This window comes from Salvia splendens, chromosome 13 (assembly GCF_004379255.2).
Source record: "Salvia splendens isolate huo1 chromosome 13, SspV2, whole genome shotgun sequence".
NCBI classification, from domain to species: domain Eukaryota; kingdom Viridiplantae; phylum Streptophyta; class Magnoliopsida; order Lamiales; family Lamiaceae; genus Salvia; species Salvia splendens.
In genome coordinates this window covers 9,928,687-10,000,775 of record NC_056044.1, presented here as the reverse complement: position 1 = coordinate 10,000,775, position 72,089 = coordinate 9,928,687, and the positions used below count along the sequence as shown (strand labels likewise).

Sequence of the window (72,089 nt, the reverse complement as noted above, 5' to 3'; positions counted from 1 at the left end):
TTTTATGAGTCGAGATTTCAAATAGAAAGACCTATAGAATAGAGAACTTAGACGTTTCTCACAGAACATAGAGTGCCTTAGAATGCATGCCTTCTAGAACATGGTTCGACCTCTAACTTAATGGAATAATTTCCAAGATTTCTATCACTTTCCTGAGCGATAAAATCGACGAGAACTCAAAAAGAGATAGAGTATGAGAAAGGACTCAATAGGAGAAAATCATAAAATCAGTTTGAGCTATGAAGAGAAACCTGAAGTGATTTTTGGCTGAAGGGCACAATAGTTAAGGAATTGGACGAATCCTTCATTAAAGGTGTTAGGGAAACACCATAAATAAGAAGAGGCTACATGAGAATTTGGAATAAGGTGAAGGAGAAAATTAAGAACGGTTTAAAGGACGCAACCAAATTTCGGGACGAAATTTCTGTTAAGGTGGGTAGAATGTAACACCCCGAGTTTTCTTGCACAAGATTTGGAGAGAAAAAAAATCAAAATTAAGGAGTTTAAGCGAACGAGGTGGGCTTTCTAGTTACTATACAGTTGTTACGAAAGTATTTTATGGGCTTCCGTAACTAAGTATTTTACGAGCTTTCTATTTAAGATATGATTGTGGGATTTGTTTTAAAATTCAGAAAATAGCTTTAAAGTATGATTTCAGTTGTTTACGCTCCCAGTATGCATGCACTTATTTACTTAAAGTGAAAGTGATGTGATTTTTATTATTTGACATTATGTGTTACTTAACAAGTGCAGTTAGCCTTTGTTAGCATTGTGTTAGGCTCTGACCAGTAAAAATGAGTTTTGTTTCAAAGAATGTTTTATGAGGAAAAAGAAGTTTTGAAAATTATGTCAAGCCATGTTTTGTTTAAACTTTGCCTATCTGATTGTCTAGCAAGGGCAATGTCCCTACTAGACTAGGAGGTTCGTGAATTCATTTCACCAGGAGTTTCGTGAATTTATTTCACCAGAAGTTTCGTGAATTTATTTCACCAGGAGCTTTGTATATTTGTTTCACCAGGAGTTTCGTGAATTCGTTTCGCCAAGAGTTTCGTGAATTTATTTCAGCAGGAGTTTAGTGAATTCATTTCACCAGGAGTTTCGTGAATTCGTTTCACCAGGAGTTTCGTGAATTTATTTCACCAGGAGTTAGTTCAGATACAGCATATGTTCCAGGAAAATAGATCGGCAGATTGTTTTTAATAAAGGAAAAGGAAAATGATTTAGTGTCCTCAGACCTTTAACCCCGAGTTCACTTAGGAGTGGCTTGATAAAACTAGTTTTTCAGTAAAATATATTTCGGCACGTGTTCACTGAGTACACCAAGTACTCAGCCCTGCAAATGTTTAAAAATGTGCAGGTTGAGCAGTGATGACGGCGGGCGGTGTTGAGCACAGTCAAATGAAGATCCTTCGATAGAATAGTACTTGGATGCATCGTGTCTCCCTACATGATGTCATCTACTCTTGACTCTTCCGCTGCAATGTAAAAGTCGAGATTTTATTCTCTTGTATCATGCACTCTGATTTATATATATTCCAAGTTATTTCAGTTCAAGTTCAGTTGTGCCACAGTTTTCCCTTTTCTTCCTCGTTTCTTCTATCCTCCCCTAGTTGCGATCAACCGGACTTTCTATCCTTAGAAAGTGCGGTCGTGACACTCTCTGTCTGCGAATAGAAGGTCTTATTTTGCCCTTTTAATCCATCCGCGAATAGGGTCCCGTTCACTTTTACTGTAAATGGTAATAGAGTCCCACATCCACTAACTTATTCCTCACATTTCATTTAAAACAAATGTATAGAAGTGAGACTTATATTCCACTAACTTTTTTTCATCCACTTTTCTTAACATTTCTTAAAACTTGTGCCGCCAAAAATGAGACTCCTAATGGCTGACGGAGGGAGTATATATCTTTCCTTCTATACTATTATTATTAATACTCACTCCGTCCCGGAAGAATATGCACTATTTCCTTTTTCGTCCGTCCCAAAGACTATGAACATTCCAATTTTGGAAACTCTCTTCTCTCTAATGAGATGGGACTCATTCTCCACTAACAATACTTAAAAACCTTTCTCTATCTATCTCTCTCTTACTTTACCAATAATGCATTAAAACTCGTGTTGACCCCAAAGTTCATGAGTATTATTATTATGATTTATAAATTAATAATTATTTTATTTTTAATATAATTCATGAATACTAATACTAATAACTTGCAGTTTTAATTATATTTAATTATTATTTAATAAACAATTACAATATACTTATTTAAAAATAAATCATATAATATTAAATTATACTCCTTCCGCCCACAAGAATATGCACTTTCTAATTTTGTAAACTCTTTTCTCTCTAATGAAGTGAAACTAATTCTCCACTAACATTACTTTTATTACTGTATCTTTCTAATCCTCTCGTACTTTACCAATTTTACATTAAAACTCGTGTCGAACCCAAAGTGCATATTCTTTTGGGATGGAGGAAGTAATTATTATTATTATTATTATTATTATTATTATTATTATTATTATTATTATTATTATTATTATTATTATTATTATTATTATTATTTTATCTTAAATTAATACTACCTCCGTCCCACAATTAGAATCACATTTTGTCATTTTGGTCTGTCCCACAATAAGAATCACATTTCACTTTTACCATAAATGATAATTAGGCTCCACATTCTACCAAATTATTCCACTCACATTTTAATGTAAAACTAATATAGGTAGAAATTCAGTCTAATAATAATTATATTTTCATCTTCATGACTATTTCTGATTTTATAATAGAAAATGAATATTATTATATATTACTCTCCACCTTTTTTATAATTCAACTCCATTGGCATCCTTTGGGCCAGGCCCTCTCCAAAATAATTGTACGCCAGTTAATTGGATCACTTTCTCTCTTGTGGACATATCAATGTGTCCCAACAACACATTAGTTAGGTTTATATTTATTTTGTTATTTTCATTCAATATCCATTTTCCAAAAGAAGACCTACATCATATAGATATAAGTGGTAAACCATTGGCTAAGAGGATTTAAGAAAAAAACATATTTTAGCTTTCTTCTCTACTTTTTCTCCTCCCTCAAATATACTTTTTATTTTCCAAGTTACTATCCAAATCTGCTACAGTAAATTATAAAAGATTATACAAAAAATATTTATCTTGATGGCAAACACAATACCTTTCGAAATCAGCCCAACTTTCTTGTATTATGCCAGTAATATGTTTAAAAACTTACTTGTTTGATAAAATTCGAAATAGAAATTGATAGTATTCCTTAATTCATTCGAGAATATATTAAGATATTGGATCTAAATGTATTTTATAGTCTCAAATAAGAAGATGCATCAAGTGTTAGAAAAAGTAAAAGCTCCTCTACTTTTTGTCAACTGCTCAATTTAATCCCCGCATAAATTACATTTTACTATCGAACAGTACTACACTTTTTTTCTAACCAGTTGACTATGGCTCAGTACCTAATTAGTTACTTAAATATGTCTCACCTCATACTCTCTCCATCCACTCTCTATCCATGAAAAGACATAATTTGCTATTTTAAAATGTCCATAATTTAAAATTTTATTTATTTTATTATATGTAATGGACATCACACTCAACTAAATTTTTACACTCGTATTTTATTCATAATAGCCATTTATACAAAAATGAAATCTATATTTCACTAATTTTTTCACCATTTTTTCTTTCTACTATTTTTTAAAACTCGTGTCAATTCAAAATGAGTATTTAAATTATGGACGAAGAGAGTAAATCTTAAAATTACCAAATGCATCATTCTTGGGTTATAAAATGTTTCTCAAAAAATATTTAATTAACAAAATATTACAGTGATAATATAAAAATGATTCTGGATACTTCTAATCCAATAAATACTCCATCTGTCCAATTAAAAATGACAAGTTTTTCTTTTTGATTTTCCTATTAAAAATGAAGTGTTTCTCAAAAATAGAAATAACATCATCTCTATATTTTGTTTCTTTCTTACTTTACTATCTCTTGATTAACTCATAAAACCACATTATATAAAATCTCGTATCAGAAACTAAATATTTCATATTTATTCAGACGAAAGGAATATTAGGTATTTTTTGGAATTGCTAAACAATGAACAGTTCAAATAAATATTGAGATAAGACAACAATTCGCCTTTAATATAGTATCCAGCAAAAGATTTTGATTATGAATTATATCAAGCAAAATAGATAAAATCAACAATTCGCATTTAATGTGAACATTTTGATTATTAATTACTAATATACCATACAAACATAGGTGGGTTGTGATTAAGCCGAGAGCTATATAAATTTGCTGATTCACTATTATCGGTTGACATCATACAATATTCTCTCTGTTGTGTAAAAATATAACATTTTTTTTCGTGTTATACAATATTATACTATTAATGAATGAACGGATTGGTATGGTCTCAGTTTTCATTTTAGTGTTGATATTACGAAATAAGTACCATGCGTCGCTATTCAGTTTGTTAAATAAAATAAAATAATCATGAAATGTTTTCTATGATTGAGTTGAGAGATTATTTTAATTGGAGACTCATATTCAATTTGTTAGACAAAATAATCATGAAATGTTTTCTATGATTGAGTTGAGAGATTATTTTAATTGGAGGTGAATGTCTATGCCGAACTATTACTCTTACATTATTGTTCATCTAGGATTGAATTGTGAGATTCATTCTCATTGACCAAACACAATACACATTTAATTCTGAGATACTCTCTCCATCCATTATTTATAGTCTCATTTTAACTGGGCATGGATTTTAAGAAATTATTTAAATTTGTGAAAAATAGGAAAATGAGTTGATGGAATGTGGACCCCACTTTTATATATTGATTTTATAATAGAATGTGAGTGTAATGAGTTAGGTGAATGGTGAGGTCCACTAATTAGAATGGAAAAAGTAAATGAAATTTTAAATCGCGGACACTCCGAAATATATAGGACATCATTTCACGGACAAAAGGAGTATAATCTTGCAAACCGAACGGACCCTATAAATATAAATGCAGCATACATGTATATACCATCATTCTTGATTGATCAATCCTGAAAATGGCTTCATCCAACAAATCCAGTGCAGCAAAACACTGCAAACTCCTCATAATTTCAAGCCTAGCTATATTCTCAATATTCACAATCTCCCTCCCAAATCACCTAATCAATCCCAATTTCCTTTTCACCATTCACAAAAAATCCCCTCAACCAACTCCTCCCACAAATCTCAGCCACCTCGCCTTCGGAATCTTAGCTTCCGAAGGCGGCTGGCACTTCCGCAGAAGCTACATCGAGTCGTGGTGGAGGCCGAACGAGACACGCGGCCACGTGTACTTGGACTCACCCCCCACGGGAGACCTCCTCCCGTGGCCGGCCCGGTCCCCACCCTTTAAAGTGTCGGACAACCTCACCGAGCTGTCGAAAGAGGCGAGGGCCGTGGCCCCGATGGCGGTGAGGATCGTCCACGGGATAAAGGAGGTGGTGAGAGACGTGGGCGGAGACGACGGGAGTGTGAGGTGGGTGGTGATCGGAGACGATGACTCGATATTTTTTGTGGAGAATTTGGTGGAAGTGGTGGCGAGATATGATCACACGAAGCACTACTACGTGGGCGCGGCGTCGGAGTTTTACATGTCGAATGTTTGGTTCTCGTTTAATCAAGGGTTTGGTGGGGCTGGGATTGTGTTGAGCTTTCCTCTTGCAAAGGCGTTGGCTGATGATATGGACAATTGTATTAAGAGACATGCGCCGTTTTTTATTACCGCTGATATCATAATTAACGCTTGTATTGGTGATCTTGGAGTTGATCTCTCCCCTGAATATGGACTTCATCAGGTAACCCGTTTTGATCAAATACGAAGTATTTGTGATATATAGAAATGGAGTACTTTGATACAAATTCATAGGATTCCATATTAAAATTAATCGGTTGTATTCTTTAAGTGAATCTCGGAGGGGTGGACATTTTTTGATCGGCTGGGTTCAGGTCTCTATCGAACTAATTCAAATTTAAAGTCCAAATATACTATTGGGTTAGTAATTTTTTAGTTTCTATTTAGATGCGGTTAAATTTGGTTCACATAGTACTGTTTTGTCAGTTAAATTTGACTCACACTAGGCGACCCGCTCTAATATAATGATAACAATTTATAGGGTTTTATCCTAAAACTAATTGGTGATATGATGAGCGACTCAGACTTATATACTAGTACTCTCTTTGTTCGTTATTTATAGTCTCATTTTGATTTAACATAGATTTTAAGGAAATTGTTTGGCTTTATGAAAGAAAATGAAAAAAATAAGTTAGTGAAATATGAGCTCCAAATTTAAATGATCAAATTTACTAAATTTAAAAAAATTGTTTGGCTTTATGAAGAAAAATGAAAAAAATGGCCTTCTATTGGACGGAGGGAGTATTGATTTTACAATAAAATGTGAGTGTAATAATTTAGGTAAATTGTTGGGTCCTCTTACTAAAATAGAAAAAAAAACAAATAAGACTTTAAATCGCAGAATGAGACATTTTTACGGATGTAGGGAGTAATTTCAATTATTGCTTTACATCGATGTGGATCGAAAATAGAAAATCTAACGATTCAAATTCTAGACTAAAAATTCCATTTTTTTATAGTAATTCTTTTATCTAGAAAAACATATCTAGTGATAAATTATGAATCACTATTTAATGGATGATAGTAACATTTTATTATTCAGATCGATCTGCGTGGCGATATATCGGGATTCTTGTCTTCCCACTCCAATTCGCCACTAATGTCGCTGCACCATCTTGACACGGTGGAGCCACTCTTCCCCAACATGGACCGCGTGGAGGCGCTCCACCACCTCATGAAGGCGTCCGCGGCTGACGAGTCGCGGACGCTTCAGCAGACGGTGTGCCACGAGAGGCAAAAGCAGTGGACAATCTCCATCGCGTGGGGATACTCGGCCCACGTGTACGAGCGGGTGATGCCACGAAGCCACCTTCGCAGCCCCATCGAGACGTTCACTGCCTGGATCGACAGCGATCGCCCCCCGCCTTTCTACATGTTCAACACTCGCTTGCCCACAGGCGATCCCTGCGAAGCTCCCCATGTTTTCTTCCTCCGGGATGTCATTGTCAAACACTCCTCCGCACCCGGGATTATCACCACTTACGAGCGTGCAGCCCCGCGCCCTATGAATCCGTGCCTCTGGTGCGACCCTCACTGTCCCGATGTCCTAACTCATATTCGCGTCTTCTCCCCCGCCACCAAACGCATAGGGGTACGTATTTTAACGAGACTTATATTCCATTAACAATGTTCATATGTCAAAATCAAATGAGACATTTATCGATGGACATGAAAATATTAATTAGAGAGCTCGGTTAATTTAATTAGGACGTGTTATTAATTTTTACATTTGATTTTTTTTATAATTGATGCTACAATGTTACTCCCTCTGTCGAATAAAAATATGTATATTTGAAATGGTACATGAATTAATGCATAATTGGTAAAGTAAGAGAGAGAAAGAGAAGGATAGTTAACAGTGTTACTGGATAGTGGGATCCGTATTATTATTAGTGTTTAATGAGTTGTAATAGTAGACCATAGTGGTATGAGTTATAAAAAGTATATGGTAATGAGTTGGGAACAACTTTCCATAAAGAGAAATATCCATATTCTTATTGGACGGTTGGATTAGAAAGTGCACGTATTTTTATGGGACGGAATGAGTATAGTTTATTAATTCATACTACTCCCTCCGTTCCACTGTAATAGAGACATTTCATTTTCTGAACTCGTTTTGAAAAAATGATATTAAATAGTTAGAGTTGAGAGAGTAAAGTAAGAGGGAGAATAATGTAGAGAAAAGTCTTATCTACAATATTTTCTCTCTTACTTTACATTTTCTCCACTTTAACTATTTATAATTATTTTTTAAAAATGAGTACGCAGAATGAAATGCATCTATTACTGTGGAACGAAAAGAGTACTACTTAAGAGAGCATGAAGATGAGGATCGATGTGTACATAGTATAACTATTTTTTATGATTTTCTTTGAATTAATTATTAGATGTATTTAATTATTTTTTATTTTTCAGAAGGATCGATGCGAATGCTGTGATGTTATCGCCGGTAACGGAACTACAGCTGATGTTATATTTAGGGAATGCGGGAGTAGTGAAATCATAGCTTAATATGCCAATTTTTATATTGAGAAAGATATGCCACTTTTTTCTTTTCTTTTTTCTTTTGGAATTTATTAAGAGGTGGAAAATTAGAATTTGCATACATAAACTTCAGCTTTATCAAATAGGAGACGAAATATAACTTAGCTACAAGACTAGTGGTATATTTTCTGAAGTTATTAATAAGGTGTAATAGCTTGAGAGGAAAAAGGAAACAATATCATTTAATTTCTACACTAAATAGCTTAACGAATTTTATGTTGTTTTCAAATTGCAACTGAAAAGTTGGTGAGACGATTGACTTAAACTAAAAATATTGACATGGATTTTTTGTGTCATTTTTTATACTATTTCCACATTCTAAATGATGGAATTTGGATACTCTTTAAAGCATAGTCAAAATTATTTACTTTCCTTAACGGATGATGATAAAACATGTCTTTCCAAATATATTAAGATCAATGTCACATTTTAGATATTTTCGGAATCTAAGTAAATTAAATTAGAAATTGTCACATTTGAGTTAACAGAACTATCCTAAACAACAAACACCAAAATCAAAATAACAGTAATTCTCAACCAATTTGTGGTTATTCCTAAGTGTAAGAGCCATATTATCAATAATTCACTAGTTACAAAGACCTCTTTATGTTCGAAAGATGATAAGTCACTCTTGACAATAGACTAGAACAAAGAAGCAATCAAAATATAAGTAAAAGATACAAGGAAAACACTAGTGAAATTGCATGATCTGATGTTTCTCCCGTCGTTGTGGATTGCTCAAGTTAGATTGTCAAACTGATCCAGCTGACCAATGTAAGCCTTTTACCTGCGAATGTCGGTGAGTGGATCCAGTTGAAATTCAAACTGATCAACTTGATTGAATCCAACCTTAAGTGCGCAAGTGGAGGAACTCAAGGCATTTCAAAACCTTAACCCACAATCCTATAGATTTAGTAAAGGGAAGTAAGGATCGATCCCACAGAGACCAAGTGTTCTACATTAGTTGAGGACAAAATGGGAATGGCTACGGCCACGCTTTACAGGGTGGGTTAAGTTAAACTACTCGATTAAACGAACTAGGAGACTAAACTAACTAAACTGATCTCTTCGCTAAAACAAAGCTAAATTCTAATTGATCAACTCATACTGAAATTTCCTGAAATGGCCAAACAAGGTAAAAGTAAATGAATGTCAGTCTCCTGCAAAAGTACGATAAAGTAAACCTTTTCTAACAACTTCATCTTCTTCTCAGATTCAACATGAAAATAGAGCATAATCAGATCTGAACATTTTCGCACAACAAACTTATCATAACAACTTATAAATGTAAATCTAACCTAAGAATTAAACGCATCTACATAAACAAGCAGCTAAGCCATAATCATGGAGAAACCACAAATCAGTTATCAGATATACCACCTCAGAAGCTAAATCAGACATTATCAAACCTTCAATCAACATAAACCTGCCTAGATCTACTCTACGCGAATATGAACAACCAGATCTGAACATCCCAACACTTTTCATTCGAAAATTTTAAGCAATCGGACAAAAGTGTATATGGCTACTCAGATTCACAACAAGCGAGATCATGCATAAAGGAACTAAACACGCCGATGTAAAACGAAATTCATAACTTCAAAAGCATCCAAAATATTACCAAGTCGATAAGCAACAAACAACCAAAAGTAAATTGTAGCAACAAAACACGAAACTAAAGATTGTATCTTTGCCCCTTCTCGGGACGGTGTTACACAGCTTCAGATTTAATATAAAAACAACCACCCAACTAAAACTAAACTAGAACCCAAGTGTGTGCGTGACAGAAATAAAGAATATGAAGTAAAACGAGCTCTCATTTCAGCCCAAGAAGAGAGCTGAATTCCTAAATGTGTCTCTGTATGCGTATGTGTGTCCCCCTCCTACTCGCGCTTGGCTTCCTATTTATAGAGAGGCGTATGGCTCTGATCCATAGGGTACCGTCCTCTCAAAATGTCATTCCTGCCTTGGCTTTTGGGGTGAGGTCTTTGGTTGTATCTTCTATGTGGGAAACTCCTGTTGGCTCCGTTTGATTCTGACTTGATCAACTTAGCACTGCAGTTTTTTACTTCATTCCTTGATTCGTTCATCCGCCCAACTGATCCGTTCATTTTCTGAATATGGCGGAATTCACACACACCTGGCTCATATTTGCACGTTAGATTTACAGAATTGGGTGTATTTTTATCATAGAGCACTGCATGAAACGAGTCTTATCAAACTACTCACACTTAAACCATACTTGTCCTCAAGTATGAAAGAAAAGAAAGAAAGAAGGCAAGTTTCAATGCATGATTCTTATTCAAAAATATTATAAAACAGAAGTAAACATGTAAAAGTTCTTGGAAAAGGAAAAACACATTGTCAAGCAGGAAGAAAAAGGATGAACTGGTTTAGGTTGTTGGCAATTGTCCCCATAAGCTTAAGGTCAATCCAAGTTTCAGATTCCTTTCCCTCCCCCTTCTGCCTAATCAGCTTGTCCGTGTGTCAAGATAACATCTATCCTTTCCAACTGTTGGATTCGCTCAGTTACTCAATCCTCACCAGAATTGTTAGGACTATTCTCTCATTCATGTTGACATACCATTGATGCTTGAGTTCTGTTGACAGAGACTAGTTCCTTAAGGTCTTTCCTTTGGTTGTAATGGAGCCAGGGCTAGTAATATGCATAGGTGAGAGTCCTAGGGGTTCTAAGTTCAGATTTTATATAAAAGTAATAAGGACATGTGAACTTAGGGATAAAACTAGAACAACCTCCCTATGTACAATTCGAACACTTTCCCAAACTAGGAGATGCCCTTGACCATTTTGGCCTTATTTATCTAACTCTTTTCATAAGGTCAGGTTACATCATTTCCTGTCCCATACTTGTTGTCTCTATTTTTTGTGTGGGTCAGGTTGTAATTTCCTGCCCTTTTTTTTTCTCTCTCTCTCTCTATTTATTTAGACTATACATGTATTTTTTTCTGTCAATCATGGCTATAACTCTTCCTTACTATCCCCTCTACCCAACTGGTGAGTTGCCCCAGTCTATCCCTTTGTTCACCTGGCATGAAAGCTTAGGGTTTCCAAAAGAAGGGATCATTACAGTTCAGGCTCAAAAAGTGTTACTAAGTGGTGCCCTTACAATGAGGCAGGTTCATATGATTCGAAAGAGTTAGGCTCAACTGGTTGTTCCTATTGCCTTTAGTCCTTACTAGTCTATGTCATTTCTCCCTAAGCATCAATGGCAGCCTCCTTATTTTTTTTCCAGTACAAAGTGTTCTACTCTGGCCCTTAACTCACATTTCAGAGGCTTCACAGAGGATATAGATTAAAGCTTTTCCATCGTTCTTACATCCTCCAAACTGACTTTGGTTTATTGAAGGAGAGAATCTCACAAATCAAAATGTATCATCTCTTCAATCACTCTTACAAAGGGAATCTTGCCTTTATTTTTCTTAAACCAGTTCATATCCAAAAACACATAAGTTCAAAACAACTAGCATATTACAAACTCACACATGTTGACACAACTACACTAACTGTTCCCCCCTCCCACTTCATTTTAGCTTGTCCTCAAGCGAACTTGATGAAGTGGAAAACAGGGTTGTTAGTGTCAAGATAGTAAAACCAAACTTCTCATACTTAGACCATGCAATGGGCTAAGTGGGAGAAGGAAAAATGAAACATATAGAAAACACAAACATGCCAAGGAAACATACAAACTTCTCACACTTAGACCAGACACTGGGCTAAGTGGGAGAAGAACACATATAAACAAATATAAGCATGTAAACATGTGAGTAAAAACATAGTAAAAAACAAACTTCTCACACTTAGACCAAGTAGTGGGCTAAGTGGGAGAAGATTACACAGAGGAATAAACAAGGATATATATCAACAAACATAAGCACGCTCAAGCAGAGAACATAAAACTAAACTATAAATTAAAAATTACTTGGTTCGTCTAGTTTTAGTGTTTCTTCTGGCTCCCTTGGGAGCCAGACTGTCGTTCCAGCTTGACCTTCTTGGCCGATGATGAGGCAGGCCTCTCAGTGGGTGGTTGGCTGGCGGTGGTGGTGGTCTTCATCTTCCTTGTTACTATGATAGGAGTGGTATCTGGAGTGGCTTCATTTGCATGGCTTTCTTTTGAGGTAGAGGTGGCGGATATGAGCTGTTGGGCAATTTGATTGTTCTGCTCTGCCAAGTTAGTCATCCTCTTAATCAGAGGGAGAGCTTTGGTCATATTTTCAGTATGGAGCTCGAGAAACGTCTGTTTCTTATCATTTGCCTCGCCAAATATGTTCATCATGAACTCTATGATCCTTTGCCACTTTTCCTCAGTGCCCTCTGGCTTCTTCTCGGTAGGGCATGGTCTTTCCTCTGAAGGAATTTTCCTTTCTTCAGTCTCCACAGGCTCACTGTCCTCTTCACCTTCCCCTTCTTGGTTTTCTTCTTCTGATTGCCTAGCTTCGTAAAATACAAGTGCAACCCCCTTCCCCTTGATAATGCCAATGCTGATGAGATAGGTCGTGTCAAACCATTCTGGATCCTCACACATAACGATGGAGGACTTGGGGATTGTTAGCTTTGGCATCACATTCCTTATCAGATATTCCCGAAATAGATGGCATGCATACAAGTGGCGGACGGGGTGGTGGGATATTTTGTGGCATGAGTGAGACAACGAGTAACCTAAATGCACTTTAACCTCCTTGATCATTGAAAGAGCAGGTTTGTGCAGGTGTCGTTTCAAGCAAAGGGTGTATCCTACTGATCAGTATGGAAGTCCCTGCTAATCCTGAACCTGATATCAATAATCCTCAACCCACTTCTACTGGCTAGTATAGTGGACGTAAGGGTCGAATCCCACAGAGATGAATGCGTTTTGGGAATTGTGGTGATATTCTGGAAAGGTTTGGTTAGCTACCACGCTTTGGGTTGAGACTTATCTAGGCTGGAATTTAAGGTGGTACTCTACTGACTAGGAGGCGGGAGAGATGTTAAACAGACGGCTATGTACGTGTGAGTGGGGAACATGATGTTTCAGAAATAAATGTAGAAGGTACGAGTTTACTATAAAGGCTAAACGGAATATCATAGGGAAAGAGGTAGTTAGGTGACTAGACCTGCAGATCTAAAAAGTAACAGCTGAAAAGTAAGGAAAAGTAAAGGACAAAAGCAAAAAGTAACTAAAAAGTAAATGTGGTCCCAAATTTGGATGTGGACATTGTCTTCTCCAACAAGTCTGAACACATATCAAACAACTCAGGTTCCATGAACGAGAAATGCAGATTAACAACTTCACAAAAACAGATCTACAATCTAAACTCCAAATCTAAAGATTAAACTAACGAAACTGAAATTACGCTTACTGGGTAACATGCAAGGTGGCAGAATAACGTAAACTCAGATTTCACACTAAGACACTTCTGGAAAATAAATCTAAACAGCCACTGAACTAACAAATCACAGATCGAACAACTCCAAATGAAATCATGCTTCCAACACTTAGAAATTACTGCAACAACTAGATCTAAGCTACCTAGGAAGAATGAAACAGATCTGAACAGAAAGAGATGCATAAAAACAACTTCATTGCATAAACGTTTGGATCTCAACAAAACACTTCAAATGATGATAAGTACTGAAAATGCAGCAGATCCAATGAAAGAAAACAAGTAAAGGTTAACTAAGAAAGCGAATAAAGATTGTTTTGCCACTCCGAGCGATGAAACTGCTAACTACGATCGTGCTGACTGGAAAGAGAACGTCTGGAACTCCGGCAAACTGATGATCTTCAAGTGACCATGGCTGTGGCGAGGAACGAGAATTACGAAGGGTAATGCTGAAGGAGTGATCTACCGAAGAGAGATTGCTAACTAAGCGTAGGAGTTAACTAACTAATTGATGATTATTCTCTCTCCAAGTGGCTTCCTTTTATAGGGAGGCCTCCCTTGATTTTTAGGGTAGACTTCAAACATGAAATGACTCTTTTGCCCCCTTGCTTGCGGCTGATCTTCCCAGCTATCCTTCTTCTCCATCTTGAGCCTTTTTGGCATGGATACTGGTCAGGATAACAAAATCCCGACGCCCTTTTCACCTGAAGTATCTGAAGCTTTGCCTACTGGTTAGAACACTCAACCTGCACACTTAAGCAACTGTTTTGAAGATATAATTCAATTATGCACATCATACTGACCAGTAACCAAGGCCTAGAATACGACTTATCAAACTGCTCACACTTACCACATGCTTGTCCTCAAGCGTGAAGAACAAACAAAAAGAAGTAAGTCGAATTCTAGCTTGGTTACTCCCCTGACCGACTATCCTACCCTAGACTCTAACTATGACGCAAAGAAAACACATAATAAAGACAAACACATAAAAGAAAACTAAAACACTTAGACACATTAACACAGTAATTTGGCTATATTTTCAACCATCCCTCCCCTCGGGATCAGGTGCAATCCGGCCTTAGACAGCCTCGAACTTCCGCCGCCCCCCTTTTCTCTCCCAGTCAGTATTTCCGCTCGTCAAAATCGCCCAAACTTTCGGCCAAACACTAGGTTCACTCAATCACTCATACCTCTCCGGGAATGTTAGGACTGTTCTCTCTAAACGCTAGACCACAGATGCTTCGGACTTAGATCTCACATGCAGCTACTGAAGGGCTTTAAGGTTTGTAACGTGGCTATTGGTTGTAGTGTTTGGGGTGGATGTTCCTAAGGCTCTAAGGTTCAAAAATTTTCACTTTATTTGGTGCGTGGGAACTGTGTGCATTTGGGCTCTTGGTTGTTGCTTCTCTTGGCTGGCGCTTCTGGCTTTGATCTCCAACTGGTCAGTAGCTTCTTGTGGCTTCGCCACCCTTATTCCTTCTCTTTCTTTTTTTTTGAGGTCAAGTTTTTCTGACCATTTTTCTTCATATTCTTCTTTTTCTTTTTCCCTAGTGGCTTTGCCACCCTTATTCCTTCTTTTTTTGGGACCTGGGATGACTCCCTGGTCGATTTTCTTCCTTGAGCCTTCAATCATTCTTGCCCAGTTGGATTCTGCTCTCTTGTACACCTTTCTGGCCAGTGAGCTTTACTCGTCTTATGCCTTGCACGCACATAGTCCCAGTGCCTTCAGTATTTGCTACATATGGTCACTTCGCCCTAGGTAAATTGTGGCAGCCACTCTTTTCTTTTCTGGATTTGTTGAAAGTGGTTCCACTTAAGGCTTATAACTCACATTTTAAGAGGGCTTTCGTGTTTGGCTCTGAGGATGGGCTTTTCTTTCATACTCGCATCATCTATCCTGGCTAGGAGGTACTAAGGGGGATGGTTTCTGTTTTCCAGCATGTCGTATCTCCCTCAATTCCCCTCACCGTCAGCTCAGGACAGTTGAGTTTTAAACCCAATCAACACACAAAAGAAAAAAAAACTAGACCTAACAAGACACTAAAACAAGCACAAACACAAACCACACATATACACATACATCATATTGGCCATTGCGTCCCCCCTCCCACTTCACAAGTGTCTGCCCTCAGATAAGCCTGTGAAGTGGAAAAGGTAATGGCCAGTATGTTGACACACAGACAAAACAAGCACAACGACATACTTATACTAAAAACTTCTCACACTTAGACTATATAATAGGCTAAGTGGGAGAATGTAAAACCTAAACAGAAACCAACAATACGAAACATGTATATATAACAAACTCTTCACACTTAGACTATATAATAGGCTAAGTGTGAGTTGACATGCATACGAAAAAGAAAACAGAAAACACAAACACATGCGCCAAAAAATAGCAAACCCTTTACTTCTCACACTTAGACTATTGCATAGGCTAAGTGTTATGAAAGGGGTATGCTCACGTACTACACAGATTATACTACCTAAAAAACAGCAAACACAACTAAAATACGAAAAACTAAAAATTGAAAATAAAAAGAAAACTAACTGGTCAGGTGGGGTAGTGGTCACTTGTTCCTCCTGCTCCTTCGCGGGGCAGGTTGTGGTGCAGGTGGTTCTTCCGGTTCTTCCTCCTCATTCTCAGATTGCTTGTTCCCAGATTCTGCCGACTCTTCGGCATCTCCTTCCTCTTGTTCCGCTTCTTCTTTCTGCTCTGCTTCTTTCATCTCGGGTACTACCTCCTCTGATACTCGTGGTTATTAGTTCGGCCTCCGTGGCCACTCGGTCCAGATTCACGGACCAACTTCTCGGTTCCCAACTCGTTCAAGATTCCTTCCATCACAGTTGACAAACGGCTTAACTCCGCTCTTGCTTTTTGATTCTCTTCCGCTAACTCTTCCACTGCTTTTTCCAACCTCTCCTGCCTCTGCTCCTGATCTTGTGTTCCCGGATGTGCTGCAGATCTCCCAGTCGGTATAGCTTCTTCTCCCATTGCGTAGAAACGTGGTACGCCCTGCCTCATGTAAACGATGTTCGTTCGGACGAACAAAGGTGTATCAAAAAGACCAGGAGGATCCACCATGACCTGGTCGGATAAGTCTTCGGCCTCCGTGATGATGATGTTGCTTCTGACGAACACTCCCAAGATATGGCAGAGAGTGAGGTTTCTCGCTGGGTGGGTGGCAATTAGATGGCATTGGTACGCTGTCCAGAATCCTAGATGTAATTTCCTCCCGCGCTTCACGCACCACAGAAGGTATAACTCTGTCATTGATGTTCTTACCGCGGAGTTCGACTGCCCCAACAAATTGAAGTCCAAGTGAAGCTGGACTAGGCATAGGATTGGGTTATTGAAATGGATTGAGCGAGAGAGAGTGGATGCAAATTCTCCAGAGGCTGGGTGAGTTAACTCCTCCCATGCCTCCTGGGGCTCAAATTCTATATGTCTGCGGGGAATTCCCCGCTCCCTACTTCTCCACTCAGGCCCTATGGCCTCCTCCAAACTGCGCATTCCCAGACGCACGGTCCACTCAATCAGATTCATCCGTATCTCTCCGCCAAACAGCCTAAAACTGATACATTCCTCATCTAGATCAGTGGTGACCTTAAACCTAAAGGTCGTGAAAAACTCCTTCGCTAATCTAATTGGGACACTCGGATCTTCATTCTCCAACAACCATTCGAATCCTAACGCATGCAAATAAGAGAGAAACTGCTCGCGGGCACCCAACTCATCTAAAGAAGGAACATGAAGTACCTTTCCGCTCTTCACTTGATTACTCCCTTCATCCTTGCTATCGAAAGCTTTCTGTAGCTCCTTCGAGTCGAAAAGCTTCATCTCCTCCACCAGAAATACCTTTCCGCATGAACATGAAGTACCCAACTCATCTAAAGAAGGAACATGAGTAAGGTCCATTGTCCAGCGCCGGTACCTCAGTCTCTCTACCGGGGGATGTACTAACTTCCGATGATCGTGCGGAAGCTGTTGCTCACTGTACTCCTCGTCCTCCAGGGAGATATCACTGTCGGAGTCCGAATCTTCACTGGCAGCGTATTCGCTATCACTTTGTTCCCTCCGGTGTTCCTGGGCTCGATGAACTGACTCAGTAATGACTATGCCAATGTTCACTGTACGTGGCTTCTTGTTGCTGGGCATCTTCTTCATAGGGGCCTTCCCCTTCCGTTTTCTTTCTTCACGGTATCTAGCTCCTTCTCCATCATCCTCGTCTTTGTTTTCTTCGGGTTCCTTCTCAGCTTGTGTTGAAAATTGATCCTGGGCAGTAGGACTGGTCTCCTTGTGGCCTACTGACCTGGATGCGAGGTCCAGATCCTCAGCCATCCCGTCAGCCTCTTCACCTCTGCCACTCAGTGTTGGAGAGACCGCTTCGTTTTCCCTTGCAGTATCCTCTAGGTCAGTAGCAGGTAAAGACCCTTCCCCAGGTTTTGTGGGAGTGGTCCTCTCCTCTTCACTCAAGATTTCCACGGGATCTGCCTCCGTGTTCGGCTTCGCCTTACTAGCTGCCCACTACCCTAAGCATCTTTGCGACACCCTCTTCGGCTTCGGCTGTTCTGTCCTAGGGCAGCCCTTCAACACCAACTTCCTCTTGACTGCCTTCGGTTTAGTCACCGGAGGTGCTACTGGTTTTGGTACCTCCGCTCTTGCTTCTGTTTCTTCTGCTTCCACATGCACATCACTCTTCCCCGCCTCTGTCTGGGGGTTCACTGACTCTGGCTCTTTCTCTCCTTCCCTAGCTTGGCCCTCCTAGCGGTTTCCTTCTTCGGCTTCTTCACTCTCTCCTACTGCCCGTGATGCTAGGTCATTAGGCCCTGCTTCTTGGCCGTGTCATCTTCCATCCGATTGACATCATCTAAAATAGCCTGAAATTCCTCATCGGTCATTAGGCCCTGCTTCTTGGCCGTCTCATTCAGATCTATGTCCTCCCTCGCCACTTCTCGGGGAACGACTTCCGCCGTCAGCGTTTTCTCTGATTCAACTTCTCCCTGTAGGCTCCTTTGTTTCTGACCTTTCCTCGCTTCACGTTCTTCTGAATCGGAATCGTAATGAGCGGAAATGGGGTCAATCTCCATTGAATCACTGTGTTGTGGAGTTTCTGAGGGTTTCGAGGACTTAGGTGGTGCGGTAGTCGATGGAGCTTCTCTTTCTGGTGGAATTTCGGAGGAAGTCGCAATGGAGGTGGGGAGTGTTGCTGTAGAGGGCACAATCGGTTCCGAAGGATTTTCTCCGATCACTCTCTCTTGTCACCCGATTTGACTGAAATTTGCAAAATCCGCCGCCCAATTTCTGGTCGGATCTTGCAGCCTAAGAAACACCACCATTGCTTCCAAGGAGACCATTGTTGGCGCTTGAGGAGTCGGCTCTGATGGTTGTGGGTTTGGCGGTGGTTGGGTGGACGGTGGTTCTTCTCGCGGCTGTTGTGTTTCTGGGACCTCTTCCCGGCGGTTTGAAGTGGGTTTGATTTTTGTTGCCCATGCCTTCTTTCCCATGGCTTAGATCTGTGAAATTCCGGGTATAATGTGGAGGTTGGTATTTGTGGAGTGACGGTGGAAATTTTGCAGAGAGAAAAAATTATGCAGAGTGAAATTGTGAAGTGAAAAATGGGGAAGATGGCTGGTTATGGGTTGGAATAGGGCAGTTGTGGGTTTGCAACCGGTTATAGGCGGTTCCAAATCACGTCGTTTCGAGGGAGAATCGGTTGAGAATACTGACTCCCGATTGGTTGGCGTGTCTACCCTCTCTGCTCACGCGCCCCTTCCAGCCGCTGCCACCCTGCAAAAGCTGCAAAAAGTCCACAAATTCAAATCCGTCCCTTAATGATTTCCCCCTATATTTTCCTGGATTAGAAATAAAGTAAAAAAGGACACTTAAATAAAATAGGATTTTCACCAAAATGGTATTCTGATGGTCAGTACGTACTCCCAATTAATATTTGAGGTCCGAAAAAATATTTTTGGTTTTTCTTAAAACTAACTAGCATGCAAAGGTTCAAATTAATTAACTACCACATATGTAACATATTTACATCTTCCTTAGGAAAATTGGAATTCTACTTTGCCAGCATATGTAAATTACGCTAAAAGGAGCTAGCCCAGTGGAATTCCAATCCCCATCCTGCCGGCCAGTATGAAACCTGAGTATGTGGTTGCAGTGGGATTTCATCCACTACAGCCACATCACTATTGGCCCTAAATACCTTCAGCCTATGCCCATTCACAATAAAAGGGTTCAGAGTTAGGAAAACTCCCTGAAATCTCCACTGCTCCATTAGAACGGAGTGCGGTGATGACATAAGGCCCTATCCATTTCGACTTGAGTTTTCCAGGCATGAGCTTCAACCTCGACTGGAAGAGTAGTATTTTCTGCCCAACATGGAGATCCTTGGTCCTCAGATTCCTGTCGTGCCACAATTTGGTTCGCTCCTTGTACCACATGGCTGAGTCGAACGATTCCAATCTGAGTTCATCCAACTCCTGCAGCTGCAGCTTCCTTTCCTCTTCACATGCTGTAGCATCCATATTCACTTTCTGTACTGCCCAGTATGTCCGGTGTTCAATTCCAATCGGTAAATGGCACATCTTCCCAAAAATGATCCGGTACGGGGACATTCCTATGGGGGTCTTGTAGGCTGTACGATAGGCCCATAGAGCATCCTCTAACCTCACACTCCAATCCTTCCTAGAAGGATTTACAGTCTTCTTCACAACCTTCTTTATCTCTCGGTTAGAAATCTCCGCTTGACCATTAGCTTGCGCATGATAGGGGCTCGAAAGTCTATGGTGCACACCGTACTTTTTCATTACAGCTTCAATTGTACGGTTACAAAAGTGTGTACCTTGATCAGATATGATCGCCCTCGGAACTCCGAACCGGCTGAAGATCTGACTTTTTAAGAACTTGGCCACCTCCTTTGCTTCACACGTGCTCGTGGCCTTTGCTTCTACCCATTTGGAAACGTAATCCACCGCGACTAGGATACACAGATTGTCATAGGATGAAGGAAAAGGCCCCATGAAATCCATTCCCCATATGTCGAACAGCTCACAAACGATGATGGGTACCTGCGGCATTTCATCCAGGGCAGATATTCCTCCGGTCAGTTGACAACGTTCACAGCTTCTGCAGAATTCGTATGCATCCTTGTTGAGGGTTGGCCAATAAAAACCGCTATCGAGAATCTTCCTTGCCGTCTTCTTGGACCCAAAATGTCATCCACACGCTAACGAATGGCAATGGATCAAGACATCCCGCTGCTCCCAGTCAGGAATGCACCTCCTTATCACTTGATCGGATCTCACTCTCCACAGATAGGGGTCGTCCCAAATATAGTATTTTGCTTCACTCTTAATCTTCATTCTTTGGGCCTTGGTAATACTCGACACTTCTAGAAGCTCTCCAGTCACTAGGTAGTTGGCTAGGTCTGCATACCATGGTTCTTGCCCTACCTTTTCTTTCCCTCTTGTTGTATCGTACTGGCCAGTAAGCTTCATCACTTATTCCCAGTCAATTTTCCTGACCTCAAAAATCACCTCACATAAATGCTCATCTGGAAACTTGTCGTGCACCTCTTCGTTGTTTCCATCTTGCACTATTCTACTCAAATGGCCCGCCACCTTGTTCTCGACTCCTTTATTATCTTCCACTTCCCAATCAAATTCTTGTAATAAGAGTACCCATCGGATCAAATGGGGTTTGGATTCTTTCTTGGCAATCAGATACTTAATCGCTGCATGGTCAGTATATACGATGACCTTGGATCCCAACAAGTATGGCCGGAACTTCTCTAAAGAATACACCACTGCCACCATCTCCTCTTCAGTGGTATCGTAATTCCGCTGGGCTTGATTCAGAGTCTTAGATGCATAAAAAATTACGTACCTCTTCCCATCAATCTTCTGACCCAGTTCGGCTCCCACTGCATAGTCGCTGGCGTCACACATTACTTCGAAAGGATAGTCCCAGTCAGGAGCCCGTATGATAGGTGCGGATATCAGCTTTTCCTTGAGAAGGTTGAAAGCAGCCTTGCATTGCTCATCAAAAACGAACTCCACTTCATTCTGAAGAAGTCGGGTAAGGGGTTGGGCGATCTTGGAGAAATCCTTGATAAATCTTCGATAAAATCCGGCGTGCCCCAGAAAACCCCTTATCCCCTTCTGATCAGTAGGGAACGGCAATTTGGATATAACATCCACCTTGGCTCGATCCACCTGGATTCCTCTCTCTGAGATCACGTGTCCTAGAACAATCCCCTCGGTGACCATAAAATGACACTTCTCAAAGTTCAAAACCAAACTCTTTGCTTGACACCTTTCGAGAACTATGTCTAAGTGATGAAGGCATGAGTCGAAAGAATCTCCGTAGACCGTAAAATCATCCATAAATATCTCTATACAGTCCTCAATTAGATCGGAGAATATGCTCATCATATATCTTTGAAACGTACCTGGAGCGTTGCATAGGCCGAAAGGCATGCGTCTGTATGCATAGGTTCCGAATGGGCAAGTGAATGTAGTCTTGTCCTGGTCCTCAGGATCCACGTAAATTTGGAAATATCCGCTGTATCCATCCAAAAAGCAAAAGTACTTCTTACCAGCTAGTCTCTCCAACATTTTGTCGATGAAAGGCAAAGGGAAATGTTCCTTCCTCGTTGCATTATTCAGCTTTCGGTAATCGATTCACATTCGCCAACCCGTGACTAGCCTCGTTGGGATTAGCTCATTCCTCTCATTTTGAACGACTTGGATTCCCGACTTCTTTGGAACCATGTGGATCGGGCTGACCCACTCACTGTCCGGTACTGAATAAATAATCCCTAGCGTCAATAATTTCAAGATTTCCTTCAATATTTCTTCTCGCATGTTAGGGTTTACCTTCCTTTGAGCATCTCGATGCGCTTTTGCTCCTTCCTCCAGCCTAATATGGTGCATGCAGACGTCGGAGCTTATCCCCACCAAATCTGTAAGACTCCATCCAATCGCTTTCTTGTTCTTGCTCAGCACAGTCAGTAGCCTCGCCTCTTGTTCCTTTGTAAGGCTGCTACTGATGATCACTGGATATAAGTTCTCCTCTCCGAGGGGGTAGTTTTTCCTGCACAATCGCTGACGCTATCCCTTCCACCATGATTTTCCCATCCTCCTGGGCTTTCCCGGCTATGAACTCCTTAATGAATTTCCCAAGAGGGGGTAGCTTCACGGCTTGGAGGAATGGTATGGTGACTTCCAATTTTCCAAAAATCGACAAGTAATCCACAGGGTTTTCCTTCTTTCTTTTTGTAACAAAGCAGAAGGGAATGGTTTCTCCCCCTTTCTCTCCTCTACCGGTCCCTCAGCAATTTCCTTGGAATCTTCATTGGGCAAATTCTGGAACTGAGCCTCCGTTCTGGATTCTACCTCTTGATGGGGTTCCTTCCTGACCAGTACGTTCTCGGGTTCACCTCCTCCACATGGCGTCTCCCCTAAGAAAAATGGGTCCTGCATCCTAGGTATGGATCTATTAAGCTCTTCCACTGAGATGGTGTAGCCCCCTATCTTCATTCCACTCGGCTCTCCACTTGGTTGTTTCGATCGAGGTCCATCATAAGTAGTTCCTGACCTCAATGTAACCTTACTCACATTCGCCTTTTCGGGTATTTGGACTGTAGACGGGAGTTTCCCTGCATTTCCTTTCAAATCACCCACCGAACTGGCCAGCTGGGCCAACTGTCTATTCATCATATCCATGTTCGCTTTATGTTCCTTCTGGGCATTTTGCATCTCTTGCACTACTTCGTTGTGGGATTGCAACTCGCCCTTGATACCTTGCTGCGACGCGAGCAATTCTCCCATCATGTCCTCCATGGATCGTCTGGTCCTGTTGGAATATTGTGACTGATTTGGGCCTTGGTGCTGGTTATACTGGGAACTTTGGTTGGGCTGGAAATTTTGGAAGTTTTGCTGGTTCTGGTTAGGTGGGTATTGGTTATACTGGCTAGGAGGGTTATACTGGTCTTGGTGATATTGGTTCTGGTTCTGGTTTTGGAAATGATTTTGGTTCTGATGGTGTTAGGGTGCTTGATTCGGCTGATTTTGGTAATTTTGGAAGTTTCTCTGGTGGGGTGGTATGTAGACAGGGTTTAGGTTTTGGTGTTGTGGGTTTTGGTTTGGGGATTATTGGTTCCTTCCTGACCAGTTGAACTGGTGGTCCGGGTTTGCTGGCCCAAGGTTGGGGTTTTGGTTCGAGTGGGGGTTATATTGGTTCTGACCTTGACCTTGGTTTTGATTTTGGTTCCCATCTCCGCATCGAAAATTTGGGTGATCCCTCCATGGTGCGTCCCGTTGTCTCCCCTGGATCCAATTCCCATTTGAGTTAAAATACCCGGCAGCATTAGCCTGCTCCATACTGACCGAGTCGTTTGGCTGATCATAGCTCGGTTCTTGGTTTCCCTGTTCTGCATCCTTGTAGTTCCCAACTGGGGAAGTCGGCGGTGTATTCTTCTCGATTGCGCTCAGGAGTGACTTCTTCAGCTCATCCATTTTCAAATCCATCTTCTGTTCAAGCTTCTGCTCCTGGTCAGTAGACGAGGCACTTGCAACCCTTTCTCGGTTGTATCCATCCCTTGAATGGTCATACTCCTTCTTCGCACTCAGTAGATTCCTTAGGACCATCTTCGCTTCGCTGACCCATAGCTGCGTGAAGCTTCCTCCCGACGACGAATTGGCGAGGTCCTTGGTTGTTATGTTCATCCCCTCATAGAAGGTATGATGTATCTCAATGTCCGCCATGCAATGATTGGGACATGCATCTAAAAGGCCCCTATACCTCGCCCAATAATCGCTCAAAGGTTCATCGTACCCTTGCTTCACACTAGTTATTTTCCTTTTCAGCGCGCTTGTCTTGGATGACAGGAAAAACTCGTCTAGGAATACCGACTTGAAATCAGCCCAACTCTCTATGGAGTCGGGGGGCAGGCGCATGAACCAGGTGTTAGCCTCCCCTTTCAGTACGAACGGCAAGGCCTTCAGTCTATAATCATCCTCAGTCGCTCCTGCTGGCCTTTTCTGTGCCCTACAAATTTTACAAAACTCATGAAGGAACTCATACGGCCCTTCGTAACTCTTCCCGCAGTATGTAGGCAGAATTGCGATCACATGAGGCTTCACATCACAGGCAGTTTGCCCTGGGGTCACAACTATGGCTTGAGATGGTTCTCCCTCGGTATGTGCATTCAGCGTCCCGATCTCAGGATCTTCTTCTCCTTGAGCGGCCATCCTTCTCGGGTTTCCCTCTATCCTTGGTATCTCTTCCGGTATTGGTCCTTCTATGGTGTATTGCTCCTCGTCACTACTCGAACCTAAGTCAGACAAAGTTGTTGACAGGCCAGAACGAGTGGTCACGAGTATAGTCCCTCGCTGGAGTATACCGAGCTGCTGCTCATAAACTGAAACGAAAGGAAAAGAGAAAAATTATGCACAGTATATACGCCAAAGTATCACTCACAATAACAGTTAATAACGCCATTCATCCCCGGCAACGGCGCCATTTGAAAGAGCAGGTTTGTGCAGGTGTCGTTTCAAGCAAAGGGTGTATCCTACTGATCAGTATGGAAGTCCCTGCTAATCCTGAATCTAAAATCAACAATCCTCAACCCACTTCTACTAGCTAGTATAGTGGACGTAAGGGTCGAATCCCACAGAGATGAATGCGTTTTGGGAATTGTGGTGATATTCTGGAAAGGTTTGGTTAGCTACCACGCTTTGGGTTGAGACTTATCTAGGAGGCGGGAGAGATGTTAAACAGACGGCTACGTACGTGTGAGTGGGGAACATGATGTTTCAGAAATAAATGTAGAAGGTACGAGTTTACTATAAAGGCTAAACGGAATATCAGAGGGAAAGAGGTAGTTAGGTGACTATACCTGCAGATCTGAAAAGTAACAGCTGAAAAGTAAGGAAAAGTAAAGGACAAAAGCAAAAAGTAACTAAAAAGTAAATGTGGTCCCAAATTTGGATGTGGACATTGTCTTCTCCAACAAGTCTGAACACAAATCAAACAACTCAGGTTCCATGAACGAGAAATGCAGATTAACAACTTTACAAAAACAGATCTACAATCTAAACTCCAAATCAAAAGATTAAACTAACGAAACTGAAATTACGCTTACTGGGTAACATGCAAGGTGGCAGAATAACGTAAACTCGGATTTCACACTAAGACACTTCTGGAAAATAAATCTAAACAGCCACTGAACTAACAAATCACAGATCGAACAACTCCAAATGAAATCATGCTTCCAACACTTAGAAATTACTGCACCAACTAGATCTAAGCTACCTAGGCAGAATGAAACAGATTTGAACAGAAAGAGATGCATAAAAACAACTTCATTGCATAAACGTTTGGATCTCAACAAAACACTTCAAAGGATGATAAGTACTGAAAATGCAGCAGCTCCAACGAAAGAAAACAAGTAAAGGTTAACTAAGAAAGCGAATAAAGATTGTTTTGCCACTCCGGGCGATGAAACTGCTAACTACGATCGTGCTGACTGGAAAGATAACGTCTGAAACTCCGGTGAACTGATGATCTTCAAATAACCATGGCTGTGGCAAGGAACGAGAATTACGAAGGGTAATGCTGAAGGAGTGATCTACCGAAGAGAGATTGCTAACTAAGCGTAGGAGTTAACTAACTAATTGATAATTATTCGCTCTCCAAGTGGCTTCCTTTTATAGGGAGGCCTCCCTTGATTTTTAGGGTAGACTTCAAACATGAAATGACTCTTTTGCCCCCTTGCTTGCAGCTGATCTTCCCAGCTATCCTTTTTCTCCATCTCGGCCTTTTTGGCATGCATACTGGTCAGGATAACAACATCCCGACGCCCTTTTCACCTGAAGTATCTGAAGCTTTGCCTACTGGTTAGAACACTCAACCTGCACACTTACGCAACTGTTTTGCAGATATAATTCAATTATGCACATCATACTGACCAGTAACCAAGGCCTAGAATACGACTTATCAATCATGCACCACATGAAATACAATTCAATCGTGGTGATCGTGGTGTTGGATTGGCCAAGGAGGTTGGGGGCCAAGGAGACATGCGTCATTCTGAAGACAGGGTCAGCAATTTCTTCCCTTGTTGACACACTGGTTTTGAAAGGGTATGCACCTTAAGCCCCTATTAAGTTCCACGTCTCCTCAGCGTTGAACTCCTCAGTGTATTTGGGTTGGTCAATCTCCCGCAAAGACCACTCCCCTCTCTTGTCCTCCTCGAATTTAGCAGCCCTATTCTCAATGACCACTCTCTGAGGGTCATAACCTTCTCTTCATTGAAGACTTTGAAATAGATGGACTCCTTGTCCAAATCAGTAGTATACTCAAAGTGGAAGGAGGTGAAAAACTCTTTTGTAAGGTTAACCGGCACCTCACATGGTGCGTGCTCCAACAGCCAATCAAAACTGATGGCTCTGATGTATCCAAGGAATTGCTCCTTAACTCCTGTCATCCGCAGGGACGGATAGTGTATCTTCCTCCCTGATTGTGCTGGCCTTAACTCCGACACTCTTCCGGCACAATTCTTTCTCAACTTCGGGTCCTTGAAATAGACCATAGCCTCCAGCAGCTTTTGGTCTAGATCAACCTCCATCCTTTCATAGGCCTCGGTCTTTTGCTCTTCCTTTTGTTGGTAGTGGGTTTGTTTGGGTAGGATTAGCAACAGATTCTCGGATCACCACGCCCAGTGACACATACCTTGGCTTCTTGTTCTTGCTGGGGGTCGTCAACTGCTTCCCCTTTCTTTTTTTTTCGCAGCTTCTCTCTTTGTGGCCGCCAAGACTACAACCTCTTCCCACATGCTTATGAGCTCCTCTCTCTCCAGCCCCCCTTGTGTATGGAAGCTCCTTATAATCGCCCTCTCATCAAGGGTTTCCTTGTCAACATCTGATCATTCTTCGTCCACGTTCACCACTTCCAGTGTCTTCCCTACTGATCCTTCCTCAACTGGCTTCCGAATTTTCTCTTCCTTTTCTCCCCCGGTCTCCCCCTTTCCTCGGTTGTTTCCTTCCTCGCCGGAATCCACCCCCTCTTTGAACTCCGCCTTTTCTTCGCTATTATCGGCAAATCTGGTGGTTTCTGACGCAGGCGCATGAGTCTGAGAAGTAGTGAAAGAGCAGGTTTGTGTCAGGTGTCGTGTCTAGCAAATGATGTCTCCTACTGATCAGGATGGAACCCCAGCTATGCCTGAACCTAGTATCAATAATTCCTCAACCCACTTCTACTGACTAGTATAGTGGACGTAAGGGTCGAATCCCACAGAGATGAATGCGCTTTGGGAATTGTGGTGATATTCTGGAGAGGTTTGGTTAGCTACCACGCTTTGGGTTGAGACTTATCTAGGCTGGAATTTAAGATGGGACTCTACTGACTAGGAGGTGTGAAAGATGTTTGACAGGCATTTGTGTACGTGAGAGTGGGGAACATGATGTTTAGGAATATGTGGAAGGTAAGAGTTTACTATAAAAGGCTAAACGGAATATCAGAGGGAAAAGGTAGTTAGGTGACTAGGCCTACAGATCTGAAAAGTAACATCTGAAAAGTAAAGGACAAAAGTAAAAAGTGGTTAAAAAGCAAAAGTGGTCCCAAAGTTGGATGGAGATGTTATCTTCTTCAACATGAATCAAATCAGATCAGCGAATCCAGAATTATCACCATAGAAACACATATTAACAACTTCATGAACACAGATCTACAATTAAAACCTCAAATCAAAAGATCAAATACCGAAACTGCAACTAAACTTACTGGGTGACATGCAAGGTGGCAGAAATCACGTAAACTAGGCTTTCACACTTAACCATTTCAGATCTTAAATCTAACAGCTATCTAGACTTGCAAACTCAGAGAGATTAACTACAGAAATGAAAACATGTGATTCAACACTGGAAATTACCGTAACGATTAGATCTAAGCTATCTAGGCAGAAAAGAACGAAATCAAACAAGAACCGATGCACAAAAACAATTTCATATCATAGAAACGTTGGATCACAACTAAGACTTCAAAGAAAGCAAGTATTGAAAGTGCAACAAATCCAACGTAAGAAAACAAAGTGCGATTAACTAAGAAAGCAATAAAGATTGTTTTGCCACTCCGGGCGATGAAACTGTTAACACTACGAAGCGTGCTGACTGGAACGAGAGAATGGAACTCCGGCGAACTGATGATCTTCAAGTGACCATGGCTGTGGCGAGGAACGAGAATATGAAAGATAATGCTGAAGGATTGATCTACCGAAGAGAGATTGCTAACTAAGTGTAGGAGTTGATGAACTAATTGATTATGATTCTCTCTCCAAGTGGCTTCCTTTTATAGGGAGGCCTCCCTTGATTTTTAGGGTAGACTTCAAACATGAAATGACTCTTTTGCCCCCTTGCTTGCGGCTAATCTTCCCAGCTATCCTTCTTCTCCATCTCGAGCCTTTTTAGCAAGCGTATTGGTCAGGATAGCAACATCCTGACGCCCTTTTCACCTGAATTCTTCTAACATTCCCTGCACACTTTAGCAACTGTTTTGCAGATATATTCCACTTATGCACATTATACTGACTAGTAACCAAGGCATAGAATACGACTTATCAAACTGCTCACACTTACCACATGCTTGTCCTCAAGCGTGAAGAACAAACAAAAGAAGTAAGTTGAATTCTAGCTTGGTTACTCCCCTGACCGACTCTATCCTACCTAGACCCTAAACTATGGCGCAAAGAAAAACACATAAGCACGGACACATACACATAAACAGAACTAAAAACACTTAAACACATTAACACAGTAATTAGGCTATATTTTCAACCATCCCTCCCATTGGGATTAGGTGCAATCCGATCTTAGACAACCTTAAATTTTTGCCCCCCCCCCTTCCTTCCCAGTCAGTACATCTGCTTGTCAAGATCACCCACACTCTCGGCTTAACACTAGATTCTCTCAGTCACTCACTCCTCACTGGGGATGTTAGGACTGTATTCTCTCATAGCGCTGAACCACAGATGCTTTGGACTCAGATCTCACATACGGCTACCGAAGGTCTTTAAGGCTTGTAACGGGGCTATTGGCTTGTAGTGTTTGGGTGGTTGTTCCTAAGGCTCAAAAATCTCTATCTTATTTCGACGTGGGGGAGCTGTGTGCGCTCAGGCTATTGGCCGTCATCTCTGCTTGGCGGGACTTTTTCTGATGTTGATGCCCAACTAGTCAGTAGCGTCGTGTGGCTTCGCCACCCTTATTCCTTCTCATTTTTGTGTGGTCAAGTGTTTTCGACCATTTTCTTCACATTTTTCTTCTTTCCTTCTTATTATTTTTTTTGGACCTGAAATGACTTCCTGGTCGATTTTCTCCTTGCTTCTCAATTCTTTTCGCTCCAGTTGGTTTCTTTATTGTATGTCCTTCTGGGCAGTTGCCTCCTTGCCTTACGCCTTGCACACACACAATTCCAGGGACTAGGTACATATTTTGTAAAACATGGGAGAAAGTTAATAATACAACAAAGCAGTTAGTGGGATTGTAAATCATTATAGTAACTGATATACAAGTTTTTATTTATATATTTATTTTGATTATTAGACCAAAGGTCGACAAAATCAGTGACTATTTTCCTTATTGATTTGTAGGCGCTTTGAAGGGTGAGACGGCCGGTCCAAAGATTCAAGGATGCTCCTCGGGGCAGCGGTCTATTTACATATTTTCATTTTCATTATACTGAATGAGACGGATGGAGCGTAATTTACCATGGGATCGATTACTATCTCGACACAAATCATGACACAGTAACAAATGAGAAACTCAGAAATTCTGATTTGAGAATAACTCAACTAATCCAATCAAATAAAACCAAAAGCAGCCCAATTAGTCGCTCAACTATAGAAGGGTAGATGGATGAATGAAAGCCATAAAAGGAGGGGAATTGAGACCTGGATACACCGCCCCAGTTGCGTCTCTATTCACATTTGGTTACTTCACATTTTACTAAATCATGTCTCTATTCTAAGACTTGCACACTCCTACAGGAACAAGTGATTCTGACATTTGATCTATTTGTCTAAGCATAATAACAAATTGAACTACTTATCATTTAAATCGATAGATTTGTTGAGCCTTAGCTTTGTCAATGGAATATCAAGATTTGTTGAGCCTTAGCTTTGTCAATGGAATATCATTAAATGGCTTCCAATTACTAGTCTCAGTTATAAACTAATACAAATATACTTACTCAAATAAACTAACAACAGTGCTTCCAAAACTAAACTAAGAAAAGTGAAAGTCCAATGCAGCACAAAAGATACATTTGGCTCTATTTTTGGTTTACATTCTCAATGCGATAAATCCAGAATCCAAATATATACTCTGGCACTGGATCATTTCCAAGAATTAATCAATTCATCTACATGCTTATATGCATCTTGCACCAATTATTTTATCTTAGTTTTTTGATATTACCAAAGACTGGGCATTCGAATAAATGCAATAATCAGTTTGAACGCAATTTGGCTTTCATTAGATCCCAGGTGATTGAGCCATATTTATTGATTCACACAGCAAAGCTAGCAAATATAATAGCAAGAAGATGTCAGATACTTTGGCAGACTCAAAGAGGATATAATTAACTCTTCTTATTGCCAAGACAAAACACATTGATACAACAAGGATGCAATATTGTGGCAAAAGGGGTGAAAAGAATCAAGATCAAATAATAATAGTTAACAGAGGGATCAATATATGAGGGAATAATAAATACCTCATCTACCCAAACCTACGAACAACCAAAGCATGAACGAACTGAGAATAAGCTCGATTTTGTAGATCTGCGGTCAGGCTCGAGATTCCTACATAGATGTTTGAGAAATGCATTCACGGCTCCGCTAACCCCATCTTCATTTTGCATGGCTTTTGCAAGTTCAATTGCCTGCTCCTTCACCTGCAAAAAGTTAAACCTGTTTGAAAATCTAGCCAAACAAATCATATCCTGTGTTTATTAAAACAGTAGTATCATTTGCTGAAGTTAACTAGCACAAGTTCTCAGTTATGCCTCCATAGCAATGAAAGTGAAACAGAGGAAAATAAAAGGTGTGGATTTGGGATGGGATTCGGGGGTTTTAGTCAAAGCCAAAATTTTAGATTTCAGAAAATTGAGCCGATAAACTTTTCTTGAAGAGTTTCTTTTTTATGAGAAAGCATAAACACCTATAAACGTACTAATATATAACCCAAAATAAACAATTCGCATCAGTGGTTAGTTAGTGTGCCACCCTACCAGGCAGTAAATAGTGGGTTTAATCACATTTACTAATTTAACAAACCAAAAAAATTAAAAAGATTTCTTGCTACATTTGATTCATGATATGCTACATTTGTATTGAAAAATTTCTTGCTGGCACTTTTGAGTAAGCTGATGAGGAAGTAAATAAAAATATTAGAAACCAAAAAATACCTTCGGATCTAACATAAAGTTGATTGCATCAACCAACTTTTTAAGTGAAAACTCATCGACCGGGATCGGTGGAGGACCTACACCTCTGGCATGGACTCTCTCTCCCCAAAAAGGCTGGTCACCAAAGAAAGGGATGATAGTTGTTGGACACTGCATCGGCAACATCAAACAAATAAACCAAGTAAGTTGTTAATGCCTAAGTTGCACACATGTGAGTACCAGCGCACCACTTGAGTTAAAAAGTTACCGCAGCTTTAAGGCCTGCAGCAGTTGTACCGGCTCCCCCATGATGCACCTATTACAAATTGAAACAAAGTTTATAGTTCAAAGATGAAGATTTGAGTCATCTTGGCACTGCATAAATATGATTAGCAAACAACTGTAGTAATAGTTTAAAATAAATGTATGAAATTTTTTTCTGGATCAATCTCTTAATCACAATATCTGAACAAGTGTCCGTGTATTTTTCTATAGATGAACAGTTAGTGCACCCCGATTTGTTGGGGCGTGCCCAGTAGTTCCGTGCCCCAGAATTTTAACAAATTTTCCTGGCGCCGAACAATAGTGTACCCATACAAACTGATAAGCAATTGATTTTAGATTTTTACTTGTCATTTTAAATATAAGAGGGGTGAACTTTCAGCATATCTTTAATTAATCTGAGATTCCGACTGTCCTTGGTCACTCATGTATTGGTGAATGGCTGCTCTTCAGGTAGCGTAAGCTTTTCTAACTTGCATATATTATTTAAGTACTCCCTCCGTCCGCGAATAGGAGTCCCGTTTTTCCATTTTAGTCCGTCTGCGAATAGGAGTCTCGGTTCACTTTTACCATAAATGGTAATAAGGTCTCACATTCCACTAACTCATTCCACTCACATTTCATTTAAAACTAATATATACAAGCGAGATCCTTATTCCACTAATATATACAAGTGAGATCCTCATTCCACTCATATTTCATTTAAAACTAATATATACAAGTTGATTCTGCCATTTCTCTTCTATCATCACCTTTTCTCATCTACTTTGATATTCATCTATAGAACTCAGCATTCTGTCACTAATCGGAAAGCTTGAGATGATGGGTGATGCATAATTACTTAGATTGACTTTCCTTCTATGTATTAGGGTTTCCTAAAGTTAAAGTTATTTTGGTATTTATTTGCTTTATTAGTTAATTAGAATAAGTAGATGAAAAGATATTGATCGATATTAATTGGCTTTGATATTATTTCCTTTTGCCAATTAGGTTTCCTAGAAGTTTATTTTTCCTTATGTTTAGGATTTCTTTGATTTCCTTTGCCTATATAAAGGTCTTATTGTTCGACTACAATGACACACCTTTGAAGATTAATAAATTATGAATTTTATTTCTCTTGAGTACACTCTTCATGCCAAATGATAAGGGTGGAAAACTGGATAAGGGTGGAATTGATACAAGGTGGATGAATGACACTACAACGGGTATGAAGGAAAGGAACCGTTGATAAGTCGTAAAAAATCATAATTTATTCATCTTTAAAGGTGTGTCTTTAAAGTTCAACAATGAGGCCTTTATATACGCATAAAAAATCATAAACATAAGGAAAAATAAAACTTAAAGGTCATGTTTGGTTGGCGGGAAAGTAAAGTTGGCAAGGAAAATGATTCCTGAGAAAATGAATCCCGGTGATATGATTCCTAATAACTTTACTTTCCTGAGTTTGAAAAATATCAAGATTTTAAAGTTTATATTTGATTTAAACACTAAACTAAAAATATACTTATCATTTTTTATTTATAAAAAATAATAATACATATTATTTAATAAATTATTAATTACAAATGATAATAATTATATTATTTTATTTATTATTACGATGGATAGTTTAAATATGGATTATACATCATAATATATAATAATATAATAATAAATAAGATTATTATTATTATTATTATATTTACTAAATTTTTAATTGAATAAATTATTATTATTATGATAATAAAAAATAAATATAAATATTAATAATATAGTTATAATTATGATAATTTGAATTATAGTTATTTATTATCCTGAAATTAAGTATGGTTTATACTTTTAAATTATTTTTAAAACATTGTAATAAATAATAATAATAATGACGACGATGGTGATGATAATAATAATAATAATAATAATAATAATAATAATAATAATAATAATAATAATAATAATAATAATAATAATAATAATAATAATAATAATAATAATAATAATAATAATAATAATAATAATAATAATAATAATAATAATAATAATAATAATAATAATAATAATAATAATAATAATACTATATTGCATTAAATATGTAAGAATCTTAAAACTGGGAAAAAGAATAACTAAGAAAAGTTAGGATTCAGAATCCAGGAAAGTTGAACTAACTTTCCTTATTTCAGGATTTTGATTATTTTTCCAATTTAATTAAAAACGGAAACAACACAAGAATTTAAAATTTAAGGAATCAGATTACTTTCCCAGACAGAATCCTGGCAACCAAACATGGCCAAAAGGAAATTACCTAAAAGGAAACACTAATTGATAGAAGGAAAGAATATCAAAGTCAATTAATATTGTCAATATATTTTCATCTACTTATTCTAATTAACAAATAAGGTAAATAAATACCAAAATAACTTAAAACTTTAGAAACCTAATTCATAGAAGGAAAGAAAATCAAGTTAATTAAATATGCATCAATGGGAAATCTTAGAGGCACCAGGTTCCATACCACTTGAACCCAATATACTTATAATTATTATTTATTCAAATTGGTGCAATTGTCGCGTCCGTCATTGCTGGTAGCAGGCAACAAACCCCATACTCTGGAACTAAAACGACAAAAATTAGATCATTTCTATTAATGGGAACTTTCTCGAACACTTTTCTCTTTCGCTCCTACTGTACCCACTTTCTCTCTCCCTCTGTCTCTCTCTCATATTTTACCAATTTCGCCTTGAAACTCATGTCATCCACAAATGAGACTATTTTCCTAGGATAAATGGAGTATGTTATATTGATTCCTCAATTGGTTGGTTACAAATGGTTGGGCTTAGGTTATTGGTTAGTTAAAACAAATATAAAATATGTTCCCGGGTACAAACACTAGTGTTCGAATAAAGAATGTAGCCAACTACACAAAATCAAGTGTCAATGCGATAAATAAGAATAGAATAACTAACCACAGCAGAACATTGCAAGAAAAGCCAGTCATGAGGAACATTATCCAACAAGTATACAAAGTCCTTCCCTGCTGCCACTGCGATCAATTAATATATTCTAAATGAGCTTAGAAATATATACAACAAATATCAAGTAGGGTTAGCCAATAAGATCATAGAGGGAAACTCACAGTCACCAAGGCCACCCCAGCCTTTGTTAATTATGCCCCTTTGCTGAGTTGTTTCTAAAGCCTCAACAATTATTTTTGTCATTTTCTCTGGTTCTTGAACAGGCTGAAATTATTGAAAAGAGAGGTTGAATTTGACATCTTTATTATTCTAAGAATAAAGGGATGTTGCAAAACATAAAAACCTTCACAAGAGCTAAGTGTAGAAATTAAATAAAGGATAAGCATTGTTCATGGTGGAGACAGAGAAAAAGGAAATCTTTCTACTGAGTCTGAGCTGAATTCATAACTCCTTTTAGGACATGAAATTCTAGGTGTGCGTTAAGAACACATTTTGCACTACCTGAGAAAAGACTATTTATCATGATTTTATCTTATCTTCTGTAATTGGCTGTCCAGAGTATCCATTCCATTAAAAGCTGAATTTTCGCTCAATTGGTTTTCTATAAGTGGAAGGATTCTTTTGAATAAAATGAAACACTGGCAATGATCAACAATAATATAAATGTGTGTAAACCACAATTATAATAGCTCTAACATATCATGAGAGCAATACCCAAATAATAAAACAAATCACTTCTTAAAAACTAAAATCTAAGAAGAGAAATGTGAATTAATCATTTATGTACTATAAATGAAAAGAAAATAATCATAACAAAATCAATAAAGAGAGTTTGAGGGGCTAGAAATTGGATACTCACCAGACTGCCAAAACCAATATATACAGGCTTTGGACCTGCTTTAAGCCAGTTTAAAAGAGACTCAGGTGGCTCGTAATTTGTCGCAAGATCAAGAAAGCAAAATCCAACAACATCAATCTTTGGTCCCCAATCTGCCAAATAATATTGCCAGGAATTAGCAACTCTAATGCAGACATGCTATGGAAGCGTCTTTTACAGTTTTTACAGAATTCATATGCTGCAAAAGAAGAAAATTAAGAAGATGATTACAAGTTTGGAACATCTAGTTTAGATATGAGTGGGGTCACTTAAAAAGGAGCTAAATAAGTTATTAATGTATATTATTCTGAGATAAAACCTTTTGGTTTAGGAACAAGATGAGGACTCCAGATATATCCATGGGGAATATCAGATTCAGAGCCCTGTGATCCACTCAAGTATGTTACTGGGCGTAGCTTGAGTTTTTTTTTCCTAACATCGTTTATCATATCTCTTATTCCTAGCCAGATCAAGGAGTCAACTATCTGATAAGATAACTGCAAAACCATTCATTAAAAATAATTAAATTCAAAGCACAATCACAAAATTCTTAAGGAAGTATAAAATGCAGTAAGAAGAAAACAAAGGAATCACTCACTCTATATCCAGCTGACTGCTTAACACGAGATAAAGGATGAGGGAATTCACTGGTTGGCCTGGCAGAAAAAACTATCACTTAGACAAGACGACTGTATGTGTCATCAGGGGGAGCCAAGCCACAGGGTAAATTTATTTTATTATTTTTTATTTATGATTTGTTTTACAAAATGTAAATGTGATCTCGTCTGTCCAGTTCTAAAGATCCTAGTACCGTCCCTGTTTGTCATAATTTTATGTCAAACTTTTAGTTTTCAATAGTAGAAAAAACAAATATATCCATCAACAAAAATTCCAAGAGAAGACTTACGTCCATGGCATTGTAAAAAATATATGAATTGGTATCTTCAAAGCCTCTGCAACATGTACATGACCTGTATATAATTAAAGATAAGTAGGTTCATATTTATGACTAAGGATGACGATAAACCCCACATTTGATTGTGACCCAAAACGTAACTTAAAAAACACCTAAAATACCAGCACATCACTCTCATTACTTGAAAAATGCCATCAAAGTAGGTCAAAGCAGGCAGGTGTTCAACTTGTTTGGTTACTGACCAGCAATTTAGAATGTGCCACAAGTTCATAGAGCATATAATGTATGGAACGTGGAGAAGAAAGAATACAAACATGTAATGTAACAATTTAACAAAAATAATATGGTGCAGAGTAAAGGCTGAGACCAACGAACAAGGACATAAACTAGAAAGAAACTCTAAGATTGAAAGACACGAACAGAAACTGGAAAGAACTGAATGGAATTATTCGAACGGAAAGAACTTCAAGAAAATAATCCTCCCGAAGGAGGCCAATCCTCAAGCAGAGGCCACGGTCTACAACCGTCCAAATTAGTGATCTCTCAAAAGATAAGCTGATCTCATTCTTAAGTGCTATTTATAATAATAATCATATATCCCTAAACTTGGAAACAAATCAATATCTTCATCATATCAGTGAAGATATTGAGAAGATTACAACTATTTACAAGATATGGGATTTATCTTAATTGATTTTTATTCCATTAGTTATCTTTATTTTGTTATTTATTCAAGTTAGAATTTGATTTACTTTTTTATTTGTTTAGATTTGGATTGAAATAGAACTCTATAATCATCTATATATATAGATGGATGATCAAGAGGGATAATGATCCAAGGGACCAATTAGTTTGTTCCGGCAAGAGCCATGAGGGTTAGGCATTCATTCCTTTCTTGGTTAGGGTTCGTCCCTTTCGTTTCTTTATCAATTTCAGTTTCTATTTTTATTCCCATTTGTATCCATGGTTCAATACGTTTCATATACATCCATATTATTGAATGCACTCGGTGCTTCCGACTTTCACTCAATGTGCACAACCAATGCAACGTTAACCAATACACAAATATGCGTAAATCATCAAGGACCCTGATTGGATATTGAAATGAAAGAAAAAGCTCATGAACTTAATTGGAAGAGAGATAAGTCAAGTGAAGCACAGCTAATAAGCCCGTGGATATTGAGGTTCCACAAACAGTACTTCCCGATACTGTATTTGAAGCAGTTGTTCGAATTCCTTATGATACGCTTGGAACTATACTGTTTTATTTCAGATATCCTATTTACCTAAACATTAGAAAAAACTACCACCTACTATGAATACCAAAAACAAGCCATGTCCACCAATTTGCATAGTCTAACACCATTTTCACATGCAATCCAGGATGCCTGAATTATTGTGGTCTCACCAATCTCTAGCCAATGTCTTATCAACATTCATGAACGCAAAGTAACAAATTGTTTAGGTGAAGAAGCTAAAGGAACTGTTTTCTCATCCCCAAGGAAATGAGTAAATAAGAAAATAAACCTTGCAGTGGTAGCACGGAAATATATTAAGTGGTAAGCAAAAGTCAAACTACCCTTGCAACTTCGATTTTCATCTTTGTGTCTCCTATAAATCTATGACTACAAGCCAAAAGGTGAGCCCAATGATAAAAGCTAAACTCCATAAAGTTGTCCTCTTTTTTACATCTCATAAATATAAACACCATCAGCCCACATAAACAACTTGGAGAGGCATACCCATCTCTAAAAGTTCCGATGAAGTTTATGCAAAAATATAACCATATAAGTAATCAATCAATAAAAAAACAAGGAAAGCTAGTTAGAAGAGAAAGCAAATGTTATATAGTCTAACCATATGCTGGAGGATTAGCAATAATTGCATCTGCTTTGAAAGGAATCCCAGAATCAAGGTCGGGCTCTTTGCATGCTGGAAGTAGAGAGAAAATTATCTCCTTCATTTGATTTCTTTGTACAGGTATTTCAGAAGGCCCAGACGGTAAAAACCCTTTGTTTTTAACCATGTCTATAGAAGAAAATAATAAATTTATCAGTACACTTTTAAGGTGTAAACTGGTCAGCGGCCATAAAAGACATTCAGGCTCAACAATTGCAGCGAAGTGTCACGCTGAAACTGAATATAGGTCATAATTCACTTGTATAGCTATTTTCCGCTATTTGCACATATGATTTAAGGAATAAATATAAACCCCAAGTGGCTTGGAACCATAACAAAAATGGTATACACAGACACACCACCGAATAGCTAGTCATATCTGTTTGAAAAAGTTACCATGAAAGGAGGGAACCAAAAATAAAAATTATGAGAGACACTCTTCCTCAGAACTAGAGCCGATTAAAGAATGTTGTTAGGAACTTACATCCTGCAAGAACTTTAGGATCACCACCAAGAGGATAGAATTCCAGCCCAGAAGACAAGACAAACTCTTTGAAATTGGAATGAGTAGCTAATCTAACACGATGGCCATAATCCTGCACCCAAGTATCGTCATCAACAACTCCATATAGAACTTGAGTTTGGGCGTTGGGCATTTCACCCTTTATAGTAATTTATGTTTTAATCAAACTTTCTCCTTCAGTTTGCCTTCAACTATGTAATATGATCTTTATTACTCCCTTCGTCCCGCTTTAGCAGTCCCAGTCACTTTTGAACACTCGTTTTGTAAAAATGATAATAAATAGTTAAAGTGGAGAAATAGTGAAGTAAGAGAGAATAATGTAGAGACTTCTCTTCTCTTTATTATTCTCTCTCTTACTTCACTATTTCTCCACTTTAACTATTTATTATCATTTTTACAAAACGAGTGCTCAAAATTGACTGGGACTGCTAAAACTGGACGGAGGGAGTATAAACTACTCATATACCTGTAGCCGCTTTCCAATGGCAACAAATGGCTGTACATCCCCACGAGTTCCAACAATAAGCATTACAATTTGCAACGGAGGAATATATTGCAGCTCTGTAGCATCAATAGGCTCTTCATCCACTTCATTGTACACACTTTCAGTGTCAATTCCAAGAATTTGAGGTTCAACATCTACTGGGACTTCAAACTCTACAGTTCCGTCATGTTTAACAGTAGCTATTCTGTTTAACAAGCTGAGCTGCAGTGCTTAAAATATTTAATATACTCCCCAAGGCTAATTCTATGTAAGAATTTTGGTTGCAATTTTTTTTATAATCAAAAGAAAATTCTAAGGCATGCAACAGATATGGTGTCGTATTCCCCAATATGTAATTCCACCAAAACTAAAAGGATGTAAAAATAGAAAATATAAAAAACACATAAAATATCTCCAGAAGTTTAATTATCGACATGAACAAGAACAAGTGTTTTAATAGTACGTAGTTTACTGTTTGAAAGAGCTGAAATCTAATTTTAGCATTGCCTTGGCAATATATTCAAAGCAAAATGAAGTACCAAGAAATCCACAGGTAGCTTTGAATGAAGCAAGTAAGCTAACTCTCTAAGCGAAAGTTTCCAACAAATATTGTTTCATACAGACTACAATATCATACGCTTCACCTAGGGCTTGCAACTTAGCCAAATCATAAAACTTGTTGTTGGTCAATCTCTACCCTAAAGAATAGAATTTAAGCTAGGAATAGCCATCCAAAAAGTTACTCCATTTAGTTAGCAATTTAGCATAACAACACACGAAGTACTCCCTCTGTCCCATTAAAACTGAAACTGTTTCCTTTTATGCTTGTCCCATTAAAAGTGAAACGTTTCCTAGAGTAGAATTAACTTCATCTCTACTTTTACATCACTCTTACTTTACTCTCTCTTCATTAACTAACAAAACAACACTACATAAAATACATGTGCCGAAAACCAAACGTTTCATATTTATTGGGACAGAGGGGGTATTAGATAATCAGATTCTTACCCCTTCCCTCATCTGTAAAGCAACTGGTCATGCGCACATACATTGCTGCATAAATGAGACATCTAAAGTCCCATAGAATAACAGAATCTATATTAGCTTACCACTAAAGAGTGCTTTCAAAAATGAACCTACTTGCCTCAAGTGCTGCGATTAATATTTTTATTTTTTTAAAGCATTAAACATGCAACACTGTCTATTGATCAATATGATACAAATGCACAATTTAGAAAGAATGTCGACCTTCTCCTGAACAGAAATTTGGTTGTCATAAATCCGAGCAGCTTCTTCAGGGAGTATATTGTAAAGCCTTTGCCCATCAGTCTTTGACCGTTCCAACACCGAAGGAGACTCCAGTTCCCCGCAATTCAAAATTTTTGCAGGCGTAGTATTCACTCTAGTGAAAACCGCCTCTCCACCCCCTGCCAATTGAGCAAATTCCGAATCACTCAATAAACGATCAAACAAACATAGCTCCAAACAAACACAATTACTGATCATAATTAACAAAAACAAATCATCGAAAACATCTGATTCTAATTAAAATTCCACTATTCTAGCCCTAACTTCACCTGAAGAGTTGCTGCGACCATTGGAAGGGGGAGAAGCGGTAGCGACATCATTGGCGAACTTAACGGAGGGCTGAGTGGAGCTGGAAGAAGAGGTGGCTTCTCCTCCAGGCGGTCCCATCGGCGGCGGCGAAGTGCGAGGATGATCTAGATCTACGGAGCCATCCATAAACAAATACGAGTAGTTCTATGCATGTGTAGTGCAGCAGAAGCACAAGTCAGTGCGCTGGCAATGTGAGCGAGGGGAGAGGCCGGCCACGTTCGAGATGAGGGAGACTCTGCTGGAAGCTTTACAGAGAGATATCTACAGCAGTTTTTGGAACGTGGGAATAAGCTCATAGTCAACGTCGTTTTATCGCCCATTTCTGACTTCTAATTGATTCAATAATCAAATGGATATTGCCCGACTGTTTACTCCTATCCTAATTAAATAATTAAAAGTTTCATAAAGTTGGCGTAATACTACCAATATCTTGATGCTTAGCTTTAAATGATTTTATCTGGACAACTACTCTACTTATTAAATCATGATCATATCAACAACATAAAATACTTAATAAATTGCTTTCTTCTCGTAAACAAAATTGATGGATTTGTATTCCTTGTGTACTGATGATTATTTATAAAACATCATTAATCATTTGATACAAATCCATCAATTTTGTATTTCCTGATGATTAATTTATATTCGAAAAATACTTCCAAACTAATCTAGTACGCACAGAAATTATGTTTCGTTACCCAAATGGAAAAAAAAAACTGAATCTTCTTTTTTCTTAATTAAGCAGCCAAAAATACCCCATAATCTATCTATAAGGGAAGTGTTTGAGAAATTTACAAGATTGCTATTTAATTTTAAAAATTATACATTAAATTAAAAATGTATAATTAAAGGTAGCTAAAATCGTGTGAACTATGAAAGCCTATGCGGAGTGAGTGGAAGGTTCACGGGAGATGCTTCAATTCTCCCATTTATGAAAAAGTATTAGTTTATTCATTTAACTTTTAAATTTAAATATCAAATTAAAATATTAAGAAGAATTGCGAATTAGTATTATTACACGGAATATGGAGATTCATGCTCAAATAAAAGAGATAATTAATTATGAATTATTTAAGATAAACGTAAAAATAGATTATTAGTTGAGATTTTTGCGTTGGGTAGAACAGTAGAAACGAGAATTAAAAGTTTATTGAGGAACTGTAAATTAAAATAAGTGGTGCAGTTACAAATGAAGATATTTTAAAAAGTATTTGTATAATATATAAATACATGATCGTGTATAGGAGTGTGCATTCGGGTTTCGGTTCGGTTTTTTGTCAAAACCGAACCAAAACCGAAAAACCGAATTTAGTTCAAAATCCAAACCGAACCGAACCCGAAAAACCGAAAAACCGAAACCGAAAAAACGAAAACCGAACTTAAAAAACCGAAAAACCCAAACAAAACCGAAAAAACTGAAAAACCCGAAAAAATAAATATAATATTAATATATATATATTTGTATTTTATTTTATTTTATATATACTAATAGAATATTTATATATAATATAAAATTAATAATACATATAATATATATAATATAGTAGAATTTATTAAAATAATATACTATATATTATATATAATATAATATAATATATTAAATTAATAGAATATATATATATAATTCGGTTATTCGGTTTTTTCTTCGCCCGAACCGAAACGAACCGAAAAACCGAAATTTTTGTATTTTCAAAACCGAACCGAACCGAACCGAAAAACCGAAATAACCGAACCGAATTTCAAAATTTCGGTTTGGTTCGGTTCGGATATTCGGTTTCCTGTTTTTTTGCTCACCCCTAATCGTGTATGTGTGGGAGTTACAAAAATGGTCGTATATAATTAAAGGGTTTTTAGCCTATAAATATGTCATTTAAAGACCGGATATCCACACATATCTACCTACCTTATAGAATTCAAGCATATCATTTTTGCTCTTATCATAGAAGGAAAGATTGACGGCATGTAACCATTCCACATCATACTCAGTGCTCGAGACTTCCTCAATTTCTTTGGTTGACTAATTATATTTTTTTTAATTATATTTTCGTTCCTTTTTATTTTATTAATTATATTTTTCTTTTTCTTAATATTTTCTTAATTATATTTTTTGTTCTTTTCATTCATTTTTATATATCAATTTTGATACAACATCATATTTGTTTTTAATATTATATGAACTTATTGGTACTTATTTTTTTTTCTTAATTATATTTTTCATTTTCTTTCCGTCCATTTTTATTCATTAATGTATTCTTTTTTAGATTTGTGTTACCACCATTTTCTTTCTTTATTGTTTTTAATAATTATAATTTTTTTAATAGTAATGATTAGATTTTTAGTCCATCTATGCTACATTATAGGTGATCCAAGTTAAAAAATTTATGTTGAAATTATAATTGGCTAATTTTTTTATACATATCTATAACTAGTTTGAGTCATATGAAAGGATTATTCTGTTGGTAAATTTAATGTGTAATTTAATTTGTCTTTAATTTTATTGAGAGAGTGACGAATTGTGAAGAATTGAAGGTTTTAGTTTATAATGATGATGTTGATTTTAATTTTAAAGTTAATGTAGTGTATAAAGAAGTTTTAAAAATGATGAGTAATTATCTATTGTGTTTAATTCTTTATTGTGATAGATATTATCTTCCTACTCCATGATTTAATGTTTAAACATTATATTCTGTGATTTGTTTCAAATTTATTATGCGTCAATGTTAATTTGTATAGATTTTTTATTCTCATATAATTAAAATTATTACTCATATTGTTCATTATTAATTTTGATTTTAATTTTGTTTAATTAATTAAAAATTAAAAATTAATGTTTTAAAAATATATTAATTTGTGCATAGGCGTGATACTAGTAATCTCATAATATCCTACAACTACCCTAATCGTAGTAATTAAGGCTAGCTATTCATCTCATAAACTTTCTTCACTTTCCTTAAATATTTATTGATAAAACGTCATGATTCAAATATGAAATCATCTCTCAAACTCTAGCGGCAGAGATGAGGCAGACAAATGATGGTGTGTTCATGGACGAGACCGAATCTGGTGTTGCAGAGAGATAGAAAAATGGAGAACGTAAGTAGGAGTATATATTTGGGAGAGAGACTTTTGTTGTTAAATGCGGATCTCCTACTCCAACACTCACAACAAAATAAAATAATGTTATAAATAATGTAAGTTGGAGTAAGAATAGAGTAGGAGATCCTTTTCGTTCGTTGTTAGGGTATCCGCAATGCAACTCGCCAGCGTCTCCATCTCGTCTCGTCTTTCCGAGACGACGACGAGCTGGTGTTGAGAGAGAGAGAGTTGGCGCACCACGCGCTCCGCCAGTGGCGCGCTTTTATTGGGCGGTGAAGCGTATTGATTAACTTGATGTAGTATCTTAGAAATTTTGTCTGGTGTTAGGGATTTTAGAATTTCACTCAATTGGCTGAAACTATAGCCGTATTTGAATTTGTTTAAGTTAGGTTGTTGAATTTATGTGTTGTTCGTAAAAGAGTTCCAAAAACCACTAATCAGCCCTCAACAAAAGAGTATAAAGGCTAGGAAAATGGGCACAAGTGATGCAGCCGAAGGATTACAATTTACAGTGCTTGTTGGACCAGTCACGAGAAGCCGAGCCAAGAAGTCATGATATGCTAAATCAAGAATTAGCCAAGAAGTTCATTGAAGATGCAGGAATTAGCAGTACAAGCTGCATTAATTTAATTACATACAAGTGGATCAAAGATTGAAGACTAGTGGAGTGGTTAATGAAGAAACAAACCCAAGAGAATTAGGTTTATCATTATTTTTCAGAAAATCACAAGACTTGGATGCAAAGCTATTTTAATTTGGTATTTACTCATTCCGTCCCTCATTAATTGTCCACTTTTGTCATTTTCGTCCGTCCCCCATTAATTGTTCACTTTCACTTTTTACTCTAAATGATAAATAGATTTCATATTCCATCAACTTATTTCACTCACATTTTATTATAAAACTAATATATAAAAATAAGAGTCATATTCCACTAACTTTTTCAACTCATTTTCTTTTACATTTATTAAAACTCGTGCTGGAACTAAAGTGGACAATTATTGGAGGACGGAAAGAGTATTTATTTTCTAGTTAGGGTGTGTTTGGTCTGTATGATAGGGCAATTTAGTGGTTGTTAACCATCCATTATTGGTGTTTCGTCTGTTAGTTAATGTATTTGCATGGCCCGATGAAAAAGCAAAGGACTGAGTTATTGAGGCCTTATGTTGTTAGCGTATCTAAATATTTGGCTGCAATATGTGTTAGAGTAGCCCAGCCACATTAGGTTACACCATTGAAATGACGTACAGCATGTTTTCCCATTGCCCTCTAACAAATCGGGGCGACGAAAGAAGGGGCAACAGTGGGCGGTTGACGAGAAATTATTGGAGGTGGACCAATTGACTCCGGCTAGGAAACCCAAATTTTCATGTTCGGATTGGAGTTTAGTTTCAATTTTCTGTATCTATCAATCTTGACTTCGATCTGTAACTATCTGCCAAAGCTATAATGCAATTTTACGTGAAAAATTAGGTTCCTCTAGCTCCAATCTGTTATTATTTGTTGACTTTTTTTCGATTTGGCTCTAATTCATGTCAGATCAGAATCTGGTCGGCCTTCACCATAGGTTTTATATAATGCATTTTTAGTTTATTATTTGGGTATATTACTTGTGTGCGTGTGTGATTTGGGTAAAAAGATTGTTTCTTGGTTCATCAGCCTATGTGGTCTTCCGATTTGTAGGCTTTCATTAGATTCGATTGGGGATAGATTTAACACTGTGAATTTGGATCCGATCTGTATGGTTTTGAGTTTGTACGTCATTGGATTTTTTTGTGATTATTATAGATTCAATAGATGCTTAACCATTGTAGCAGGGACGACATATCGATTTCATACCCATGGACTGTATCGCAAAACATGACAAGAATGTGTTGGGTTTGGTTGAGGATGTAATGCAGAATTACCGTGCCGCAATGATGAGTACATTAGATTTGATTCTTCGCCACCTAGGGCATTCAAGAAAACGAAGAAGGCTATTGACATTACTACCATCCAACATCATGGGTAGAGTGCCAACACAATTAAGTCACATGAACCGACTTGTAGGGGTCACTGACACTGATTTCCATGTGAACCTCCGTATGGATCAGAATGCGTTTGGTCGGTTGTTTAGACTTTTCCGGAAGCTGAGTGGGTTTCATGACAGGACATTCTTGGCCATTGAGGAGCAGGTTGCAATTTTTCATGTTGTTTTAGCGCACCACGAGAAGAATCGAGTTGTGGGTTTTGACTTTATGTGATCATGGCACACCGTTTCCCGCTATGTGCACGAGGTCCTTAAGGCTGTATTGAAGATTCACACTCTATTCGTTGTGAAGCCTGAACCTATCAAGGATAACTGTGTTGACCGGAGATGGAAGCATTTTGAGGTATATTATGTATATTTTGTGCTGGGTTTTGTAGGTGCTCATGATGAAACATTCATCAATATCCTAGTTCCAAATGAGGACAAACATAAATTTAGGAATGAATAGAAAGCGACAGATCAAGACGAATACTTTGGCTGCCTATGATCGGCACATGCGTTTTACATACGTCCTTCCTGGGTGGGAAGCGTAAGCGGGCGACGCTCGTGTTCTTAGGGACGCTGTTAATCGACCGTATGGGCTGAAGGTTCGTATAGGTGAAAGTGCTATTGTTTTACATTAATATCTTGTCGTAAGCATTTATGCTACTTGAGTTTTATTATTTTTTATGTATGTAAGAAACTATTATGTGTGTAATAATGGTTATGCCAACAACCAAGGTTTTCTTACCCCATACAGAGGCGTCGCCTGATATCACCACAAAGAATGGGAGCCATATGCAGTTAAGCCACAGAATCCAGTCGAGTTGTACAACATGCAACACACAAAGGTACAGAATGTCATTGAGAGGGCATTCGATGTGCTTAAAATGAGATGAGAAATATTACGGAGTGCCTCGTTCTACCCAATCAAAGCCCAAATTCGTATCATTATGTGTTGTTTTTTTGTTGCATAACTACGTTCGGGGTGCGATGCCGGTTGACCCATATGATGAATTGATTGAGAGCTAGTCAGACTTTGATGGTACTTGATGAATTGGTTGAGAGCTGGACCGACTTTGACGGTGCTGACGACGAGCAATGAGGAATCGACTATGTCGACCAAATCGAGGCGACCTCCGACTGGAATGGGTTTCGTGAGGCATTGGCAAACAAGAAGTGGGTCGAGGTATATATTGGCCACTATTTGTTATACTCTATGATAATTCTGATTGTGTTTATCTTTACCTCAATGTAGAGCTCTTAGCAATAACGGCCATTGAAAGTGGAGTCGTCGTGCTTAATGATTTGAATGAATTGTTGTAATTTGTAACTGTTTTTTATTCGGAAAAACAAAATTTTAAAATAGCTATGGTTGTTCCTTGTTATTTGAAAAAGCAATTGCTTTGGGTACTTATGTTGCTTAGACCCGAGTGATAATTAGTTATTTATTCACGAAGTAGTGGCTGTAATTTTTTTATAAGTCCAACAGTTTGTATTCGAATAAATTAAATAATGTATCCATGTATTTCTTTTATGATCCATTAATTAATCCATTTATTTTGTTATTATATCTTGATTGTAGGCAAAAGTAAAAATATACTCCGAACTCAGTGTGAATAGGATCGTGGTCCCATTGTGAGATATTGAAAAATTATGGAATATTAAAATATAAGTTTAATCAACATAAATATCATCATGACTTTTTAGTGAAAAAGAAATACTCTCTTCGTTATGTAGTAGTAGAGCTTCTTAAAGATGGTAATCGAGAGAGGTGGAGAAAGATTGGTTAGTCATTTGATAGGAAGAAGTGTATAGAGAAATATTTCAATGTTTGTTTTCCATATCTTTCAAATGTTCATTCACCCTAGTATTTATAGGGTGAATGAGAACATTCTAGTACACCAATAAATGTAGTTGGTACTTTACAACACTTAGGAACTCTACACTACTTAATGTGGGCGGCATATTAATGTGGTCTTCTTTTCCAACACATGTCATCTTCTTTTCCAACACTCCCCCTCAAGTTGAGTAACGGTATCCCCGATACTTAACTTGCCAATGAATTCTTTGAATTTTGTAGGACTCAACGCCTTGGTGAGAATGTCTGCCAGTTGTTCCTCAGATCGGACAAATGGGAACTCAATAATTCCGCTTTCAAGTTTCTCTTTGATAAAGTGACGATCGACCTCCACATGTTTGGTCCTATCATGCTGTACGGGATTTTCTGAAATGCTAATTGCAGCTTTATTGTCACAGAAAAGTTGACTCCTCCGTGTCGGTGGGAATCCAATTTCTGTTAATAATCTTCGAAGCCAAAGTATCTCCATAAGACCGCTCCTGATCCCTCGGAATTCAGCTTCCGCACTTGACAAGGCAACCACTTTCTGCTTCTTACTCCTCCACGTGACTAAATTGCCCCCAACAAAGGTAAAATACCCTCCAGTTGATTTTCTATCGACTGGATTGCTTGCCCAATCTGCATCTGTGTACCCATCAATTTCCAAATCTTCCTTTTTCTCTAGGAATATCCCATAACTAGATGTTCCTTTTAAGTATCTCACAATTCTCGTGACAGCATCCATGTGATCTTCTTGAGGCTGATGCATGAATTGGCTCACAACTCCAACGGCATATGCGATGTCTGGCCTGGTATGAGAAAGGTAGATGAGTTTTCCTACTAGCCGTTGGTATCTTTCACGATCTGTAGGTTTAGCTCCATCTACAATTTTCAACCCATGGTTGGGTACCATTGGAGTTTCAGCAGGCTTGCAGTCAAGCATACCTATTTCGGTGAGCATGTCAAGTATATACTTCTTCTGCCTTAAGAAGATTCCGTGCTTGGATCTCAACACTTCGATCCCAAGGAAGTACTTCAAAGCTCCTAAGTCCTTCATTTCAAATTCTTTGAAGAGATTCTCTTTCAAATTCTGGATTTCTTCAATATCATCTCCTGTTATGATCATGTCATCAACATAAATAATCAAGCATGTCATTTTTCCATTCCTTTCTTTCAGAAATAGTGTGTGATCTGAATGGCTCTGTTTAAAGCCATGTTTGAACATTGCCTGACAAAATCTTCCGAACCATACTCTGGGTGATTGCTTTAACCCATAGAGGGTCTTTTTCAATCTGCATACCTGCCCTTTTCCAAATTCTTCATACAGACCTGGTGGGACCTCCATATAGACTTCCTTGGTCTTCTCAAGTTCACCATGAAGAAAGGCATTTGTCACATCCAACTGGTATAATGGCCATTCTTTGCATGCAGCCACAGAAAGAAGAGTTCTTACTGTATTTAGTTTGGCCACCGGGGAGAACGTTTCCTCATAGTCTACTCCATACACTTGAGTGTATCCTTTAGCAACCAATCTTGCCTTGTATCTCTCGATTGAACCATCTGCACGTCGTTTTATGGTGAAGATCCACCGACAAGCTACTGGTTTCTTTCCCGGAGGTAGAGTACATATCTCCCATGTTTCATTCTTTTTCAGGGCATCAATCTCCTTCTTCATGGCTTCCCTCCAGTGCTTGTGTTGCATTGCCATCTCGAAGGATTGTGGAATCTCTTCTTCTTCATAGAGAGCAGCTTCAAACGCTCTAGCCATTTCAGTAAGGTGTCCCTGGGTGAAATTTGCAACTGAGTACCTTGATTTTCGTCCTTTCCAGTCTGGAGAATATCGTCGAGGAGGAATGCCCCTCGTACTCCTGTGGGGTAATCTGCCATGTCCTGTCTCTTGTTCTGTAGGTGGCTCTTCTGTATCACTTATATTTTCCCTGCCACTGTTAGCAATTTCGGGCAGAGTACCAATGTTGGGATCAAAAGTTTTTACCTCGGGTCTCAAAGACTGGTTCGATAGTTTGGCTGGGTCCTGAGGCGACATGTTCTGTTCATGAGGAATTGGCGCTGTTGGACTCTCAATTATGATAGGATTTTCCTCCCCCTGAATGGTTTCTCCCCATAGAGGTAGCCAATTGAGTGCGTCACTATTCGGGTTACCTGGCTCACTCTCCCCCTGACCACTAGATTGGCTATAGAAATATTCACTTTCAACGAAGTCACAGTTCATAGTTACATACATGCGATCTGTTGATGGGTCATAACATCTATACCCTTTCTGATTTTTTCCATACCCCAAGAAAACACATTTGACAGCACATGGTGAGAATTTATCGCGATCATTTTTGGGTATGTGAGCAAAGACAGTGTAGCCAAAAACTTTGGGTTCAAGAATGAGAGAAGAGGGAATTGAGTGTTTGTTAGAGAATACCTCTAAAGGGGTTTTGAAGTTTAGGATTCCTGTGGGAAGACGATTTAGGAGGTAAACAGATGTGGCTATGGCTTCAGGCCAGAAGGTTTTAGGGATGTGGGATTCTATCAGAAGTGCACGGGTGATCTCCAAAATATACCGGTTTTTTCGCTCAGCCACCCCATTTTGTTCTGGCGTGTAGGCACATGTTGTTTGGTGAAGGAGACCTTTTTCGGTAAAGAAGGTTTTCATGCTAGAGTTCACATATTCTCTCCCATTATCAGATCTAAGGACTTGGATTTTGGTGTTGTACTGGGTTTGGACAAGGTTATAGAACTCAGTGAATTTTCCAAAGACTTCTGATTTTGATTTCAAAAAATAAATCCAAGTCATACGAGAAAAATCATCAACAAAAAGCAAAAAATATCGAAATCCTTGACCCCCGGTAACGGGCGCAGGGCCCCAAACATCAGAGTGAACTAAAGCAAAAGGAGTTTTTTCTCTAGTTTTGTTCAATTTGAAGGAATGTCTATGACTTTTAGCCAAAACACACGTTTCACAATTCAAAACATATGAAGAAGAAACTAATTTGGGAAAGAGTAAACGGAGATATCCTATAGATGGGTGCCCTAACCGACGGTGTAGGAGCCATATCTGTCTTTCATTCAGTCCACGACTTAGCAGTGCAGTACTATGTTGGGCGATCTCATCAACGTAGTACAGTCCATGTCGCTCAGTGCCACGCCCAACTATCGTTCCCGTCTTGATATCCTGTAACATGCAAAAACGAGGCTGCATTAGGAGTTTGCAGTTAAGTTCTTTCGTGACGTGACTCACAGACAATAATTTGTGGGACAAGGACGGAACATAAAGACAATTGGAGAGACGAAGGGTTGGTGATATATATATAGTTCCTGCCCCTTCGACCTGTGCTAACTCCCCACTGGCTGTTTGGACAAAAGGTTTTTTTGATTTGGATATATCTAAAAAATCGGATTTATCGAATGTCATTGTGTCAGTTGCACCACAATCAAAAATCCAATGGGAGTCTTTTGGTCCTATTTTTGAGGATGACGAATATGCCAGAGCTTGGACCAAGTTTGTATATGGTGTGGAAGGTGGAAATTCAAACTTTCGGGTGTGATTGTGCATTTTCCGAAAGTTGGGGAAATATTTGGAAATATTGTGATTTTCTGGGGTGGGTTTTTGGAATTCAGGTATAAGTAGGGGTGGGGTTTCGAAAATATTTGTGGGGTGGGGTGTTTTATAGGATTGATGTGGGATTGGGGGACTATTTTGCAAAAGGAGTGTTCTTCTCCTAAAAAACCCTAGCCGTCCCCCCTTTCACTCTCCCGCTCCATTTCTGCTCCCACACCCGTCGACTCCCTCTCACGGTCGGCCTTCCCAGCCGAGATCGGAGACCGGTGGTCACCGGTCCCTCCTTCCCCCTCATTAATTTTACCTTCCATCCACGTTTGAGTCGATGCAATTGATGCTTTGGCCACGTTGACTTGGTTTGCGCCGCCTCCGCCACCCCCTGGTGCTGCGCCGCTGTTAGGGTATTGTGGTGGTGGAGTGACGACGTTGCCGCCGCTGGATGAGGGATTGCCGAAGCCGCCGGTGCCTGTGGAGTTGCCGAAGCCGCCGCCTCCGCCGTTGACCGTGGGTTTGCCGAAGCCGCCCGCCGGTCCTCCGGTGTAGGTGGCTCGGTCTCCTCCGATCAGAATGGCGGCTGCTGCCCTTCCATTCCCGGTGCCACCTCGTTTTCCACTTTGGCGAGTTCTCTTCATCTCTTGCCACCATTCGGGGTATCCGTGGAGGTGGAAGCATGTATCCCGTGTGTGTTTTTTCCTCCGCAGTGTGAGCAAATAAGCTTGTTTTTGTCTTCATCTTGTTTTCGATTTGGTGGGAATGGTGTGCAGATTTCCGGTGGGGTTTGCGCCGCTGGAGTTGGGCGGTTTCTGTGGAAAGCTCCTAGGCCGGCTGCGATTCCAGATGAGTCTGGTTCGGGTTTGAGAACCTTCTCATTGACAGCTTCCCTTCTCACCATACCATATGCTCTGCGAACAGATGGCAACGGATCTGTATTTAGTATTTCCCGTCTGATCTTGTCGTATTTGTCGTCTAAAGCCCATATGAATTGGTAGAGTCGATGCCTCTGTGTATGTTTGTTGTACTTCTCGATGCTTTTGGGGCTTTCCATGGGATTAGGATCTCTTGCATCTATTGAGATCCATAGGTCCTGGAATTTATTCCAGAGGGATTCCAGGCTCATATCTCCTTGCTTAATTGTCATCGCCTGCCTGTGTAGATCATGTACTTGAAAGGGGTCAGCTCCACTTCCATAGGTGATTGCCAGACCTTCCCATAGGTCTCGGGCTGTTTTATACTGTGAAACTTCATTCCTCAAACTGGATTCAATGTTGTTGATGATCCAATTGAAGCAACAATGATCCCGTTGTTGCCATATCGCGTAGCCGGGATCGTTGGCGGTGGGGGGTTCTGATCCTCCAGAAATGTGAGAAATCAGTCCCTTTCCACCTATAGCTCGTTCCATCAGATTTATCCAAAGGGGATAATTATCCCCATTGAGTTTGTCTTCTAAGCGGATTTCTCCCAAAGACTCCAGGTTTTGTGGTGACTGTTTTGGAGGGTTTTCTGGTTTGTTTCCGGTTTTATTCATGAACTTCATGAATTCGGCAAATTGTGCCGCAAAATCTGCCATAGTATCGGCAGAGTGTGGTTTGGTATTTTCTGTGTCAGAATCTGACATCTTTGGTTTTCGTTTTGCAGGGATAATGAAGGAAAGGCCGAGAAGGGTATGGGACTATGATGACATTGCTCTGAGTCCCCAAATAAAAATTTCCTGCTCTGATACCATCTTAAAGATGGTAATCGAGAGAGGTGGAGAAAGATTGGTTAGTCATTTGATAGGAAGAAGTGTATAGAGAAATATTTCAATGTTTGTTTTCCATATCTTTCAAATGTTCATTCACCCTAGTATTTATAGGGTGAATGAGAACATTCTAGTACACCAATAAATGTAGTTGGTACTTTACAACACTTAGGAACTCTACACTACTTAATGTGGGCGGCATATTAATGTGGTCTTCTTTTCCAACACATGTCATCTTCTTTTCCAACAGAGCTATTTTGTCATTTTGATACATTCCATAGTAGTAGAGTCATTTCCCTTTTTAGTTAAAGTAACACTTTTCTTCTCGATTACTTTTTCCTCTCTCTTACTATATTCTCTCTAGTTTTTCCTCTCTCCTACTTTATTATATTTTTATTTACTACATTACACATCTATTTCTTAATCTCCGTGCCTAAAAGAAATCCCGCTACTACTATAGAACGGAGGGAGTACATTTTTTCTACTTAGCACTACAACATGGCATAATTAGAAAGTTGACATATAATCGCAAAGTCATCAAACTGAAAAAACCGTATTATGCAATACAGATACAAATACTTCCTAGTTGTGGAATATGACCCTGAAGGTGGTGGTTGGAGTACTAAGCAACTCGAATTCGCAAACATCTCCCAAAAGAAGATGATTGGCCCGAACGGCCCTCTTCTAACCACGCAAATCTTCACTACTTGGTCCGATATCATCATATAGATAGTATGTGAGCCGCGTGTCGTGTTGAGAGTTACAGGTTGTATGGAATTCTCGTCTGCAATGTTGGTTTTCCACCATATATGCGGTAGTTCCTACAAAACCAATTGTTCGGGGTCTGAGCCAAGCAGCAATATGATGAACGATGGAAGAGGGAACACGGGCCATCCGACGTCATATGTCTCATCTTCCTCAGTGTCGTCACTTTGGGAGTCGGGTGTCCGGTATGGATCTTGGGGAACACACTCAAGCTCTAAGTCAAGAAGAATTGAAGTTGGTTATAAAATTTTTAAACAAAAAACTAATGCTGATAATTATGGATGAGCTAAAAACACTTAAATATTCACCGTATACATCTCATTTGGGCATACAACCACTCTCATCAAAACGAAAAGTGCCAGTCAACTGAATTCGATTGTAGCGCAAGAATAGACATCAATCTCGATCGAAGTAGCATTCGCGATCGATCACTGTGAACCCGACGGAATACCTTGTGCCCAACGGCATTCGAAGTTCACATCGAGATGGTAAATCCAAACCATGCAAACGAATCCATTCACGGGGCAGCTTCTGGTTTAACATGAATCATACATTGAAAATGTTACCAATGGAAAACTAATTACCTTCGCATTTGATATAGATCAAAATTAATCGATCAAAATCAATCTATTGGAAACATGCCACTAACAAACTACAATCAAACGAAGCCTGTGAATGCTTCATTACTTACGAAAGGAAATCCCTCAAATTCATGTTCTGAGTACGCAACTGAGGCTAAGTAGAGGTATAGTAGATGCGTGTAGATGTAGACTTTGAAATCTGTTGCCGAAATCCTTCAATTTATCAACATTAGCAAACCAACAAGGAATCAACCCGTGAGAGGAGTTGATTGAGGTTGAATTTTGTTTAAAGAATCATGCAAAGGTTGTTTTATTCATGAAGTACATATGCAAATAGACAAAAATATGAGAAATAGGTACAAATATGTCAATCATAGTGCCACACTCACGGGTTCCTCCAACTATTCATGGAGCTTCACCTAAAATCGCATGGAAAATGTGATTTGAGCTTTTACACATAGGGTTTTCTAGTACCACACTCAATGGGTTTTCTAATACCAATTCTTTATCGTTGTCCACATATAAAACCATCCACTTGGTAAACCAAATCACAAACAAAAAATGAGCAGCAACATCCCATGACAAATAGCCTTTTTTCTATAAGGCCAAATGGTCAGCCGAGGCCGATTCGCTGCTATTGTGTGTCATTGTTCGGGCAAAGAACATGGCCCGATGGAGTGGCGCCGACATCCCAATCCCCATTCTCGAGGAGGCCGTCGAGTCCATTAAATCCGAAACCGGTGTGTCATTCTCATGGCTTGAGTTGTACGATAGGTTCCAGTTTCTTGAGCAGCACTTCCATGCATTCAAGCTTGTTCGGCATACCCACGACGTTTATTGGGATATGCAATCAAACACAGTTAGTTTGCTCAAGACCCGTTACAGGTAAGTGCATCTGATTGTAGAGAAATGTTATATCAGTATGTAATTGTCATGTGACACATTCCAACGATAAAGTGTTAACTGAATTTAATCCTTAGAAAAATAAGTTGACTATTGCCTACTACTACGCGGGTGACATTGAGTATCCCAAGTTGACAATGCTATTTGGTATGGAAGAGGTGAATAAGGGGAATAATACCGGAATGGTTGTCATTTCTGATACCAAAGTCCTCATATCCAGGCCTTGACCAGGACCTCGACATGGAATTGGTCCGTCCTCACCTTGTGGTGAGGCTAGCGAGTCGGACTCCTCACCTTTAGCTGAAAATTTGACAAGCACTCGAAGGAAATCGTTCCCTGAGGCTTATGAATGATTGGATAATGAGTCTGTTAACACAATCATCCTGGTCATTAACGTTCCAAGGTGTGAGGGTAAGTTAGAGGCTAAGCTAGCTACGTCATCTCAGATTAAGTCGTGGCTATTATGTAGCCACGAATAATGACATTATAGCTGCAAATACATATAACTAAGGAAAAAATACCACATAGTAAAGTTTGCCATAAGAACTACTTCATCGATATAACAATAGTTTCAACAACTATGTCGGCCGACAATAAGAGGGGGACACACCGCGTACTTGGCAAGAGTGCGGAACACATATGCCAAACGTCATCGTCTAGCTTACTTAAAAAGAAATCGAGACGCTCAACCTTTTCAAGGATTATTTCACTAACATCGAACTTTTTGCTCGCGAGAAAGCCTTAGAAGATGGCCAAGAAGCTTATACACGTCTTTACGAGTCTTGCTCAAATCAAATCCATAGCCTAGCCTGAGTGAGAGAGAGTCAGTCGGGCGTTGGTGTCATTGTGCATCATACCAAGCAACTCAATCAGACCTTCAATGATGTTGTTGCTCTTTCGCTTCTTGTCATTCCCAATAGAGGTTGACCGAGGAGTGCTCTATTCACTACTGCCACCAACACCCTCCGGAGTAGCATTCTTGATATGACCACTGGTGCTAGACGTCAAGAGTCTTCACTTCGGCGTGAGCCACAGATTGATTGGGATCCAAGGATGAGAGAAAAGACATGCCAATGATTCAATAAAGCTAGAGGACCTCCCGAGGATGCGAGGAATAAAGAAGACTCGGATTTGAGGACAAATCCTTCCCAAGAAGGTAAGGATGATACGACCATGGGTGCCGAGTCTCAAGAGTTACTAGTACGCCGTGAGCCGTGGATAGATTGGGGCCACAAGAAGAGGGAAAAGTCATGCCAAGTTGCTAAGTTGCAACTGGAGCTGCATTCAAACAGAAATCAACTTACCAAGATGACATCCAAACACCCTTCAAAGACAACCAATGTCTTTATCTTTGAAAGAGCTTCGCTTGAGTATCTTACACGCCTAAATCAGAGTTCGGTGGAGGGAGTTATGACCCATTTATGAAAGTTGCGCATTGAAGAGCGGGTGACTCCAGAGAGAATGCGTGGCCGGGCGAATTGAGCCATGCAAAACTCCCGGTCGGGCGTTTGGGCCGATTTTGGGAGTTGAGGCAGAAAGTTCGCCCGGGTGGGCAAAATGAGGCGTGGGAAATGCACGGTCGGGTGTTTTGCACTATGTTGGCGGTTTTCTATATTTGTAAGGTTTTTTCATGGATTTTTTTAACACCTCCTATATATACTCATTTGTGAAAGATTAAAGGGAGACTTTGATGAATTACGATATCTCCTTTCTGAGTTTTCACCTTTGATAGGGTGATAAGTCGTATTCTAGGCCTTGGTTTACTGGTCAGTATGTGAGCTTAACGTGCATTATTGAAAGAAAGTTGCTTAAGTTTGCAGGAAAAAAAGGGTACAAGCCAGTAGGGAAAGGACCGGGAGATTTAAGTGAGAAAGGACGCCAGAACGGTGCAATACTGACCAAGATGCATGCCAAAAAGCTCGAGATGGAGAAAGAAGGATTGCTTGGAAACGACCTACAACTTAATGGGGGAAAAAAGTGACAATGTACAAGGAGAGACAACCCTAATTTTTAGGGCAAGCCACCCTATAAATAGAAGGTCACTTGGAGAGAGAAGTAGCACTCGTTCAACAACTCGCTCTCTCTCTGATAATTCTAGTTCCAGCACCAATGGAGACTAGCTCCTACACTTCTCGTTTCTCGCCACCAGTCATGATCACTTGAAGACTTCGGCGACTTGCCGGAGAAGAGTTTACCGCCGTTCCAGTTCATCATCTTTGTAGCCGAAATACCTTTTCATCGCCCGATGAGAAAAACAATCTTTAATCACTTTCTTTGTTAATTTTAGTTGTTATTTCGCTTTGAACCTTTGATATTTTCAGTTGTCTCTTGAATTCTGAAGTGTTCGTCTGGATTTGATCTTTATGAAGTTGGATTTTACTTTTCGTTTATCTCTTCGCCGCAATATTTTCGTTCTTACTTGGAATTTTTAGATCTAGTAGTTTAGAGTAAATTTTGTACGTTCGAGCATGCTTTCTTGTGATTAAGTTAGATCTAGTTTGTTTGTGTAATTTCTTAAGTGTCAAGTGATAAAATCTGGAGAAAAATGCAAAATGTCTTAGTCGAGTCAGTTATGTCACCTTGCATGTTTCGTAGTTAGCATAAATTAGGATTAATGATTTTAATCTTTTAATCTTTCAATTTAAGTTTTAATTTCGATTTCGAATTAGTAGCATCATTTCTGTGAAGTTGTTAATGGAGTTCGTGAGTTTGCTGAATTTCTAAGTAGCTTGGTGATGAAGATAATGTCATTTTCTACTTTTGTGGACCACTTTTACTTTTATCCCCTTTTCACTTTTTGTCATTTACTTTTCTGCACACCTTGCAGACCTGACAGTGCAGTCCGGAACCACCAAATATTTTCTGTTATTCTGTTTAGCCATTTATAGTAACCTCTACTTTTCACATGTACCAGAACTACTTTATCTCATATATTTTACGTACACAGTCCTTTGCCAAGATTAATTCGTTCACTGGTCAGTACAATATAGGTCCCTTAAGGTTATTCATTAGGTAAAACTCAACCCAAAGCGTGGTAGCTAACCAACCTTTCCCAGATTATCTCCACAGTCACAATTTGCATTCATTCATCTCTGTGGGATTCGACCAATACATCCTCTATACTAGCCAGTAGAAGTGGGTTGAGAAAATATTGATACCAAGGTTGTTAGGTCATTGTGCCAACGACACGACTAGGTTAGGAGTCTCCTCCTGATCAGTTGATTACACCAACGCAACGAACCTAACACAACCAACCCTGCTCTTTCATAGGGTTTATCCAATTCCTACTTTGTAGGTTGCTTGTTTTCTTTCTTTGATTGAATCAAGTAGAGGTATGCATCAATGGTAGTGTATCCATTGAGTAGTGGAGCCAAATGGTGATTATGATTAATGAAAGTTGTCTAGGGATGTCTCCATCTTTTTAGTTAAGGTTCTATGGCTTTAATCCTAGTTGTTCATAATTTACACATTCTCTCATTTCCAATCTCCCATCCATTTCATGTTTGGGTCTAGTTTTTTTTGGCTAGATCCGCCCTATCTTTATTTGACTTTGTGTTTAGTTGATAGATTATCACTTGTGGCATAATCTTGGGTAAATTACATGGATCAAATCAATCACAGATCCTTATTAATAATCAAACCAAAGTTTATAATTTGAAAATCCAATATCTACAACTTAATTTATCTCGCAACCATAACTCTTCTTTCAGTTACTTCGCTAGCATACAATTTGAAAAATAAGATACTTTAGTTAAGAAAAAAAACAAAATAAACAATTAGTACTCCATCCGTTTCTCATTAATAGGCACCAATTTCCTTTTTGTCCGTCCCGAATTAATTGACACTCTCACTTTGTAGTAATAGACCTCACATTCCACTAACTCATTTCACTCACATTTTATTACTGCATCCGTCCCTCGTTACTTGAGGCGTTTCTTTTCAGCACGGAATTTAAGAAAGTTGTGTTTAGTAAGTTAAATAAAGTAGATGAGAGAATAAAATAAGAGAAAGAAGAGAGAGTAAAGTAAAAGAAAGAATAAAGTAGGTGAGATTTGATTCTTTGTTTTTAGCCAAAAAAAAGAAATGACTCAAATAGCTTGGGACAACCCAAAATGGAATATGACTCAAGCAACATGGGACAGAGGGAGTATTCTCTACATTATTACCTCTCTTACTTCACTATTTCTCCCCTTTAACTATTTATTATCATTTTTACAAAACGAGTGCTCAAAAGTAACTGGGACTGCTAAAGCGGGACAGAGGGGGTAAGTTTTTTGGTAATGAGTACACAACCAATAACAGTAAACATCTAATTAGATCCTAATCTCGTTGGAATAAATGAAAATAAACTAGGAAAACTATAAAATTTTGAAACATGAATGAATCTGATAAAAAAAACTCAAAAATCTAATTAAACGGTTGAAATTAAAAAAAAACAACTACAATTAAGTAAAAGTAAAAAAAGATATTAGTATAAAATTATTTTTGCATTGAGTGAGTCAATTATATTAATTATATCTATACATTTATATTTATTAAAATGTCATTTAATGATTGGCTATATTATGGCTGCATAGAATTATGATAATTGATTGGTCATTGATAAGGCTAATTTCATGCATCGGTTATGCGGTTAAATTCAACAATTTATGGGGTCTAACACATCTTTTAAGCCAAGTGTGTAGAAGAAATCCCCAGGTCCAGGAATGAAGGTAGATAATCGCCTGGCGAAGGATTTGGCGAGAAAGTGAGCATAATGAAGGAAAAATTGGCAGACGGAAGAGATCGCTAGCCGGAGGGCAAAATAGAGATTTCAAGAGAAGGCTTCTAGAAGATCGCCTCCACATCTATAAAAGAGAGAGCATGCAACATAAAAAGGGAGAGAAGAAAAAGGAAGAAAAAAAAACCTTTTTGGCTCTGAGCTCACTCACACACACTTCTACACACACTTGGGGGGATCATAAATTTGGAGGTTTATGGTTCATTTTCGTTGGTTGTTGAGTATCACCGTCCTTACGTAGGGCGAAGAAACAATTTACTGCTTTCAATTTAGTTCTCTGTTCGGATTTTTCACCGAGTCTTCGCTGTTCGAAGCTCGGCTTTCGTTAACTGTTGAAACCCGTTTAGCTTTCTATGCAATTTCTATTTTTTTCATGATGATGTTGATTTCGAGTTGGATATTGTTTGATTCTGAGTTGTGGTTGTTTACTTGAATGGATGCTTTTCACACTTGATCTGTTGGATTGGAGTTGAATCGTGGTTGAATTGTCGTTGATCGGAGTGGATTTGTTGAATCGGAGTTTATGGAGTTATTTCTGATAGTAGTTAGGTTCAGATTGCTTGGATCCGGAGTGGATTAAGCGTCCGACGTGTAGATCTGAAGCTGAGTTGGTTGATTGTGCATGAAGTTGAGGACTCGTTTCTGTGTTTTCTGTTTTGCTTCGTCTAGTATATGTAGATCTGTTCTGTTTCCAATTAATCGCCAGTTTTCGATGTCCGAATTATTATATTTTGTTTGAATCTGGATCATTACTCTATTTTCTCCATGTTCGTGTTTGAATCAGGTAACGAGATGCAGGTCGTTGTCGGTTAAATTCATAGTTTGTTATTTGCAGCTTTTCATCCGTACTTTACCGTTTCGGGAAATGGTCCCCACTGCATGTTTGATCTCTGTTTAGTTAGTTTAGGAATTCGTTTACTAGGTCGAGGAAGTTTGTTTGAGATACTGAAGTTAAGATGATGACCCATGTCCGCATGATATTTTCAGTTTCCTAGGTCTGGTGTTAGTTTTTATTCCCCAGACTAGTTATAATTTTCTTCTCAACCCAAAAATTGCGTGGCAATAGCCAACCCCTTTCCAGAGTCTCTTAAATGCCTTCTTACGCATCCATCTTCGTAGGATCGATCCCTACTTCCCTGTGCTAATTCATAGTAAAGAGGGTTGAGGGTTTTGAACGCGAAATTTGTGTATCCGACGACCGAGACTTCTAGGATCCTCTGAGTTCCTAGACCTTGTGATCTAGCGGATTCTCTGGATTTGAGAAGCTTGACCTAGCACAAAAGCACACACATATTCTATACATACAAGCTTTCAAATGGCGCCGTTGCCGAGGATGGATGGCGTAGTTTATGATTGTGTTTAGAGATTTTGGCGTATATAGTTTTGATTTTTCTTTTTTCTTTATTTTCAGTTTATGAGTAGAGGCTTACGGTTTGGACACTGGAGTGATTCATCTGGGTGGTTGAACGATCAGTTCATTTGGCAAGAAAAGGAGACATCATCTACGGTCACCACCAGATCAGGGTTAACCACGGGAGATCCATTTCCGTCAGGTTCAAGAAGTGACGAGAATTGGAGTTTGTCGGGAAGGGAGGATCCCGAGTCGTCTTCAGAAACAGATACAAAGGAGGTAGAGATCAGAGACATGGCACAAGTAGTCGATCCAGATCCTGAGATCGGTTCGCTCACTGCTCATCTAGATGGTGAGCCAGCCCAGGCTATAGTCATGAATCTGCGTCAGAGGGCCATCGATATTAAGACAAATGTGCTAGGCATTCTACCGACGTTCTCCGGGCATAGGAACGAGTGTCCTTACGAGTTCTTAAATGAGTTTAGTAAGCTGTGCAGTATTCAGAAAAGGCCCAACGACACAACGGAGAAAGATTATCGCCTACGCGCAATTCCATTTGCCCTGAAGTGAGAGGCTTACACATGGGTGCTGAGGCTGCCTCGGGATTCCATCCGTACATGGAGAGATTTCAAGTTGGAGTTTCTGGATTATTTTTTCCCTTTACACAAGACAAACGCCCTCAAGAAGGAAATCATGGAGTGTAAGCAGGAGTACGATGAATCTCTGAGTCAATATTGGTCACGATTCAAGGGATTATTAGATGCTTGCCCGAATCATAGAATGATCGAAGCAGAAATTTACTTTTGTTTTATGAAGGAGCAAACCATGAATCAAAGGATCTGATGAATTCCTCGAGCGGGGGAAATTTTACAAAGAAAAAGGGAAGTGAAGCAAGAGAGATCTTGGAGAAGTTGATAGAAGCCAAAAAGGCGTCCGAAAACCCGAGGAACATTATGAGGAGATGGTCAGCGAATGCGCTGAGGGAGCAAGATGATGAAAGGGTCGAGGCAAGAATAGATAGGCTTGAGAAAACACTCTTGAGTGCAATTGAGAAGACCAACCCGCCAGCCTCACGAGAGAAAGAGAAAACTCTGGGTTCAGGAGAAGCTCCACCCCAGCAATAATATGGCCCTCAAGAGGGAGATTACCAGACCCAGGTGAATTCGATAGGGAGTTGGAATCCAGATGGGAGTTAGAATCAAGGGAAACAAAAGGATGCACCATGGAGAACCCATCCCAATTTTAGATGGTCCGACAATGACCCGACCCAGCCACCTCCACAACAGAACACCCAGTTTACACTCCAACCAGAAAGGCAGACTAACTGGTGTGGGAGAAATCAGGAGGGGCAGAACAACTGAAACAACCAGAATCAGGGCGATCATTCTAATTGGGGGAACATGAATCAAAACCACCAGGGGAGCTCTTATGTACCGCCACACCAAAGGAACTACCCAGGAAATTATCAGAATTCCCAACCCAGTTATCAGGGGAACCAAGGGCCAGGAAATCAGTTCAACAACAGTTCAGGAGGTCAGGGAAACTTTCTCCAGAACCAAGGGAGTGGACCAAACCTGGGTTCAAGACCAAATCCCAGCCAACCCAATTCTAAGCCACAAAGGAATCTAGATGAAGTGGTGCATGAGCTTGTCAGTTCTCAACAGCATATGAAGAATAACATGCAATCCAACAATGATGTAGTGCATAAGCTTCAGGACGCTCAGTTGGAGCAGAAGGTAGCAATGGATATGTTGGCAAAGCAATTGTCCCAGATCGCAACCTCCTTGAACGAGATGCGAGGTAACGAAGGAAAGATTCCTGCCTCAGTAAGGCAACCTGATAGAGCTAACATCAGTCAAATCACTTTAAGATCTGGGAGAGGTTATGAAGGTCCGGTAATGAAGATGAATGAAGAAACACCTCCCGCGGAAGGCTAGGAAGGGAAGAACTCAGTTCCTGAACTTGGAAATTCGAAGATAGGGAGTACCGTAAGATGAGATGACTTTCAGAAAGGTGATCTGGGAAAACTGCTACCTAGTGTGGCTGAACCGTTGTTCTTAGACCCAGAGCCAGAAGCGGGGAATGAAGAAGTAAGGAAGGAAACGGGCGAGCTTTCAGCTGGAAGTTCTACAAGTGCAGGGAAGCAAGTGAAACCATTTCCGCACCGAGGAGAGGCTAAGAAGAAGAAGGATGAACCGGTGGATTTTATGGATATATTTGGTAAGTTGAAGATAAACCTACCGTTCTTGCAGGATTTGAAATAACCGGTCTTCAGCAAATTCATTAAGGAGTTCATAGCTGGAACGACAAGACCCAGTGGAAAGATCCTGATTGGAGAAAACGTGTCAGCAGTGATTCAGAAACGAAGGATGTCTTCGAAACGTACCGACCCAGGTATGTTCACTCTACCCATTTCCATCGGTGATGTCAGAATTGAGCATGCTATGTGTGATTTAGGGGCGTCGATAAATGTTTTACCGCTTTCCATATACAAAAGGTTGGTAGGAGTAGGAATGGTGGATACAAAAGGGGAGATCCAATTGGCGGATAGGTCGTGCATTTGCCCAGAGGGAGTTTTAGAAAATGTCATAGCCAAGGTGCATGATTTTCTGTATCCGGCCGATTTCCATGTTATTGAAATTAGTGATAATGAATCCTCGGAGTCTAGCGGCGTGCTTCTAGGTAGACCTTTTCTGCATACCGCTAAGACTATTATTGATGTTTTTGATGGAAGCATATGCCTGGACTATAATGGGGAAAAATATACATTTAGCATAGATGAAGCAGTGAAGAAACCATTAGATGTTCAAAATTTGCATGTTGTCGATGTTATTAACCCCCTGGTCCAGGAGTATCTTGAGACCGAGTTGATGCAGGAGCAGATTGATAATTCAGAGTTAAGTCACTCCATTGACAGAGAGGTAGCTGGATAGTGTGAGGCAATGCATACAAGGGAACTAACGGATGAGGAGCTGGCCGAAGCTATTTCGGAGTTTTGTAAAATCCGAAGACTTGCAGGTCAAGGGGATTAGTGTTAGGGTTTGTATACTAGAAATCAACTTTCGAGTGATTGAATACTGTAAAACTCTAATTATTATTTTCCAATGAATGCAACAGATTATTTTTGTCATAATGTTGTTATGTTTTACATTTAATGGATGTTTATTGCATATTTAAATGTATAAGCCAACATAACAAAGTCTAAGTCTTTGTTTTAGTAGACCGGTTGTGGGCTGCGCTCAATTTAAGGTATGCGGTCAGTCCTGAAGAAAGAAAAATATGAATTTCACAACCTAGATAGGCCTAGACTACCTATCATGAAAGGTTGCAATGTCAGTCCGATTATTTCTAAGCCTTATTGAAATAAGATGACGTTGGTGTGGTATAGCACTGAATGGATCTAACAGCAAGACGATTCTTTATGCTATCTACTGAAAGATGAGGTCTTGATAATTAATTTCTTAATCAATGTACGTTAGCATTGAGCATACGATATTGAGTATCTACTACTTTGACTTACCAAAGATCCAGGTAAATTGGGTAGTGGTGATCATTATCTAGCGGTGCTAGGATTGCTATTATGTTGAATCGTGCGCGAGGAGAGTCTCGTTTGATAACATCCACAAGAGGAGCTCGAAACAAGGTTTTATTATTCGGAACCTAGCTAGTTGGAGTTTGATTACTCTATGAATAATAAATAAGAGTTTTCTTGCTAAATCCACTCTTGGAAATTAAAATATGTTAATTAATTAAGTCCATAGCAGACATTTATTAATTAATGGATGTTTCTATCTTAAGTGCGGGAAATGAATTAAACAAATAAAAGGAAACCCGGAATACTTGTAATTTCGGATTTGGAAAGGTAGTGGAATATTACTTCTGTAGTGGCTGCTTGTAATATTCCAATATAAGCTTATATTAAATTGTGGGTTCAATTTAATTAGTAAAAAGCTAATTGGGTGAGGCCATGTCCAAATTCTTCCTTAGAACCCTGACTGGGCCCAATATGTGAATTAATATAAATAGGAGAATAAAGGAGACAGAAAACACAACTTTTCCACATCATAATTTTCGTCCCCCTCTGTTTAGAGAGAGAATAAAAAATTGCTCTCCTTCCGTGAACAGATTTCTGTCTTCGTTATTTAAGTCCTAGTACACTGGTGAGATTTGCCCACACAAATATCAGTCTACAGTCTGGGACACCAGTCAGAAGATCCGAGGTTGAGTTCTCTAGATCTTCACGTGGAGAAGAAGCAAGTCATCTTAGATTCGTAAGTGAATCAACAAGGTAAATTGACTAACTCCGTAGTATGCATGTTTTAGAGATTATTTATGCTAAAGCACGTTTAAAATTTAAGTTATGCGCATGATACATGTGATAATTACGCGAATAGAATTTGTCTAAATAATCTGCTAAATAGATCAGTTTTATGTGATTCGTTAGAACACACGCTTCCGCTGCGAACCCCTTCAATTAGCCCATTTGGCTAGCGTGGAAAATTCTTCTGGGTCTGCAAAGGGAATGATAACTGATGCGACAGAAACAAATCCTCTGCCCCAGGAAACAAGTACCCCCAAGAAGAAACTGAAAACGCTCCCACCAGGTCTCAAGTATGCCTATCTGGATGAAAATGAGACTTTCCCAGTAATCATCAACAACAACTTGACCGAGGAACAGGAACAGGAAAGGGAATTACTGGAGGTAATCAGAAGGAACAAGAAGGCCCTAGGATGGACTCTCTCAGATCTCGTAGGAATCAGTCATGATCTTTGCATGCACCACATCAGGTTGGAAGAAGGTGCGAAGGCTTATAGGTACCCTCAACGCAAGCTGAATCCGAACATGAGGGAGGAAGTTCTGAAGGAGGTTTTAAAGCTGCTCTCCTTAGGCATCATCTACTCCATACCTGATAGTGAATGGGTTAGTCCGGTTCACATGGTACCCAAAAATTCAGGAATTCAGGTAGTTAAGAATGACAAGAACGAATTGGTGCCCACCCGACTTGTCACTAGGTGGAGAATGTGCATAGACTACAGAAAGCTGAATGAAGCGACCAGGAAGGATCATTTCCCATTACCCTTCATTGATCAGATGCTGGAGAGACTGGCTGGAAAGCAGTATTTTTGTTTCCTTGACGGGTACAGTGGATACTTCCAGATCTATGTAGATCCCGAAGACCGAGAGAAGACTACGTTTACGTGCCCCTTTGGCACGTACGCTTACAGAAGAATGCCATTTGGTCTGTGCAATGCGTCAGGCACCTTTCAACTTTGCATGATGAGTATTTTCTCAGATCTACTGGAGGTTTGTATTGAGATCTTCATGGATGACTTCACCGTATATGGGAACTCTTTCGATTCCTGTTTGGCTAGCCTGGACGTAGTATTGAGGAGATGCCATGAGAAGAATTTGGTCCTTAACTTCGAAAAGTGTCACTTCATGGTACCCGAGGGAATTGTCCTAGGCCATATAGTCTCGGAGAAGGGCATACAGGTGGACCAAGCCAAGGTCGATGTGATTTCGAAATTGCCTTACCCTACGAATCAGAAAGAAGTCAGGGGGTTCCTAGGGCATGCAGGTTTTTACAGAAGATTCATAAAGGACTTCGCGAAGATCGCTCAGCCACTTACCCACCTGTTGCACAATGATGTGGATTTTTTCTTCGACGAAGAGTGCAAAAAGGCTTTTCAATTATTGAAAGATAAACTAGTGTCTGCCCCTATCATTAGGGAACCCAACTGGAGTCAGCCGTTTGACATAATGTGTGATGCAAGCGACTTCGCAGTGAGGGCGGTACTAGGTCAAAGGATTGATGGAAAGAATTACGTGATCTTCTATGCGTCGAAGACACTCAACCAGGCCCAGAAAAACTATGACACCGCAGAGAATGAAATGTTAGCGGTCGTGTATTCATTTGAGAAATTTTGACCATACTTACTGGGGTCGAGAGTAATAGTTTTTACCGACCACGCGGCTATCAAGTACTTACTGGCGAAGAATGAATCGAAGCCAAGGTTAATCCGTTGGGTGTTACTTCTGCAAGAGTTTGATTGGAATGTGAGAGACAAGAAGGGGACGGAGAATAAAGTGGCTGACCATCTGAGTCGGATCTTCCAGGGAGAGTCTGAGGAAGCTATACCAGACGCATTCCCAGAGGAACATCTATACTACATAGGAGAATCTCCTAGACCTATCAGTTGGGAGGCAATAATGGCGATAACAGGTCCAGGAGATGCTGAGAAAGGGAAGTGTCAACTGAACACTAAACCATGGTTCGCAGACCTGGCAAATTACTTGGTCACTGGAGAGGTGCCTAGTTCACAAGAAGTTTCCCGGGCCCAGAAGATGAAGCTTAAGAGCGAAGCTAAGTATTATTTCTGGGACGATCCTTACTTGTGGAGGATGGGAGCTGACCAAGTAATCAGGAGATGTATTCCCGAATGGGAGCAGAAGGATGTACTTAATCATTGCCATGCGTTGGCATGTGGAGGTCATTTTGGACCAAGGAAGACTGCGAGGAAAGTCTTAGACAGTGGATTTTATTGGCCTACATCACACAGAGACTCTTTTGAATTCTGTCAAAACTGTGAGAGATGCCAGCAAACTGGAGGAATTTCAAAGAGAGATGAGATGCCGCAAGTCCCAGTAATCGTCTGCCAAATCTTTGATGTCTAGGGGATGGATTTCATGGGTCCATTCCCATCTTCGTACGAAAATACGTACATCCTTGTGGCCGTAGATTATGTGTCAAAGTGGATAGAAGCCAAAGCCACCACTTCTTGTGAATCCAAAGAGGTGGCTAACATTTTTAACAGGTGCGGTGTGCCCCGAGCTATTATATCTGACCAAGGGACGCATTTCCGTAACCGAACCATAGAAGCTCTGATGAAGAAATACGGAGTCCACCACAGGTTTTTTACCCCTTACCATCCTCAGTCTAATGGGCAGGCAGAGATCTCGAACAGGGAGATCAAGGAAATATTGGAGAAGACGGCGAACCCGTCAAGGAAGGACTGAGCAAGAGGCTCGGCGATGCATTATGGGCTTACAGGACTGCGTATAAAACTCTTATTGGGATGTTTCCCTACAGCCTGGTGTTTGGCAAGATGTTCCATCTGCCCGTGGGAGTGGAGCATAGAACATATTGGGCGGTGAAGGAGATTAATATGAGACCCCAGGCTTGGGAGGAAGAGAGGAAACTGCAACTTCAGGAGCTGGAAGAGTTAAGGCTTGAGTCGTATGAGTCCGCAATGTGGTACAAGGAGAAGACAAAGTTCTGGCATGACAAAAATCTCCTGGTCAAGGAACTATAAGTGGGTCAGAAGGTTCTCCTTTTTCAGTCTAGGCTCAAGCTGATGTCTGGGAAGCTGAAGTCAAAGTGGGTTGGGCCATACACTATTGTTGGCCTTCGAGCGAATGGAGCTGTGGAAATCTAGGGAAGTGCCTCGAACTCTATCCATTTTCTTGTTAATGGTCATCGAGTGAAATTCTTTTGGGATAATTCGGAGTTGTGTGTAGTGGAGGAAGTTCCACTACGCGCACTCTCTATTATTTCCTAATCAGTCTAGTGGGTAGGTATTCTCGGTGAATTCATGGGTCAGGTAAATAGGAATGCATTTTTAATCTATACACTGGACCAGGGGATCTCGAGAATACTAAAATGAAAGTGTGAATAGTTTAATTGCTTTTCCAACAATTTAGAAAAATTCCAAACAAAGAAAAAAACTAATCTTCCAAAAATATTTTCGAAACACCAGACTTCTTAAGGAAATTGTTTTGTCTCATATTGAATCCTTGACCTGGGAGTCTGACATTTCAATTTTGTTTTTTTTCTAAGTGTGGTATTGCGGAGAATAGCATTTACAAGGGGGAGGAGAGATTTTCGGACCAGATGTTTGGGAGGGAAGTTGTGAAATTTTTAAAATTCAAATTTTAACTTTACCGGGAGGCGTACGGTTGCTTACATCACGCCTGCAACCGTCCTGCAACCGTTCCCTTTCCTTATCTAATATACTAATTTTTTTCCTCCCTTTTCTTTTATTTTCCAATCTTTAAAACACCGAATTCTCTCTCAACCCTATTTTCTCCCCCAAATATTTTCTTTCGCAATACCTACGTTTCTCGCTAACCCTAATCAAGAAAACAAAATTCTCCCAAGTTCTTGTGATTTTTGCAGAATCAGATCATGAAGAAGGCAGGGAACCCCACCACCTCCACATATTCCGAAGCAGTGACGTTCGTGAATGATTTGACGCGGAAGTTCGGTAGTACAGAGGAGGCAATGAAGGCTTTCGCCCTCTTCTCGGCGATGATGGAAAAGGCACAACCTATCGCAGCACCACCACCGCCGACGATTCCAGTGGATTCAACGGTCCAACCCTCAATCCCGTCTGCAGTGACCGAACCGCCCACAAGTACGCCAGAACGAGAGGTAGAGGAGGGCGGTGAACAGGAGGAAGACGGTGGTTTGGCCGTGGGGCTTGAGTGCATGGCGGTGGATGAACAGAGTATAGCGAAGGTTGTTGAGGGGAAAACCCTAATTTTGAAGGTGGTTTGGAGGGGGAAACCCCTATGTCTGGAGAGGTAGTTGTTGAGGGGGAAACCCCTATCTATTTTGAGGGGGGGACCCCGAGTTTAGAAGTGGAAGGGAAACCCCGGAAAAGTCTATGGGGGAAGAGCCCCCGTTCTTGCTGAAATTCAGAAGCCCGAGGAAGGATGGCTGAAATTAGTGGTGGATCTGGTGGACAAGCCAGAGAAAGAGGATTCGCCGGTAGACTAGCGAGATGCAAGGCGAAGGGCTAGACGGAGCTTGCGGGACGAGATAGATGATCTCGCCCAGCCTACAGAGAGGGAGTTCCTTGCCCCAGGGGCAGAGGGCGAGCAAGAAGAGGAGGCTCCTGGGTCTGACAGGGAGACAGATGAAAAGGAGGTACGCCGCTTGGCTGCGGAACGTAAGAGGAAAGGGAAGCATGCGGCCACTCCCCAGCCCAAGAAGTCCAAGAATATTGCATCCGTCAAGAACGATGAGGCTCCACTCCCTGCTCCAACCAAGGTTCCTTACGGCAAGGAGCAAGTCGGCCTTAGCCCGACCAGCGGGTCTGAGGAGGAAGAGGTAGAAGAGCAAGAGGAAGAGCTCAATTACGAGCAAACGGAGGTATGGGTGACCAAGGGAATGCTAGAAGCTATGGGAAAATTTGATGATCCGAAGAGGGCAGCGACTTACAAGGAGCAGAGCGGTTTTGGGAAGCTGGCAAAGTCTGGAAAGCAGTATGATCCAGAGGAGTTGAGGGAAATTGATTCGGACGAGGAATTCCGCCAATGCATCGGTGCTATTGGGTTCGAATGGCTACTAAACCATAGCCCGTGAATTCTTCTCAACCTTCCGGCTCAAACCCACCACTGACCCCGACACTGACTCCATCACCTTCAGGCTTTTCACCGAGGAGTACGAGATGAGCATAAGGGAGTGGTCCCTGAGGATGGGTTTATTAACCCGCGCCGAGGACGATGATGGAATCTGGAATGAGCGCATGGTAGGAGCTCCGAAGTACACCCCTGGTTTCAAAGCACAGTCTGCTTGGGAATTCATTACCCATCCCAAGGTGGGGACGTTCAAAATCAGCTATTCAAAGGGTTTCCACATCGAGAACCGCATCATCCGCTTCGCGCAGACGTTTATCAGTTACAATCTGATGGGACCAGCTAACTCAGCCTTGACCACAACAGACCTCTACTTCACTTGGTGCATGGCGAAGGGTGTTAAGGTACACCTGGGCTACTGGTTGGCTCAGGCTTGTCATCA

At 39.6% G+C, this 72,089-nt stretch overlaps 4 protein-coding genes and 1 long non-coding RNA gene across 5 annotated transcripts; 3 read left to right on the top strand and 2 right to left on the bottom strand.

Moving 5' to 3' along the window:
* The first annotated feature begins 5,117 nt into the window (after positions 1–5,117).
* On the top strand, positions 5,118–5,936 carry LOC121760466. Its single transcript, XM_042156126.1, has one exon. The coding sequence runs from the start codon at positions 5,118–5,120 to the stop codon at positions 5,934–5,936; it is 819 nt and encodes a 272-aa protein (XP_042012060.1).
* A 1,056-nt stretch (positions 5,937–6,992) lies between these two features.
* On the top strand, positions 6,993–8,257 carry LOC121761852. Its single transcript, XM_042157538.1, has 2 exons — positions 6,993–7,322; positions 8,147–8,257. The coding sequence occupies exons 1-2, from the start codon at positions 7,026–7,028 to the stop codon at positions 8,240–8,242; spliced, it is 393 nt and encodes a 130-aa protein (XP_042013472.1). The 5' UTR covers positions 6,993–7,025; the 3' UTR covers positions 8,243–8,257.
* Positions 8,258–31,295: 23,038 nt separating this feature from the next.
* On the bottom strand, positions 31,296–41,980 carry LOC121762564 (sterol 3-beta-glucosyltransferase UGT80A2-like). The gene is made up of 14 exons (XM_042158468.1): positions 41,617–41,980; positions 41,288–41,466; positions 40,022–40,261; positions 39,517–39,628; positions 38,991–39,161; positions 37,125–37,188; positions 36,816–36,873; positions 36,537–36,714; positions 36,200–36,330; positions 35,502–35,604; positions 35,332–35,408; positions 32,379–32,426; positions 32,132–32,281; positions 31,296–31,618 (listed from the first exon to the last, which is right to left on the bottom strand). Exons 1-14 carry the CDS (start codon positions 41,780–41,782, stop codon positions 31,454–31,456), a joined length of 1,842 nt encoding a protein of 613 aa, XP_042014402.1. The 5' UTR covers positions 41,783–41,980; the 3' UTR covers positions 31,296–31,453.
* A 12,344-nt stretch (positions 41,981–54,324) lies between these two features.
* LOC121761503 lies at positions 54,325–55,476 on the bottom strand. Its single transcript, XR_006042017.1, has 3 exons — positions 55,363–55,476; positions 54,980–55,202; positions 54,325–54,885 (listed from the first exon to the last, which is right to left on the bottom strand). It is a non-coding gene; the product is annotated as an uncharacterized LOC121761503 (long non-coding RNA).
* A 338-nt stretch (positions 55,477–55,814) lies between these two features.
* LOC121761242 lies at positions 55,815–58,387 on the top strand. The gene is made up of 2 exons (XM_042156873.1): positions 55,815–56,137; positions 57,976–58,387. Exons 1-2 carry the CDS (start codon positions 55,831–55,833, stop codon positions 58,134–58,136), a joined length of 468 nt encoding a protein of 155 aa, XP_042012807.1. The 5' UTR covers positions 55,815–55,830; the 3' UTR covers positions 58,137–58,387.
* Positions 58,388–72,089: the final 13,702 nt, after the last annotated feature.

Coding starts and splice junctions, on each gene's coding strand:
- LOC121760466 (XM_042156126.1), top strand. CDS start 5,118: ATGGCTTCATCCAACAAATCCAGTGCAGCAAAACACTGCAAACTCCTC.
- LOC121761852 (XM_042157538.1), top strand. CDS start 7,026: ATGCCACGAAGCCACCTTCGCAGCCCCATCGAGACGTTCACTGCCTGG. Junction 7,323..8,146: donor CCGCCACCAAACGCATAGGG/GTACGTATTTTA, acceptor TTTATTTTTCAG/AAGGATCGATGCGAATGCTG.
- LOC121762564 (XM_042158468.1), bottom strand. CDS start 41,782: ATGGATGGCTCCGTAGATCTAGATCATCCTCGCACTTCGCCGCCGCCG. Junction 40,262..41,287: donor AAATTTCTGTTCAGGAGAAG/GTCGACATTCTT, acceptor TAAGCACTGCAG/CTCAGCTTGTTAAACAGAAT. Junction 32,282..32,378: donor CTGCAGGCCTTAAAGCTGCG/GTAACTTTTTAA, acceptor TTGCCGATGCAG/TGTCCAACAACTATCATCCC.
- LOC121761242 (XM_042156873.1), top strand. CDS start 55,831: ATGACAAATAGCCTTTTTTCTATAAGGCCAAATGGTCAGCCGAGGCCG. Junction 56,138..57,975: donor TTGCTCAAGACCCGTTACAG/GTAAGTGCATCT, acceptor TTAAGTTTGCAG/GAAAAAAAGGGTACAAGCCA.